Genomic DNA, 72,089 nt, shown 5'->3' with positions numbered 1-72,089 from the left:
AATCATGGTATAGATAAAGGAGGCTCTGTGCTTTGCTAACTTGCACAAGCAGCAACAAGTAACTCTAGCCATGTAATTAGCTTTGTTATATGTAATTAGTACAATATGTAATTTGGAACCTTTGGAGTTAATTATGCAATATACATGCCTGAATTTATTATATGGGTACTAATTTGTGCATTGTGTTGTATTCCTTGAATTTGTAAACAGAAAAGAGTTTTTGGATGATGAAGCATATCTACTAAGTATGTAAACAGACCAGAAAGGAGACATGGGTTTCTTCTGAATATCTTTTAGGGGAAGTAAACAAAGGCAAATGTTATGAGTAGCGGAAAATCAATGCAAAATGAAATGCAACTGTCAGCCTATCCTTATTACTCTTCAAAGCCATGCAAAAGCTGTAACAGAAGGGTAATCAACATGATGATAGTATTAGCAGTGACTTGTTAGAAATAATCCTGATACAGACACTTTAGAAACTGTGATATTAACCAGACTCCCAACTTTCAGAGAAGGACCTAGGAGTGATGGTGGATAGTCGGCTGAATATGAGCCAGCAGTGTGCTCAGGTGGCCAAGAAGGCCAACAGCATCCTGGCTTGCATAAGAAACAGTGTGACCAGCAGGGCTAGGGAGGTGATTGTCCCCCTGTACTCGGCTCTGATGAGGCCGCACCTCGAGTACTGTGTTCAGTTTTGGGCCCCTCGCTACAAGAAGGACATCGAGGTGCTTGAGCGGGTCCAGAGAAGGGCGACGAAGCTGGTGAGGGGCCTGGAGAACAAGTCCTACGAGGATTGGCTGAGGGAGCTGGGCTTGTTCAGCCTGGAGAAAAGGAGGATCAGGGGCAACCTTATTGCTCTTTACAGATACCTTAAAGGAGGCTGTAGCGAGGTGGGGGTTGGCCTGTTCTCCCACATGCCTGGTGACAGGACGAGGGGGAATGGGCTAAAGTTGCGCCAGGGGAGTTTTAGGTTAGATGTTAGGAAGAACTTCTTCACCAAAAGGGTTGTTGGACACTGGAACAGGCTGCCCAGGGAAGTGGTGGAGTCACCATCCCTGGAAGTCTTTAAAAGACAATTAGACGTAGAGCTTAGGGATATGGTTTAGTGGGGATTGTTAGCGTTAGGTAGAGGTTGGACTCGATGATCTTGAGGTCTCTTCCAACCTAGAAATTCTGTGATTCTGTGATTTTTAAAGCTCATACATAACTTAAAATATAGGCCCCAAATCAATCTCTTCATCCCCAATGCTTGCTTAAAAGATTAATAGTGTACTTTCAATGTTTACAGTCCTAAACCAATTATGTCAGTTTGGGATTGGTGATTCTAGATTGCTAAACAGTACTATGGGATAAATCTGTTTCTTCCAATCATTTGGACTTTTTTTGGAGAAAATAAAGAGCTGGGGAATTCAGAGAGGCATGAGTTATTTATTGCAAACATTCAGTGTATCATTTTCATTAGATTACAGTGATGTAGCCAAACAGATGTGAGTGGACAGGGGAAAATAATTTTTGTAAAACACTGCTTTGTCAAATGCACCTTCTGGACTATTGCATGGTGTGATTGCTCCTGCCAGCTGGGACACTCAAAAGTGTCTGAAAAGATACTGATAGTTACAGGTTAGTTTCTAAGGCCCTTATGACAAAAATGGCCCCCAAGTTCAGAAAGAGCAAAGTAGGCATGGACTCGAGACTTGCAAGTGATCCTTGCAAGTCATGACAGTGTCAGGTGCTACACTGATGCCATTAAATCCAGTAGCAGATAACTTGGTGGAAATATTTTTTTTTCAGGAGAGCACGAAACATAGCCAGCTAAAAAGCATCACCTATCATGTGCTCTGAGCACAAAAGCATGATGGAGGCCAATGTCTGTTACTAGTTACAGAATATAAGGCAGTGTAAATCACCATAATTCCTGTGAGACTCTGAAAATTTGATTAAGTTAAAGTTTTTAAATGGTGATAAATACAATGGTATAGAATGTAACCACTGTCTAACTATTCTTTAAAAATAGAAATTTGCTACGCTGAAAAAAGAACACAATATAATTTAGCATGTACTTAAAATAGCCATGAGACAGACATTCTTGTGTGATAGCTACAGCTCTATCAGCCAGAAAAGTTGCAACTTAGCTAAAAAAAAAAAAAAATCCTTTAATTAAACAAAGAAACCTATCACATTCCTGAAATTCACATACTGCCTTGTCAGATGCCAAATGTGTTAATTTAAGACAAGCACCTTATGGCCAGGATGCACTTTGCATATTTTCAGAACATTATGTTTATTCCAGTTGACACATCTGTAGCCTGGCTGCTCTTTTTTTTTTTTTTTTTTTTTTCCCTAATTAGAATAGACAGGTAATGGTCTTTAAGTTCAGACCACAAAAGAGCAAACCATTTTACCATTTGAAGCTACAATGCTACAGTCTGTGTAGAAGTCCAGAGTTCATTCTGAAAAGCTCTGTTTAACTTCTTCCTCTTATACTTTGAGGAGAAATGATAAATTAACAGGACAGTTATGTATGAGGTTACTCAGGAAAGCAACAGAGAACCATCACTGTTGGGAATTTATTGATGGGGGCAACATACTAGTGTTGAGTCTGGATCTAAATCAATGCTAGCTCTTGATTTAGGCACTGAAGACAGTGTTTGAATACCCTTGGGCAGAAAGCTGTTGAGATTTAGTAGTAGTAGTGTTAACCACAGATCCAGCTCAAAAATGAGGCTTTCCAGTGCTGAATCACATGGAAACAGACACTCTGCTCTGATGGGAGAATTTGGAAGTCAGATGTTTCTGAGGTGGGGTTTGTATGGTGAGAGAGGAACTTTTTGGGTCGGCTGGTATAGCCAGAAAATCTTTCAGGCCCACAAATGCTTCTTCAAGATGTATTAGGGATTTCTAGCATTTTCTATATTAAAGAGAAAGAAAAAATCTTGTACTAAGGGTGACTGATGGATCCGAGTCCAGAGAGAATTGCACAAATGTTCTAGTTAGTCTACCCTAATCCCTGTCTGATAAGTGTGCAGCATGCGAGTAGTTTTTTCTGTACATTATAGAATCTGGGGCCTGAAGAGCCAGAAAGTTAAATATTATCTTTCAATCTGATGAACATGTGAACTTTATAAGAGTTAATACTGGGAGCGATAGACACTTCCCCAAGCTAGGAATTTCCTCCTAGCCACATAAGTTCGCAAGTCAGGTAAAGAATCATGTAGCACGTTGAGTGATTCATGCATGTGAACAGAGGGTTTTGAAATAAAATGCCTGTATAATAAATTTATAATTAAGGATAACCTCCCACCCACCTCATGAAACTGTCTCTTCTGCCCTTGATTGCTGATGGAAGCTGTCCGCATGCATCAGGGGACAGCAGGCTGCAACTGGCGGGGTTCCTGTAGGGCAGAAGAGCGCCAAACAAGAACTCTGATCAGATTGCTGCAAGTGGGCAACCACCGTGCCTTTCATTCTGAAACAAGCACCCTGCTCAGGTTTCTTTTCCTTTGTAGTCTAAATTGCAATGGCCACAACTGGGAACTTTGAATGACTGTTCATGAACTTTTCAATACAGTTATATTACAGCAACTCAAAGACCTTTTAAAAAGGATTATTTGAAAGACATTATAAAGTCTCTGTGTAAGCAGAAATAAGGAATCTAATTTGTAACTTTTTCCTAAATGAAACATTCAGCAACCTATAACAGCAGTCACATGATAACTAAATTATTTCCCTTCCCAGTGAAATGATCCTAAGGACACAGCTGAGGGGGAGGGAGGAAAAATATATATATATTTATTTTTTTTTTAATAATCCTTCTGTAACTTTCAATATTTCTTTATTAATCTTTAACTGTTGATGTGCCGGGCCTCTTTTTATGACTGGTGTCTGCAAAAGTTCACGGGGTTGTTTTTTTTACTGGCACAAGTATCAGCAGAAAGCAGAGTTTGGGGGAGGGAGGAGAGGGGCACACGTGGCTTTCCAGAACCGAAGGTTTCATTTGCATAGATGAGCCTGCATGCCAGAGCTGCATGTGCACACATGTAGGCAGAGAACAGCTAGGCAGCACAGCATTTTTTTCCAGGACTTGGCGATCACACATCAGTGTAAAATATTTCACCCTCAAAATCATTTATCTTGCAAACATCCTGAACTTAACCGGAGCGTATCGGATAATTATTTGCTGTTTCATTATTTGCTCAGCTCTACTCTTGTGGGTGTGCTCCCATCAGCATTTTGAAAGTCAGCCCAAATAATAGAGCCTACCTATGAGTACAGTGTCAGCTAATGATTCACAAAGCATAGTTCTGAATTCAGTAACAAGTGTTTTTAAAAACCGCTTTCTAGTCTCACTCTGAAACAGATTAGCATAAAATATCCCTACCTACCAAACTAACAAAAAATGGTTTGACACTAGCTGTGACAAGCTTTTTAAAATCAGCTTTATTCTTGCCCACTGTCAAAGGTAGCAGGACTGCACAACTGGTCTAACTTTTCCTTACATCTATGAAAATTTCAGCTCTACCTATTCACCCATAATGAATTTCTTTCATATGAATTAATAAAGTTCATTCACATTCACTACAAATGTCTCGCTGATATCAGTCGAGAAATGTACAACTACATATCACTGGACATATAGTTTGTAAGCAATTTAGATTGAAGATGCTAAACCATTGACTTTTACTATTAGGTGTCACTTATGACCATGCACTGTTATGGCACAGCTGATGCTATAAGAGAATCTAGCCCAGGACACATGGCAGGGACTACTGAAAGTGTTATTTCACGTACTTGCAATGTGTACCCAGACCAGTCATAGTTTTCAATTTGACATTCTTCATGGTGTGCATCTGGTCGTTGGGCTGATCAGTTATTTGAAAGAACCAAAACCAAAACCAGCAAAATCTCCCAGTAAGGCAACAGCATCTCAAGGATGGGAGCACTAGAAATGTAAGAAAGCTGCAACTGGGAGGATTCCTTCTCAGTTTTCAGAGCAAAAGAACATGTTGGTAAAGTTGCCAAACCAAAACTAGCTGACGCATTTCTTTGCATAAATACCTCTTTATCCTTAGTCTGTTAGACCTTGTTGACCTAGGTCAAATTTAAACAGCAGAAATGCAGATAGTGTACAGCTTAGCTTCTATGACTATTCACACTGAATCATAGATGTCACATACTTCATTAAAAATCCCAAAGCTAACATTAATCTCCATGGCACAATATAGTCCTTTCGGGCCACAAAATGGAGAATGTGTTCTCTCTCCCTTGCTTCTAAGCTATTTGATTCTCAAGGAGCTCACTGGACACCTTATAATAAAAAGTACAAAAAGGGCATTTATTATGAAAACATTTGATGAGAGGAAATAAGATGATAACTATATGCAACTTAAGGATTTAGACATATAGTGTTACAACCAAGAGGCCTGGATGGCAGTCAGATCTCTACTCATCCTTCTCAAGAATATTAAAATCCAACTTCTTCCCTGATAGCATCAATGATCAAAAGGCATAAACAATCAGGCTTTCTATGCTAATTACTGCACTGAAGTATTTCCTTAAGTAGTTTAACCAATTAGAAGGAGCAGCAGCCATTAAAAGGAATCTTAATAATTGATTAGTTATTCACAATCCCTTAAAAAAAAAAAAAAAAAAAAAAAAAAAAGTTTTTGATCTACATATATCATCTCTCTTTTTCATGAAATTTCAGCTTTATTTAAACATATATTCCCAAACTCTGTAATAGTATGATGTTATTAGCCTCTTGCCTTTATTTTTATTAGCTTAATATGTGAGTCATTGAAAGTTAATATATTTGTGGTTCACACATGAAAAAGAGTTGAAAGTTTAAGTAATACAGTTTGCACAGAAGAAAGACTAGTAATGTAAAAGATTTCTAATTACTAGGAACTGGCAGGAACAGAGAAAAGCTCTTTAAGTGAAATCACGTTTCTGTAATTAGATTTCATTAAGAAGCATTGTCAGGGTTAAAACAGTTTGAAATAGCACAAAAAATCTTTAAATAAAGCGTTACTGTGTTTTATTCAGATGGGACTGGAGAAAAAGGGGATAGCTTATGCTTCAGGAGTATATTGCCAGCAACACATTTAGAAGATAAACCATTTCTAACTAATCTTGTCCTCCAGTACTGATTAGATTAATACTTGGCAAAATTTGGTCATTATACCTTATGCTAACAGAAAGTCACACTCAGCTGTGAACTCTGTTTAGGCCATATGTTGAACAATCAGTGGTACAGTGCAGGAGGGTATGTTGAGTAACTCCATGGTCAATTCAGAATTAGCAGGAGCATCACACACATAATTGTTACCAGAAGCAATGCAGACTGCTTAGAGGGTGTGTGAGTTCTCTGTATGCTGTCCTCGCTCTAGAGTTAAGCAAAATACCCTACTTTCTTCTTTGTTTCTCATTCATAGCGTGATTACTTTTTTTTTAATCTTTAAAAAAAAATGTAAAAGCAGAAACACACAATAGGTTCAGTCAGGGGCTTTGTCTGGAGAGCTTCCTGACCTGTTTCTGCTGTATCCAAATTAATATGCCATCAGGGACTAACCTCATCTGTAGCACAACAGGTAGCTTTGCCTGCCAGCTGAGCCTGTGGCCAACTTGTCTGAATGCACCTCCCCTGCTTCGCTGCAAAGTCAAGCTTAAGTCATTAATATGCACTTCATTAGGCCAGGTGGAACGTGTTAGTCAGTTCTAGCTTGGAAATCTACCAATGAAATCCTGTGTGACAACTACAGAAATAAACCCTGGTGACTAGTGAGTCACAAGTCTCCTACAGCAACGTTGCTTTCTAAAGGGAATTTATTTCTTGCTCAGCCAGGCTCCAGACTACATTTTGAATGCAGTGTGTTTGTGGGGCTATGCTCTGTGTCGGTTCCTACCAATTTCAAATGTCTGATGGCCTCCGTAACAACCTGCAGAGCACTCAACTGAAAGACTGCACCCTGCTAGCAAGCCTTCTCAAGTCCTGAGTAGAGAAGAAAATCTTGGAACCAGTCACTTTTGGGGCAACTTCTTTCCTCTGGTCAGGAAAAAGAGGAGGCGTTTTGAAGGTGAAAATTCTGGTGGTTGCATGCCAGGCTCCTAATGCTAACGCCCATATATATACACACAAGCACATGTATTCCTGCCTTTAAAGGGGTTTGGTTTTATCCCAGAGCAGAACAGGAATGTTTAGGAAAACACAAAAGTTTTGCAGGTTGGAAAAGTATTTCTCACACAGCTCTAGCCTTAGTAATGGGAGGCCTCCAATGGTATTTAATATTTCAAGCAATTTTGGTTTCAATTAAATTAATAGAAGGGAAAATGAAAAAGAAAGGGCTGGGAGGGGGACTAATTTTTTCCTATCCTGAGGGAAAATTCAATTACTTAAATTGTTCTTTTGCAGAGGAATGAAACAATTGCAGCAGAAGGAACATTGGAAAATGTCATCCAATCTGCTTCTGAAATACAGTTTGTGCAACGAAGCACCATTTGTATGGATCCCACCAATTTACTACAATTTAGAGTGCTAGCTAGACTCCAGTTCTTGTGTCCCTTGAAAACTTTATTAGGATTATTAAGTCAGGACTAATTGTTGCTTTTTGTTTGTTTATTTTCTCTTCTTCTCCTTTCCCAGAAGCACCTGAACATCTTAGGAATTTAAACCATTAAAGTTTTAAAGCGTCTATTGCCAAAGCAACCGCACCATCTAGGTCCATTCCTTGGAGGCAGCTGAGGCACGTGGGCTCCCTTGGCATCCCAGCTGCACATAGGAGCTGTTCTGAAAGCCCCAGTGACTGAGACTTGCAGTTGCAAAATAAAGTCTTTAGGAATAAAGATGCAGAGAAGGAGACAAAGCAGCTTTCCAAAAAGAGATCCCTCAGATTACACTCATACAACCAGCTAGTGGGTGTCACAGTTAAACTGCATTTAGCTCTGCATAATGAATCAGTCTCTGAGACTGTTAGGCTCATCTGATGTATGCAGTCAGTTGAGATCATGAGTCACAACAGAAGGGCGCAGCCCAAATTAACATGATCCCTAACTTCATACAGACCCTGATGAGGCTCACCTTGGGATTCCTTGGAGAGTTTTGCAAATGGTATCCAAGGTCTAGCCCATTGTCTTCTGTACACACACAAAAAAAAAAGTGCTTTCAGAGAGATGATTCACTTTCTCTCCCTGTGCTTTTAGGAACAATTCCATTTGCAGCTGGTAGGAAAGGTAAGTGATAAGAACTCACATGCAGCAGCCTGAACACTCCAGAACACATGAGAAAATACTGCTTCAAAGAGACAGCAAATAAAACCAAAACCAAGAAAATAAACACTGCAGCCAACATTTTCCAAAATATACCGCCTTCAGCTGGTTCTTGTTTTAAGTATATGGTAAAACTGAGTTATCACAGGTGCTGCTTTCTGGAAACGCCCACCATTACGGCTGATAAGATAAATTCAAAGAAAAAAAAAATCTTGAAATGGCCTCAAAGAACTCTCTGAAAAATTTAGATCATTTTAAGCCTGCAGATTTTGGAAAACAGTCTAGTTTTCACGATACCAATATTCACCCCTTCCATTCTGTACGTGTGCAAACACATCTCATCCTTTTCCTCACTGAATTCAACTCAGACTAGCACTGCCATGAATTTCATTAGTTTCACTGGGTTTTATCCCCTTCTCTGAAGCAGTATGTTAGTGATGACAACCTTGTGCTACTAAATGAATCTCACATTTACAATGAGTGCCAGGGCGCTTTTAAAATTTTGACTCTTTTTTCTACTTTGTCATAAGTCTGCCTGGCAAAAAATAAAAAAATAAAAATAAAAAATAAAAAATAAAGGCAGCCAAAAGGGGCATGTTCACTTTCAGAAGTCAACGAAAGAGAGGGGGTGTGTGGAAGAGAAACTCTTTAATGTTGCTCAAGAAAATACTTTTCAGTCAAACCCTGGCAGCATACTGCCCAATTCCTGTCTTCAGCAGCAAAGTTGAAGCTGCCGGTGCTCAGGGGCGATTGGCAGTCTGCTCTGGGTTCCTTCACAGCACTGCTAATCTCCACTAATACTCTCCCATGCTTCATTTAATTTCACTCTCAGGGCTCTTTTTCAAATTCTTCCTCCAATCTTAAACCAATGCCCTCATTGTTTAGGATTCCTTTACCCTGACAAGGCTGACCTCAGATATCCTCTCCTTTTTCCTGCTCTGTAACTCAGGCAGTCCACTTACTCATTCATATGGTAACCACACATAATGGCCTCCACGTTAATTAAGTAATTTTGGTTCTTTAAGGTACTACAGAGGGGTTTTCAATCTCCCAGTGCCTTTCAGGCCAATTGAACTCATTTTTTTTGTTGAGCGGGCCAGAGAGTACATGGAAGAAGAGCCAAGGAGAGCATGCTCTCTCCCTGAGCCATTCCTTTCATGCTGCTGCAGGGTTAGGCCAAAACAATATCAGCAAGTCTAATTTGCCCCAGCAGTGGATGGGAAATGACTAAAAACTTTGCAGATTAATTTATGTCAGATGTATGCTTTAAAGCAAGTGAGAGCAAGAAGGAATGAAAGAGCATGTGGGGGAGGAAGGTGGCGTAGAAAGAAAGAAGAGAGAGAAAAAAGAAGAAAGAAAGAAAGAGAGAGAAAGAAAGAAAACTTGCTTTTGCTGCAGGACATAGAAAGACCCTCTTTCAGTTCTCTTGGGAGATGAATGGCCCCAAGACAAAGACAAAGTCCTACCTTTGCTTTATGGTTCTTTTGTTTGATGCTTTAAAGTTATCAGACAATTCAGAGCAAAATCAGAGGGAGGAGAAGATGCAAAACTATACAGTGCATGATGAGTATCCCAGCAACTGCTGGCCCTTCTTGCAAAGGCATTTTTGTGCTGCACAGATGAGATAGACACAAAAAAAGTGTGTTTTTGTTTGTTTGTTTGTTTGTTTTTTTGAGGGGTGGTGGTGGTGGTGTCCCTCACAGTACCAGAAAAGCAAAAAGGTAGTAGAAACTTTGTGACAGTCTGGATAAATAAATAAATAAATAAATATTTCTGTTACACAGTCGATACTGAAATCAAAAGGAAACTGCAGATCAATAGATGATATGGACTGGATGACATTGCAACTGTGACAGTCCTAGGGAAGCTCAAGACCAAACCATCATTCCTGTTAAACCAGTAGACACATGTTTCTCTCTGATGGCCAGCTGTGATCCTCCAGATGTGATATCTCATGGGAGGAGTCCCTCAGTGAGCTATTGAAATCCAGAGGCTGTAATGCTTAGCTAGGTACTATTCAGTGTGACTTACTAGGGGACAACTGCACATTTTTATACATACTTTTTTTTTTTTCTGTATGTGCCTCAACATGTGACAACTGGCAATGGTTAGACATCTTGCTGGTATTCTCAGCAAGGCCAAGAACAGTCATCTCTATGCCGGATCTCTCTGGTTAAGGGTGTTGCAATGCTCGGGAAGTGTCACGTGTGGTGCTACCACTGTGCAGTAACCATTCTGTTGCTAAATAAAGCTGACTTAATTTTGTACATTCTTAGAACTCATATCCAATCTGATCTGCCCACCACATCTAAAGCATTTGTTTACTTTTTATGCAGCCATGCTGCTTAGTTTTCAGATGACTGCCTCAAAAATTCTAAGGAAGTTCAAAATAAGTTTCATATAAGAAGCACAACATTAGCATGGACTCATCTCTGGTGAGAGCTGGTTCTTCTCCAAAAGTTTGAAGACTTATTCTTCATTCACCTTTTTCTTAATCCTTGTTTTATCATTAATAAGATACTGAAATAGTAATGTCCAATGACCTACCTGACATCTAAATCCTGATCTGTTTTGACAGCAGAAACCTAAATGTAAAAATTTTCAGAAGAGCTGAACAGACAAAAAGCCCAAATCTAAAAAGAGGGAGGAGATGTTTCATGGAATTAGACCTTAACTCTTGGTTTCAAAGGAGACTAGTACTTAGGAGCCTATGTCACAATTTTCAGCAAGATGTCAGGTACAGCTAATACAACATTTAATACTGATGCAGTTAGATTTGTACTCTTAGCAGTATCACCTATTTCAATCTAGAAAGGAAACAGCAGTATAGAGAAGCAGCAACACAGTATGTCTTTATATCTATAGATGTGGTTGGGCCAGGATGTTTTTCCAATAAAAACACATCCAATAACCTAGATGGCTGTACTGGTGCCAGATTTTCTATAGAAGACCAAAAGTCTCAGATGCCTTAGATGTGTGTATTACACCAGTTCCACTAGAACTTTGGCAGGTGATAGCATTTTCAGGACTACGTGTAAGCACCAGAGCACATCTGACAAAGAGAGAAGGTCTTAAGTTACTTGAGCAACATAAAAATATTATTTCTAAGACTGATGAAATATGCAACAATGCACAAGTTAAAAAAATAGGTCAGTCATCTTCAAAAGAACAGAACTGAACAAAGCCATTCTGAAGATACAATAACAAAAGTAAATAAAAATAGATTGTATTGGGAAGTCTTTTTTAAAACCCATATTTCTGTAAAATGGTAATTACAGCTATTATTAATATACATAATGCTGATGATTTGATCTGAGACAACAGATACGTTGTTATCTTTGTGTGTGTAAGAACTAAGACTATGCAAAGATAAATTCAATGACTTCTAGATTCTGAATTTCCTGATTTAGGCCCACACTAGAATATGGAAACTGAGTGAAGGGAAGAAGAGGATTTTCCTTATTTTATCTTAACTTTGGGAGAACTCCTGGTTAATTAATATAGTCTGTCAGATCTAGGGTAGTTCTGACTACCCTGTCAGAAATGTGGTGGTGTGCCCATGCCGGAAGATACCTACTTCAGGACTAATCTTAATGGCATCAAAGCCTCAATCATCTACCACAGGTTTTACAGTGCATTGTGGGAATGTCACACACTGACTTTTCCCTTGGAGATTCACAGGAAATTTGAGGATATTCTGTCAACTTTTCCCTGCTGCTCTCATGTCTAAATAAAAACCACTCCTATTGTTCACTTTGGACTGGGGAGAATTTTAAGCAAGAACTCTGAAGTATTTGGTCCTCCAAGACTAGCGGAATAACGTGAGAACCAAAGCTCATCCCAGGTACTGGATTAATGAGCCTCTCCAGATCTATGCCCCATCTAAGCATTTCTAGACTGTACCAAAAATACAATTGCAATAGCCTTGTCTCAGAGCAGAGTTCATAACTTTTATGTTAAGAAAACTGTACACATGGAAGGTGTACAGACCACAGATCTCTCAGCATTACTCCTGCCATAAAGCCTTTCAGCCCAGTAAAAGTCTGTATCTATTTGCCAGTGACTAGCCATCACTGTCAGACTTTTATTATTTTACAACATAAATATCTGAAAGACAATTGAATCTCTGCATTAATCTGTTTATTTTTTATAGAGAAAGAACAATGAAATAGTTACAAAGTTTACAGATAGCTTAACATTTGGTATCCTTGAACAGATGCTTGTGCTCATTTTGTCATTGTATTCTACACTTATTTATCCTTTGTATTAACGAAGCATTTAAACACTACTGTTTGCATACATGCTAACATAGATTTCTGCCAGGGATAAACACAAAGCAAGAACTAGCAAATTGCTTATCAGCAAGGTACCTTTGTGCTGTATTTCAAGAACATCTGTAGAAGTCTGAAGGGCAGAAATCAGATCCCTGGAAAACAGTTTGCCATGGCTAATTCTTTAAAAAAGAAGAAAAAGACCTTTCACATATTAAGAAGGCTAGGAGATTGTTATCATTTCCTCTGTAAGTCACAAAGACATACTTTTAAGAGAATTCAGCTAGGAATTATGCATTCTTAACAATTCTGAATAGTCAGGCCCCAGTTATCTGATACCAACAATCATCAAAAATAAGACCCTAAAATATATCCATGGGCTTTACATGAACTCCTTATATTTCTCTCTCCGTGTTTTTCATTTTAAATCTGATCCACTGTTCACGATTCTGGGCATTCATAGATACTTTATTTTACTGGCCCTTACATTCATTAACGCCCATTACATTATGGCCAGCATAAGAGATGTTTAGGCGAGCTCCATTAGTGAAGGTGTGAGCAACACTCAGCTCTCGCACCTGATTTGTGGTGCCCTATAACCTTCCTGTGCTGGGGTCTCAGAAACACACCACAACTGAAACACTATTAAATGTATAGTTAAGTCCATTCCCATTCAAGTTTGTACTAATGCACCCTTCAAGAACTATTTGGAGAAAATAAAAAAGAAGGAAAAATAAATTAAAAAAAAAAAAAAAAAAAAAAGAGCTAGACACTTTGACCTAAGTTTCTAAATTTACCATTTTGCTATACATTTTTCTTTAAATGTGCCATGACTCAGACATGCATGCACTTGCAATCAGAGTACACAGTGAATAGCTACACACATTTCATGTGACAAGCCCTGTTTGCTTTCTCTATAAAACAGAAGAGGTCACTGTATCTGAAACAAACCTGAACTTGAAGCTAGAGTAATAAGTAACATGAGTGCAAACAGACCAAGCAATCTCACCCTGAAGTCAGCACGAACCAGCTGATATTCCTCACTGCCCCCCTGCAAATGAGGTAAGTGGGAAAAGAAAAGCATTAACACTCGGAAAGCCCAAACAGAGCTTGCTTACAGTCTGATAAATCCAAGGCTGCACCCTTGGAACCACCCTGCCTTCCCATGTGATCCCACTTTGCTCTCCCTACCCACCAGCACAATCCAGCAGCCTGAGTCCCCTTTCCCTGCTCTCATGAAGGAGGGAAGAAGTTTGTTCTAAGGAGAAGTTTATAGTTTACCAGCTGTGTGAACAAAGTCAGACTTATTGAGCTTCTGTGAGCTGAGCTAAATCAATGAAACATCGGAGCTCAAACCTGATGCTTTATTTCCTTCAGTCTGAGGTTCTGCTCACTATAAATGTGATCTGGACCAGCATGTGTGAGATTGTGAAGCAGAGAAGAAATGAAAACAGAATGTGATTGTACGTGAGATCAGCTCCATGCTGATGTGATAATACATTCAAAATTCTCATTTCTGTAGAAAGCTGACCACAGGCACTTCATCAATCAGTCTTTCGATTTGTAATGTGTTCCGTATGGTTCTCTGTCATTACTTAATGGGGAACATCCCCTCTGAAAACATCTGACTCGGAGCTCTGCATTGAGAGAGCTGCTCATGTTTCAACCACGTTTCCCAGAAACTGAACACTCAGCAACATATTCATTTTAGTGACAGCCACCACTAATGAGAAACAGCCCTGTGTTCATCGAATCCTTTACAACCCCCCAAATTTTGTATTAACAGAAAAAAAAAAAAAAAATAAAATCACTCATTTACATGATAACCAAATCTCTACAATCTCTTCTTCAATATCCTAAATCTTATACTTAACTGGTGTCTGTACACGTCCTTTTCTTATACCTTATATTTCCCTCACTGTTTTTCATTTCTCATTAGGCCAGTTGTTCTGACATATGTTCTGCATATCAGCAACAGGAAGCTGGGGCAGGAGTTGTTGGGTTTATCACAAGCTGAGAGCTAGTGAAAAAAATCAGTGAGTGCATCAGAAGTAAAAGGCTCACACAACAGTCAGAAAGGCCTAAAGAAAGCAATTAGAAAAGCTGAGGCATTTCAGCGGAGAGCTAGATTATTTTCCTGCATTGGTCTCCTTTGTTCAGAACGTCAGGGGATGACTGATCTCAAACTTGTTTTCTTTTTGGGTTTGTTTCCAGTGTTTTGTTGTTGTGTTTTCTTTTTAAATAAAGAGAGCTATGTAAGACTGCAAATTGCTAATATATGAAGCAAAAATTTAGCAGACCTACAACTCATACAGGTTGTAAGGAAAAAAAAAAAAAAAAGAACATGAGAAAACAATGACTGTTGCAGAAGACTGGAGCAAGTGCTGCATCTTCATTTAGAAAAGCCTCTACTGGTTATTCAGGGCATCACTTTGAAATGGTCATTAAAACAAAATAAAAAAAAACAGCTGGATGTTCAGTATGTCACAAAGTCTAATCAGCAGGACTTCTGCAAGGAAAACCTGCATCTCGCTAATCTGCTAAGAATTATTTAAATCTACCAACAACATGGAGACAAGGATAATTTATTTTCATAATGAACCTGACAGAGGCAAAGCAGGGTAGCAGGCAAGGCAGCCCTATGTTAAGAATGAAAGCAGCAATTCTGCCAGCCTGCGGGCCAGGTGACATGCTCCCTTCCTACCAGGGAATTCAGAAGAATTCATTCCAGGAGTAACTGCTTAGAAATGGAAGGAAGGGTTTTACAATTGTTTGCATTTATGTTATGATCTACACCAAGGCAAGAACAATTTTAATTTCTCCTTTTTTTAAAAAAAAAAAAAAAAGAAAAAAGAAAAAAGTATTTTAATCAGCTGGCAAAATGCTACTAATTAAGTGCAGGTCAGAGTTGACTTTTTGACTCACATGCTAAGTTCAAAGCATGATTAATTAGCACTTCTCATTTCTTAAAATACAGGAATGTATTAAGTTTCATCATACTAATAAAGCTTACATTTGCTTCCTAAATTCACTGCTTTTAAGATTATGGTCCCTCCAGAACCTCAGTGTAGCCTGTATGCCTAATACTTTACATTTTCACTATGGAAACCAATTATGATCTGAGAAGAAAGAAACAAAATCCAAGAACAGCACATGACACAAAAGACCCTTAACTTGTTAGCTTACTCACTGGGTTCAAACAGAAGAGGCAGCAACTCCACTTGTTGGGATAGAAATCATTGAAATGAGAAACCCTTTGAAAACACATGGTATGAGAAGCTGAGTCTGAAAAAACATGTCTGAGACAAGAGCTGTGATATGTGAAATCAGAAAGTTTCAGGTGATTTGAGATGCAAGAAGGAAAAAGTTAGAAGTTAATAATCCTCCTGTAAGAAGCTAAGTATGTGAGATAGGAAATGAGAAAAGTACTAGGACTAGAAATTAAAAGAAGGTGCTTAAGGCAGAGAAAAGGCCTCAGAAAGAGACATAGCACTGAGGAGTAAGAGGCTTAGATTCTCTACAGCAGGCTTAATTTTAGATGGGCTGAAGAACATTTAAAAACAACCAAACAAAAACCAATTTGCACCTCTGGGGTGATAGAAAGTACTACCATATGAAAGGGAAAGCTCAAAGAAGGGGGGGTGGGGGTTGATGAGACAAGGCTACCCAGCTCTCAGAAGTTTTTGCAGATTTACATAAAGAACAGCTACTGAACTTCAAGATGTGACAGGTATTATTTCACAGATGAAACAACAGCAGTTGATGGAGAACAAAAAAATATTACAAGGTTTGTCAGAGGAATCAGTTCTGGAAGCAAAGCCAAGAAAACAAGAACAGGAACATTGTCACAATGCACAAGCAAAACATATAGCAGCCAAGAGCCATCACACAGGCAGCGGGAACAGATATCAGCACCCTCAGAAAGAGAAGGGGACAGACAGGACCCATGTTAAATGTTGGGCTAATCCAGGTAACTAGTTTGCAGGTGCAAGAAACTAGGTTGAAATGGTGTTGTCACAAAACAAGAAGCTGATTGGAAGCAGAGCTGAAAATGACTTTTACTGTGTACTTCACTGCACTGCTTATCACACAGGTGACCTTTTAGTCGACTTCATTCAGAAAGTGCATATGTGTGCTGTGTTGAATTTGGGCTTCTTTTTTTCATCTCATCTTTTGCTGGCACAGAATAGCTTTAACACATGGTAAAGAGCTTGTAGGTTTTATGTGTGCCTTGTACACATGTGTTTTTTGGTGCCTTACAAAAACCCACCCATTGGTCTACCAAGGACTGAAGGTGCAGGTGGAGGAGGGATCATACTGGAATTCCCGGCTCCTTCTGGACTTAAACCCATCCTAGAGAGAAACTAGGACCTCACTGACAGACCAAGGATAAATGAGTAAATGAAGGCCATAAATAAGCAGTTTAGTGTTTTTGTGGCTTACATCTCATGCTCAGCCTGCTGAAGGCAGCCTTGGTGTTGCTCCCATCGCACTCCGTTTGCTAAGTGTCTGCAGGGCAGCGAGCCCTGGGCTCCTGCTGCTACCACCCTCTTCCCATTGCTGATAACTAATTACCTATAACTAACAAGAGCTGTCTCTGTGTTCCCATTACTAATAACTACTTATTAGTGTTATTGTTGTTGTTATTATGCTAGCAGTAAGCTAATTAAATCCCAAGTCTCCAGCTCAGTTTTTATTAACATAGAATTATCATCAGCAGGTAAAACATGGCTAAGGTGCTGGGTGCCACGATATAAGAAGGACATAAAACTGTCAGAGAGTATCCAAAGCAGGGCTACAAAGATGGTGAAGGCATATGAAGAGTGGCTGAAGTCACATGGTTTGCTCAGCCCTGAGCAGAGCAGGCTGAGGGGAAGCCTCATGGCGGCCTGCAGCTCTCTCACGAGGGGAGCGGAGGGGCAGGTGCTGAGCTCTGCTCTCTGGGGACAGCAACAGGACCCAAGGGAATGGCATGGAGCTGGGACAGGGGAGGGTCAGGCTGGGGGTTAGGGAAAGGGTCTGCATCCAGGGGGTGCTCAGGCACTGGGACAGGCTCCCCATGGCAGTGGTCATGGCACTGAGCTGGCTGGAGTTCTAGAAGCGTTCAGACAACGCTCTCAGACACAGGGTTTGGTTTTTGGGTGGTCCTGTGTGGAGCCAGGAGTTGATTTCCATGATCCTTGTGGGGACCTTCCAACTGAGAATATCCTACGACTCTATGCAAGATTTTTGTTCAGATTTACTCTTCCATTTTCAGAGCCACATGGCTACGCCATCATTCTGCATGTGTGCCATTCACCACCAGTAATAAACCTAGCTAGTTATCTTTCAGGAAAAGAGCTGCTTCTGTGTTCCTCTGCTCTGAGGGTAGGGAAAGTAATTTCTGATCATAATATTTTTTCGGTTTTTATGCAGGTCAGTGGGTGACTCATGTTTCTGTTTGCAGTTCAGCAGCTGCAAACTGTCCCCCTGAATCATCAGTTTGGATGAAGCATTATTGTCCTGGTCTTCATCATTGGTAGAAAGGGCATAATTAATTGACCCTTCATTTCATAGCCTTATAAAACATTCTTGCACAATTAGACTAGACAGCTTTTGTTTGGAAGGGTTGCAATGAAATACGAGCATTGGATTGTAAGGGTGCAGTGTCAAAAGAAAGTTAATCACAGTTATTCTCTTCGCTTCTTTTGGCGCTGATTTAAGAAATTGCTTTGATTCGAGGTTAGTACAGGAAAGAAGAATGGTCATTTTGAAGGGATCTTATTGCAGCCATAGCTGAACATTTTAAATAACTTTCATCTTTGGCATGTAAGCCTCTTGAGTTTTGGGTCCTATCATAAGCTAACTTTTTGGAATGCAGTTTTGAGTGCATAAAGAGGTGTAGGGACTTACCAACTAGGGCTCCCAATTTCCAATATATTAAATGTTCACTGTGGGGATCTGAAACTTGCATCCCATTATTAAGCCTGACCTTTAGTGTGCCCTGATGTTCAGCACCCTTCACTAACTTTGAGGGGGTATTTATGCCACGCTGCTTGTCATGTGTGACTAACATAGCAATGTGGTTGATTTTCACATCTTGTTATGTGCCCTCTGCATAAGAAGGACTTTACAACAACTGTTATTAGTGATAAAAATAATAATCATCACCCTAATTTATGTTATTAATTACATAGAATTACAGGAAATTATTTAACATCACATCTGCACATAAAAATTACATGTTGCCCCAAAATATAAATTAATTTTAAATGCTTATGGAAGGTTGCTAAGTAACAATAAAAAAGCCATATTTATTAGGATTAGCACACTTAAACACACATTTCATAAATCTTATATTGCTTAAACAATAAGCGAACGCTAATTTTATAAAAATATGACTTAATATTAGTAACCTTTTTACTGCATCAATACAGATGTAACCATTGGAGAATAATTATTGAATGAATATATTTCTCAATTATCAAATATATTTCTCAACAAATATATATATATATAATTGGGAAAAGGCAGATAAATGTCTTCTTGTCTCTCACTGCTTTACTGTTTAAATATTTATTCCAGAGAATATACAGTATTGTTTACCATATTTTCATGTTATGCCATATAAATGTAATATACCACTGTTATATAAATATATTAATAGCAGTTTCTTATTCTGTGTTAGCCATCCATAGGCATTAACTATGGGAACATGTACAGATCTCTTCATTCATTTCTACAGAGGTCAGCAGAAGATAATGAAGTTATGATGAAAAGCGCTATTGTATTTGATTGTCTTTTAGCATATAGGCAGACCAGTACTGCCCAGTACTTCCCAGTACTTTCTAATCATCCTGTTCTCTGTTTTTAAAATATTCAGGTGTTAAAAAAAAAAAAAAAAAAAAAAGTTATTTGCTTTAGTTAGATGGGTGTCACCTAGTAAGCCCTATTAGATTGCAAAACACAATGTTTTTATATCTCTTTAATCATTCCCTGAGCACAACAATTGTATGAATAATTCATTATTGGCAAATAAAATAAGACCATAACTCATTTCTAGAGATGTTGTGTATTTATCCCAGACTCACAATGTTTCCAGACTCCCTTCCTTTAATGTTTTAGTTGCATGTATGCCACACTGACTGAGTTAGGGAAGCCGACAAATGGAGATCGGCACTCGCCAGAGCAGCCCAAGGATGGTGTTTAGCTGCACACACAGCTGTTGGAGCAGCTCTTTGTGAGGGTTACCAGGGGATGCCCACTGAAAGCCTGTTTGTGCTTTACAGGGGAAGCTACGGGGGGAGGGAGGGCTTCTTTACAGTCACTCAAATGTATTTTCTGCTAATGTTGTACAATCTCCTTCCAAGTTTTGAGTCTCCCGGCACATTTTTATGCTCCCTGTGACCTCATCATTATATAAAACATGACTTGGAGAAAGAGAAAACAGGTGGAGGCTCAGTTTTAGTGCTTCCCATTCTTCCCGTACTGCTTCTTCCCACACGGCTGCCCTCCTCCTCCCCTTCCCTCCCCCACTTCAGCTACCCAACAAAAAGCAACAAGTGAAAAACTAACCAGGGAAATGCTTCACAAAAAAACATTCCATGGCACCCTCTCCCCATTACACATACAAAGCCAGCCTTAGTAATAACCGCAGCCATCCAACAAATCCTAAAACCCCACATAATGAACGTACGAAAGTGTGAACTGCTAAACCGTGTTATTCAGTTAGTTCTTGGCAAAACAGTTTTAACATAAATAGGTTTGACATGTGACTAGAAATAGACACTTTTTCTCTCTTTTCTTCTTTTCTTTCCCTCTTTTTCTTTCTTCTTTCTCATTTCTTTCTCTTCTTTTTCTTACTGGAAATGAATTATATACAGAGCTCTCTGGTGCATAGACAAATGAGACTTAGCATATTTTTAACTTGATTACATTCTGAAGTGATGTATAGAGGCACATAGCTACAGCAAGTGATTCCATGGGGAGAGAGGGGGAGGGAGGGAAAAGCCCTCCATGGATATGATAAGGAAAGCTGGGATGAATTGTGGGCTCTGTTCTCTGTTATCCAAGGGTGGCTAGCTATTGCTGCACTAAAGGCCTTTATTCCCTGCCTGTGGGAAAGTGGTGGGCGAAGGCTGTGTTCTCAGTTACACTGCACATGCAGATTTTAATTAGCTGGATTAAAAACAAGACCGTATCATGTCCTTTAGCAGTATTCTATCTAGAAACAAAAGATTTTCTTTCCTGGCTGCTGCAAGAAGCACAGTGAAGCATTAAAAAAAAAAAAAAAAAAAAAGTCATGGCAGTTCAAGATGAAAGGTCACACATGATAGAAACTCTATGTGAGGGGGACATCATGTTTATCTCTGTGATAAAGGAGTTCTGTCCAGGCAGGTCAGCACAATGTGTCTCAGCTATAGGAAAATATAAACATATGGGGTGGTGGATAGATGGTGGAGTAGGGAGTTTGGCAAAGTGGGTTCAGCTGTGGAAGTAGAGAGGGGAAGAAAAAAAAATTGTCTGAGAGAGAATATAAGCTAAAAGGATCCAGCTTTAAAATAGCTAAATAGGTCAGAAAGAGCATGAGTTGAAGCCAGGGTGATGCCTGCCTGGCAGAGCTCAGCGCCTGTACAGAATGAAGAAGCATCCAGCCTGCAGTGGCACCTTCTGCTAGGAGCAGGGAACATCAGCATGGGCCGCTGGGCTCCATCCTCACACACCACAGGATGCTGAGGCCTGGGCAGAGCCAGCACCCTTCTGCCCACGGGAAAAACAGGGAGATACCCACCCCTGGGTCAAGCTTCAGGCCTATTTCTAATTCCAGAGCACACCCACGCTGGAAGGTGCTTGGGCTGAAGTCCCTTTGTTGTTAGCTGAGCCACTACAACTATTGTTGGCTTTGTTGTTGTTGTTTTTAAATGTAGGCCCAGCTCGCCCCCAGTGAAGACCAAAGGAATCTGCGTGTACTTCCAAAGCAGCGTTTACAGCTCTCTCACCAGCAGCCTCCAAGGCTTTGCCCTGGAATGCACTGAGCACTTTCAACACCACCGATATCAGTGGGAGGGAGATGCAAGTCCTCCTAGGCTCCTCTCAAGATCAGACTGCACAAATAAACACATTATGGCCTTGCAAACCTTAACTTTACTTGTCTCACTCAGTCTGAGCAGAGTCACTGACGCGCAAGCAACCATGGGAGAGAGTGCTTTGGACTTACAGTGCAACATGGCAGAGAAAGGGAGCCAAAGGATGATAGATCAAATGTTCCTCCATGTTCCTCCTCTGCTTTGCTGAAGCACTTCCTGCTTTTCAAAGTCCAGCTCAGAAGAAGAAAAGAAAATAAATGAATTTCTATGTAAATCATTCTAGGCAACTGTTTTATCCTTTTCTTCATAATGTTCTCCTTAAAAAAGATTCACACAGCCCAGGCCAGGTATGACTATGTGCATGTTGGGCTCTATAGACTCCTTTATGAGGCTGATCCATGAATAGGTCAATTAAGAAACAAAGAGGCTTTTTAACCTAAGGAACGTTGGGCAAAAGCCCACAATCAAGTTCTCATGGTTCGGCAAGGTGCTGCACATCAAATGACTGCATTAATTAACAGCACACTTAGCCTGTAGCAAACCCAAGGCAAAAAATACCTTAGCTTAAATGTCGTTGAAATCAGTACTTGTCAGCTTTAGTAATTCAATCATATGTCTGAGCTCTGAGAAAAGTAAAGGCTAGTGCTGGAAACCAGAAACCTTCTGGATAAAACAATACTGTTTTTCATTTTGAGCAGCAATTTGGTATAGTAGTTACCTACCTCACAAACTGATAATGCAATGATTAAAATGTCCCAATTCTGCTGCTGCTGAGATCGTTGGAAAATCGTGGTTTAATTCAATACATGCAGGTCATTTTCTGTAATCTCAGTAATACAGCATGGCTTAATATAATCATTTTGTATGATGAGCTTTTTAAATCAACTTGTTCTCCAGTGCCATTTATCTTTAGAATAGAGAAAAAGATTATAGCATGAATTGCCTGATTCTTATTTATATTGCTGCAGGCAGAAGTATAGCATAGTACTGTGAAGGATAGTTTTACATGGGTTAACCGGGGTACCAGGTGCAGAGAGTTAGCTCTGGAAACATAGCAGCCTCTCTCCAAATTAGCACAGCCATCCCTGTAGAATACTTCAGGTTTATCCAAACCCACCCCCAGCATTTCCTTCAACTCTGAAAGCGTCTTGACACAGGTGTGAACACACTCAAGTTCATTTTTCAGGATTTAAAACAAATTCCCTTCCCAGATATATATATTAAATAATATAAAAAAATAATAAAAAATTAAAAAGTGACACAGAAATCAAAGGTAGTTTTATGCTCACATCAGTTTCAAGTGCTTATGTGACCTCAAGTACCTGGCATGTTTGTATCTCAACACCTTGCAGCTTTTAACTCTTTATCCAAATGGGGTGCATAGTCATATACAATCTAAGTTACTTGCTTGAAGCTGCAGGAGCTCTTCCATCAGAGAAGAGAGATGAAGCTGGCTTTACCAGAACCTAAGCCTGTTTGATAACCCTGTGGGTCATTCAAAACTAACAAGTTTTGAACAGGAAACAACCCAATTTCATTACTCTATGATATTTTTTTTTTTAATGTTTATTTCAGTACTCATTTTGTAACAGATAGAATGAGAGGAAAAAAATAATCCAAATATGAGGGAGGTAAGCAAAGTAATAATTACACTTCTCAGCGGCTTCTGGTCACCGAGGCCAATAGGGGTTTTCTGTTGGCTCCTGGCAGTAGGACTGAGGTTTCACTCTGACACTAAATAAACTAAACAGGACTAATGAGACATGGGTTCAAAACCATCCATACTACTAAATTGGTCCCTGGCATAGTTTTGGCTCAAACTTGCTTGTGCTCTTCCAGTCAATGCCAAAGCACAGTTTGGGTATTAACCTATGTCAGGGACTGTCTCCAGTAGGTATTTTGGATGTGGCCACTGTGATTTGAAGGGTAAGAAGAGTTTAGCTGTGTGAATGCAAGCTCTTCCATGCCAGTTGGCATCAAGGAAAAATCTCTGACCAATTTTATTTCATAGCTTATATGCAGTCAGTGTGTCCAGGTCTTCCTTTCCTTTCCAGTCTTACCAAAGCCAGCAATCAATATTGAGTCGAAACACTGGCATCGTGGCATGGCATTCAGTAGGTTGACAGGGTAACATCATTTGACCACGCAGTTCTTCTAAATGCAACACGGTTCATTATATTTTAAATAAAAACATTCTCTCTTATTTGGGGAGGGGACTGAAGCAGACCTAGAATTAATAAACAACAACATAAAATAATACAAATGATTGAAGAATGAATAGCCAATCCGTTTCAACTAATTAGGAGCTAGTTCTCTGTTACTATAAAGCTGTCTGCACAATGAAAAAATAGATATCTGGATAGTCTTTTTAATAAATACAAACTGTGATGTGTAAATTCCAGGTATACTGTTAACAGCATTAAAAATGCAAACTTTAAGTATTGTAGAAAATTTAAAAAACAAACAAAAAACAAACAAACAAACAAACAAACAAAAACAGTAGGTTCTAGATGGAAGAAAACAAGCATTTTAAACAAAAACCTTCTCATTTAAAGCAATAATGATCAACATGTGGCTTACATGTACTATATGGCAGCTGCAACAACATTCATATCTCAGTGTGCCTGCTCTTAGGCAGAGAAAAAGAAGTGCTGAAAACAGTAGCACTCCTCATGGATCTGCTCCAGATCCCACAGAAGTCATGGAGAACCCACCCTCCATGCTTGCTTTCACATTCGGGCAGCACAGTAAATGTTGAGCTAACAGACCACAACTATGAAGCTCTCTCCCAACAGCCAAGCACATAAGAAACATTTTAAAGTCAGGATTTTGGGGGGAAAGAGAAAGAACAATAAAAATGTGGCACCACAGCCACCTGGTTCCTTCGGCAATCTGTCTTGCATTAACCCTGACACCTACGAAGGCCTTGAAGCCTTCAAGATCCATCAGATAAATCATCATAGTGGAGTTTTCTTTTTGGGAGATAACGGAGGTATGTTTTTGTTTATTATTATCCTTCATATGATGTTTCAAAACACTTTATCCCTACTAGAAACACTCATAACACAATATCAAATGGTCACAACGTGAACGTGAGTCTTGGATCAGCTGGCCTACATGTTCTACAAGGATCATTAATTTAAAGAGTCTGCTGCTGGTCAACTAACAATGACATCTCTCAGGAATTGTTCTCAACTCTGTAATGCACTTCTGATGCTTTTGCCCAACTACCGATCATGTTATGGGGAAAGAGAAGGCAGTGGGCTAGTTGACCTTTTCCACAAGTATACCACTGTTGTACTGGGGAAGAAAAGGGCTGGCTCACAAAGCAGATATGATCCTTCTACAGCTGCCCAATGACAGACCAGATCCTAAGAACTGTGAAAGATGAGCTATGGCAATTTAAGAGCTACATCAGAGAAACAACAAAAGCACAAGGTCACACACCCCTAGGTTTTGCATACCTTCAGTGCAGGTGGGCTGAAGTTACTGAAGAGGGGCTCCAGCAGGCATGAGTGTATCTACGTAGCAGTGAAGTAGATTGCAAGTCCATCATGTTTGGCTGGCTTAGCTTTCCCACAATAAAAGTGTTTTGTGTCAACATGAGTCAAGCTAAGAACATGGGTCCTCATCTCTTGATCAGGTGTATTCACTCAGATGGTTTCCTCCATCTGCTCTGCAGATAAGATGCCAGTGTGAGGTAGAAAGCGGTACAGAGGCCTCCAGTGCTGGTACATCACATCAAACACCAGGAACTGAAGAAATGGCAGCCTATTGTGTGTGGACTTAAAATCACACTTGGGAGAGGTGACAGGAGGTAAACTAATTTTTAAGTAGTTTCTTAAATAACTAATACAATCTGCTTCATTGTTGTTTTTTGTTTGTTTGCTTGCTTGCTTTTTACATCAGATAGCATTTCAAGTTGAGGGTGTTCCCACCAAAAATACACACCAACGTGAACTCTGTAAACCTCTAACCCAACATATTAGATTTGAAAGCACAGGATTACCTTGATAAAGGACAAATCACTGAAGGAAAAAACAAACAAACAAACAAACAAACAAATAAAACATAACTGATATTAAACCATACAAGTAAGGTAACAAATGAGAGCTCTAAATAATTTCTTGCACCTCTGTTCTCCAGAGATCAAAAAAGAATAAACATTTTCTTTGGGGTCTCAGACCTGATAGTACTGTGGCATGCACAATGCAAATACACTTTGCTTCAAGAACTGGCACCAGCATTGCTATTGTGTAGCACAGCTTTAAACCTGCTCTGAAGCAATGTTGTAAATCAGGACTCATTCCACCAAAGTCAATGGAGCTAAGTGACCGTAAAACTGGTATGAGAGAGAAATCAGGTTGTTAACCTCTAAGTAGAGTTTGCACTCCTCTCACAGCCTCTCTTTGGTCAGGCTATATTTTATTCATTCAGAGTGTGAAATGAGAGCCTCAAGCTAGGAAATGAGTATTTGATTGTTGTAGAGCTATGCTTGGTATAACTTAATTATACGAAAATTTTAGCATAAACTTCTTGGCCCATATCCAGTAATGCTGCCTAAATTGGAGTGGAAGTGTCTGGTTCTAACCTCAAACAACAACTCAGACCATCGTCTGCCCACACAGCCTAACAATATGAGAACTGAAAAGCAACTGAAGGCTTCCCTCTTTGACCTGGAAGTTCCCACGACATTTCCCCAGAAACATTTAAGTGTCCCCCAAGGAAAGAAGAGAGACAACTTACCTATCAAATAGTGGCAGGAGATAGCTGTAGGATTCTGGTCCTTGCTCTCAGGAATAACATGACCTTTGAGGTTACACTGTTATTGAAAACAGGAGACGAGCCAGGAACCAGAACCTCACAACATCTACCATACCCTCCATGTTTTAAACGTGGCTTTTAATTGGTGTTTTATTCCTCAAAAGATTAAATGGTGTTTTATTACTCAGAAGATAATTTTTACCTGAAAAAATTTCAGGGTGGGATGAGGTGCTTAATGCTCACTGTTGGTGAGCTGGAAGGGAATTTTCCTTGAGGAGTACTGAGGCACCTTCATTGCACTGTAGGATTAGAACGCATAGGTATGCAATTTAGGTTGTCTAAAGTGCTCCACAGGAGACATAAAGTACTCTGAATTCAGGTAATGCAGCCCTATGTATCCATGGGTCAGAAAAATAACTTCTTACAAAGAACCTTTAAACTCCATGAAAATGTCATGTTAATGCTCAGCAGTGGTCAGAATCAGACAGGATGTCAGGAGTCCTATGGAAGGGAAAAGAGAACAAAGCAGTTTTGTTCATTTGCAAATGCCATTTTATACATTCACGGTGAATACCATGTACACCTCTGATCCCCTCACCTCCAAAAGGGCGTAGCAGAAGGAGTAAAGCTACGCAGGGTGTAACAGAGACTATGTGATGTGTAGACAACTTCTTTATATGGAGAGCTTAGGTCACAGAACATTCCTTAGCTTGGAAAATGGATGAGTGATGTGTATTTAACATTAAACTGTGACCAAAAATATGAAGACAGCGATAATATAAAAGCTAGAAAGGCATGCTAGGAAGACTAAGGGACATGCTTTCCCTTTACACAGCCACACTGTATTGCAAAGGTTAAACTGTACAAAAATACAAAATACAATTAGATATGCTCTTAAAAAAAGATCCATAAATGGCTACTGAATATAGAGATAAGGGATCCTTCAGTTTTTCTTCACATGCACTTTGAAAATCTGATCAGTCACTCCATTTGGAAGAGATTCTATAGGCACTATCATTTCACTAAGTTTATAAAAATACCTTAGACAACAAAACAATGTTATATAGTAAGATAGCAGTTTTACATACATAGCCAAAGGGAAAAAATGTTAACTAGAGTTTAAGAAGCTGCCACATCCAGATCTGGATTTTAAGTTATTCACTGTTCAGAGGCATCTGGAACATATTTAGTGATTAGCATTATTAGCTATATGTTATGTGATAATGTGGGAGTGTGTGCAAAACCAGTCAGAACACAGCTCCTGATTTCTGATTTCCAGCTATGTTGTAATTTTAAGGCATTTATTCATCCTGTTTGGTTTTGGCCCTAGTTTGGCTGGAAAGGCATGATAAAAGAGCTATCAAAAATGTGAGAAAATGTCAAGGAAAATACACAGCTTACGTATATATGTTCAGCAACCAACTGTCCCAAAGAGCAATGGTAACCCCTGAATTTTTGCAGCTCTAGCCTGTACACCTCTGTCACTGCACAGAGGGGAGGAATATACCAGAGAGGAAAGGGGAAAAGCCCTGGACCAGGTTAAGTGCGTGCATTTCAAGAGTTTTGCTGAGCTTTCACCCTGGCTGCCAGGCCACCCTGGCACTAGTGTTCTTTCCGCAGTGTTTCAGTTTCTGTTTTCTCCAGGTGTTAAGGAGCTTTCTGTTTTATCGGGGGTAAATCTGGGTTTGGCAGGCACAAAAAAAAAAAGTGCTGTTCACTTTCTCTGGGAAATGTAAACAGCATCACACCCAGCTAGCACTACCAGTTAGTGTAACAGCAGAGAAGGCTGCTGTTCATATCTGGATTTCACCTCTTGAGCAGCATGAAAAGTAAAATAATTAGTTTGAAAAGGCTCATCCATTTATCCTGCTGACACAAAGACCTTCTTTGTTTTATCTTATGGGATTTTAAGGGTCTTGTTTCCCATTTTTGATTAAAAAAAAAAAAATGCTGCAGTGTAAAAAAGCAGCAAAGCCTAAAAGCATTCAGAGAGGGTGCAGTAGTTTTAGCCTTCTGTTTGTATGATTCCAATAGGTGTATTTAAATGTAAATGCTACCCTTTCACCCCTGAGCCACCTATTCTTGCAGCCAGCAGAAAGAGAGCATTCATGGTATAATGTCTTTATGAGGACAGATCTTCTACTTAATTTCTCATGTGAATCAAACTCTTTTATACACATTTTTGTGAGATTAAAAGAACAATATTAGTCTAGTGGCTCAGCAGCCAGATCACTGCCCCATCACACGGGAGACTTGGGGTCAAAAGGATGGCAGGCAATTTAGCTGGGAAGTGGCGGACTGAAACCCCGCTCACTGCACGGTTCAGTCCTCAGCTCCCTCTGAAGCATTTAACTCTGCACTGCCTGCTCCCTGGGGCCAGCCACAGCCACCCTGCCTCCAGCTCCTGACTGGAAGCTCCTAAGCACAGCTCCCTCGCAGAGGCAAATCAGGTGAAAGGCTTGAAACCCCCAGGTGTCAGCTGGGATCCTTAGCAGGGGGACAACGTGATGCTGAGTTTGACGGAGCAGCTTGGATCCTGCTATGGCAGGGCAGAGACTCACTGAAGCACGAGGGGGCTGAGTGCTCCGTATTAAGGGACTGATTTCTCAAGCAGATAAAAAGAGTTGATTCAGTTTGGCTAGACAAACTGTAAAATAAATTAGTTAAGCACAGGCCAGGCCAATTGTTTTAACACACTTCACCTCCCCTAAATCAAATTAAAGTGTTAAGGTTTTTCAGAATGATTTTCCCCCATCTGAAGCACAGTTGCATGTGACCTCAGCTTCACACCACCTCCATGCAGCACTGAATGCAGCTTGTAGCATGGCATCAAGATGGCTGCAAGATGCCTGCATCATGTGCTGGTGTGTGTTCAGCACTGCTGGGTACTAGAATTATTTGTCATTTTGGGATGCTACTCAGAGGATACACTGATAGGGCACTTTGTGAAGGGTGACATTCAAATGCTTAACACTATGACATTTTTCTCCTCAAAGATCTTATAGTCCAAGTCCAAGCCGTGTTATTTTCCCCTTCCTCAAGCCATGTGACGCCAGACAGAGAAGTCTGTGTGTGCCGCAAGTGCAAGGCCCTGTGTCAGGCAGTCCCGCTTGCTTCCTTCCCTTCTCCTTCCCTTGCTGCACAGCCTGTGTCTTGGTGTGGCACTGAGCACATGAAAAGCAAGGGGAAATAGCCTATTATTTTAGGAGGTGCGGGACCAAGCACCTGGAACAGTGAAATACTTGGAGAGCACTTCTGTAAATGTTTTAAGCTGTAATATATTAAACAATTAAGAGGTGTTGGTATTTCTGTGCTCGAGGGCATTTGAAACAGGGAAGTTGCCTTTAAAGGCACCAAAGCGGAATGTGTATGGTCATGCTCTTTAAAAGAAAAACTACCTCTTTTTTTTCCCCTCCTTTCAGCAAAAAGTCCAAGTTTCAGCTGACTTGCTCTTTCAGCTGAGGAAATGAAGCCAGGTTATTTTAATGCTGTTTTAAACAGCTAACTCTTAAAAAAAAAAAAAAAAAAAAAAAAAAAAAAAAAAAAAAAAAAAGCAAAACTGTTGACAATTCTTAGCTGAGCAAATAATCAAAATTTAGTGCAGTTAATGACTGCTTGGTTAATTCTTAGAAAGCTCTTCTCAGCATGCTTAAGCTACACAAGAGCGAAATGTGAGTTCTTGTGGACAGGTAGACAGAGAGACAGTCACACACACATGACAAACGTATTAGACAATTACATATATACGTGAATTCCAGTCAGACAAGCTCTAGGAAACTTTAAAGAGAGACAAGAAAAACAATTACCTACTAATCTCTATAATGCCAACAAGTGCATAGATTCTCTGAAAAAACTTTAGAATTGTCTGTTCAAATATTTTGAAAGGATACATTAACGATCATTTTCACCAAGCATTTTTCTGACCAGAAAAAAAATTAATAGAATCTAAAAATTATTAACAGTGGTAAATGCCTCCTTCAAGTTGCTTGTGAGAAAACAAACACAGGAATTGGCAACTTCTGTGCAGTTTTAGCTCTGAGGTAATCATGGCAGGCTTTTGCTTTAATCACGTATCTCAGGGCAGCCCATTAGATTAACGAGGGACAAAAAAAAAGTATTAAAACTTAGTGAGTTACTGGAATCTTCTGGAACTGAAAACTATACAGATGGTCTGCAACATATTTGTATAGGAGATGCCCAATTGTTGATGGTTTTCCAACTATTATAGTAGCATAGTAAGAAGGCAGATACTGAGCAGTGAGCACTGAGCAACTGTTGTCACTGAGCCTTCCCCTCTTGGCTGCTTCCCCACTCGCCCAACGAGCAGTTTTGGTCTCCCAGAGCAGAGACAAAGGTTGCTTTGGAGAAGCCGGGAAGCCTAAGAACACCATGTAGATTTAGGGCTGGATAGGAGGTATTGTGCAGAGGCCATGCCCATTACTCATCCGCTGGCAACGGGCTCTCTTCCTTTTGTCTGGAAAGACGGTAAACTTTCAATGCCATCTGAAAACAGAAGGCCTTTCACGGAGTGCAAGAACTCTGCCATCTCAATCATGTGAAAATATTGTAAACACTTTACCAGCCCCCATTCAGCTGTCCAAAAAGCAGAGCTAGAAGACACCAAACAAAACAGGAAGGAAAGAAAAGGGTGCATGTTGTGCACTTTGTTTCACTTGTATCTTTACTCTGAGTAGGAATTTTGCTTGGAATTTTATTTTTTCCCCTCACATTAGTGAACAGGTTTAAGTATCTGCTACGGGGAAAAGACAATTAAAAGCCTATTCTATATTTTATTTAGAGGGAAAAATAAAATCCATTGCCCAAGAGTTTTTCTCCAGCAGAGCTCTCATATTTCCTCACAGCCCCTACAAGAGTAGCTTTCAAACATGCTGCAGGACTTGGGTTTCTCTTTCAGTGCTCAGGTTGACCCACCCCTATGAACTTTTCCCAGTAGGGTCTTCCCTCCAAACTTTTAAACAACACAAGTGCTGTTTTACTGACATATCTTAACATATACAATACCAAATCCAGTACTGAAGTAGGAAGTTGTTCACAAAGAAGAACATATTCCAAGAATATATGTATATATATGTACATGTCTATCAAACCAAAAACATGCAAAAATATATTTGTCAGTTTGCACAACATTTTTAATTATCTGCCTGATGAGGCCTTCTACATAGGTTGTGCTGGTGCAACATACAATTCACTCTGGACAGTTATTTTTACAGGTGATTTCAGCACATCATGTGGTTAAATAAAAGTGATGCAGTTTCTTAGTGAGAGATGTGCTTGTTCTACTGAAGTGAGAGGCTACTTGAAACTTCATCATAACTTTGAACCACAGTAACACATTAGTGCCTGGCTTCTTCACTATTTAAAGCACGAGGCATTGACTTAAGCTGGTGAACTTAATATTGGAGAACGGCAAAGAAAAATAACTAGGCTGGCAGTAACTAGGAAATACTTTTTTTTTTTTTCCCCCTGTAGAAATCTTGCTCTAGAGCAAGATCTGTTGACGGTTTGGTCCACAGCCCAGTTCTGAAAACAGAGCAGGCAGGTGAGCCTGGAGATATTCCTCCTCCCTTGGAGGTAAATCCTCTGTTCCTAACCAAGGAAAGAGCCTGCTGTCACTGGTGTCTTGGAGACCATTTCTTACTGTTATTCAGCAAATATTATGCATGGACAGAAGGCAATCCCTGACAGGCCAATAAGAACTGGTTCCTATAGGAGCACACTGTATCAAGGGCAGGCTCTTCCACCTGATTTCCTCTCACTCTGCTGTGGATGCAGTTTGCTGTCTGAAAAAGATAGTTAATTATTTAAACAGCTGATTACTTAAATTTATTATTATTAAATATGAGTCTGTAGACTAGTTTCACTATCCAAATGAAGCACAAATGTGAAAATGCAGATCAAATAGTACATGAGCACATGTATATGACATCCCTCTGCATTCAGGAGTCTGTGCATGCAAGAAGCACATAAATCTGGGAGTTCACTGGGCCCCTGGATATTCTTCAGGTCTCTCTTGATGTTGATACTGGTATGCCCATTTTCAGTCTTAAATCTTTCTGATCTGACTTCTGCTCTACAAGAGGAAAGACCATACAGAATCACAGAATTTCTAGGTTGGAAGAGACCTCAAGATCATCGAGTCCAACCTCTGACCTAACGCTAACAGTCCCCACTAAACCATATCCCTAAGCTCTCTATCTAAACGTCTTTTAAAGACTTCCAGGGATGGTGACTCCACCACTTCCCTGGGCAGCCTGTTCCAATGCCTCACAACCCTTTCAGTAAAGTTCTTCCTAACATCCAACCTAAAACTCCCCTGGCGCAACTTAAGCCCATTCCCCCTCGTCCTGTCACCAGGCATGTGGGAGAACAGGCCAACCCCCACCTCGCTACAGCCTCCTTTAAGGTATCTGTAAAGAGCAATAAGGTCACCCCTGAGCCTCCTTTTCTCCAGGCTGAACAAGCCCAGCTCCCTCAGCCAATCCTCGTAGGACTTGTTCCCCAGGCCCTTCACCAGCTTCGTCGCCCTTCTCTGGACCCGCTCAAGCACCTCGATGTCCTTCTTGTAGCGAGGGGCCCAAAACTGAACACAGTACTCGAGGTGCGGCCTCACCAGAGCCGAGTACAGGGGGACAATCACCTCCCTAGCCCTGCTGGTCACACTGTTTCTTATGCAAGCCAGGATGCTGTTGGCCTTCTTGGCCACCTGAGCACACTGCTGGCTCATATTCAGCTGACTATCCACCATCACTCCCAGGTCCTTCTCTGCCTGGCAGCTCTCCAACCACTCATCTCCCAGTCTGTAGCTCTGCTTGGGGTTATTGCGCCCCAGGTGGAGGACCCAGCATTTGGCCTTGTTGAACTTCATGCAGTTGACCTCAGCCATCAGTGCAGCCTATCCAGATCCTCCTGCAGAGCCTTCCTACCCTCAAGCAGATCGACACACGCATAGCTTGGTGTCATCTGCAAACTTACTAAGGGTGCACTCAATGCCCTCGTCTAGATCATCAATGAAGATATTAAAGAGGACCGGCCCCAGCACCAAGCCCTGGGGAACGCCACTAGTGACTGGCCTCCAACTGGACTTGACTCCGTTTACCACGACTCTTTGGGCCCAGCTATCCAGCCAGTTTTTAACCCAACTAAGCGTGTGCCAGTCCAAGTCAAGAGCAGCCAGTTTCTTGAGGAGAATGCTGTGGGAGACGGTGTCAAAAGCCTTGCTGAAGTCAAGGTAGACCACATCCACAGCCTTTCCCTCATCCACCCAGCGCGTCACTCTGTCATAGAAGGAGATCAGGTTCATCAAGCAGGATCTGCCTTTCATAAACCCATGCTGACTGGGCCTGATCACCTGCTTGCCCTGCAAGTGCTGCGTGATGACTCTCAAGAGGATCTGCTCCATGAGCTTCCCTGGTACTGAGGTCAAACTGACAGGCCTGTAGTTTCCCAGGTCTGCCCTCCGGCCCTTCTTGTAGATGGGCATCATGTTTGCTAGCCGCCAGTCAACTGGGACCTCCCCCGATAGCCAGGACTGCTGATAAATGATGGATAGTGGCTTGGCCAGCTCCTCTGCCAGTTCTCTCAGTACCCTTGGGTGGATCCCATCCGGCCCCATCGACTTGTGCACATCCAAGTGCCGTACCAGGTCACCAACCAGTTCTTCGTGGATAGTGAGGGCCACATCCTGCTCTCCATCCCCTTCCACCAGCTCAGGGTACTGGGTATCCAGAGAACAACTGGTATTGCCGCTAAAGACTGAGGCGAAGAAGGCATTAAGCACCTCCGCCTTTTCCTCATCTCTTGTAACTAAGTTTCCCCCCCGCATCCAGTAAAGGATGGAGATTCTCCTTAGTCCTCCTTTTTGTGTTGATATATTTATAAAAACGTTTTTTGTTATCTTTAACAGCAGTAGCCAGATTGAGCTCCAGATGAGCTTTGGCCTTCCTAATTTTGTCCCTGCACAGCCTCGCAACATCCTTATAGCCCTCCCTAGTGGCCTGCCCACTTTTCCAAAGATTATAAACCCTCTTTTTTCTCCTAAGCTCAAGCCACAATTCTCTGTTGAGCCAGGCTGGTCTTCTTCCCTGCCAGCTCGTCTTTGGGCACGTGGGGACAGACCGTTCCTGCACCATTAAGATTTCCCTCTTGAAGAGCGCCCAGCCTTCCTGGACCCCTATGCTCTTCAGAACCGCCTCCCAAGGGACTCTACCAACTAGTGTCCTGAGCAGCTCAAAGTCAAATACCTTTTCATGTACTAGAAATGTGCACCTTATGCTGGTAAAACCAGCAGCTGCTCAATAAATCAGGATTCATGTTCCCAATTTACATAGAATTCAAGGACTATAGTACACAAAAATGCTTGAGAAGATATTACCAAATAACGTCAGATGTGGCACAATGGGAAGGCAGGTTCTTTTCACTGTCTCTCACCATACCCATTATCAGCATTACCTATTTATGATTTTTAAAGCCAGCACCTGAATTCCATACCTCCCTCCCCCCTCAAAAAAAAAAAAAAAAGTACATTAATATACTTGTAAAATCACATAGACTTTCTATACATACAGTGAGAATGCATGATCATAGGTTAAAAAATGAGGAAAAGTATATGTCAATAAGTGAAGCAGTGGTTGATAAACTGAATGATGCTTTAAATTCACAAATGCATTCCTTTAGGCTGCCTTGCACATGCTATCTCAATACTTCCCTCCTCCCCAATCCATCTTATAAAAAGAAGCTGCAATAAATTAGAATTTTATGAGTCTCCAAATAAAACCTTCACTAAAATTGAAAACAAGACATGGATGTAGAAGCATATGGAAGGTTTATGAGAGAAGAGAAAAAAAATGATCCCAGGGCAATAAAAAACCTGTCTCACTCTTTCTTGGTCTTTACAAACCAAAAATTACAAGAGACAGATGAAGAAGTTTGCTGTACAATACTGTGTGGGTACATCCTCCAGCAAAGAGAAAGTTTTCTTACTCATTCTTCTGATGCAAAACAGCACAACAAGAACTGTTCTTAAGATCCATTTTTTGATTTTCTTCATAAAATACTTCACAGTTAGATATGGAAATGAGATACCTTTCTGCTTTGATCTTTAGTTTAAGGGTAACTAAAAAGTGGCTTCCTGGTCTTTCATTACGGTTTTCTTTGGATTTAATATACCCAAGCCTCTGAATCATGTTACTAGCTTTTAAAGAGCTTTATAGGACAAAGGCAGTTAATATGTATATATATTTACACCTTTGTTCCAAACCTTACATTCCTGTCACTGTATGCACAATCTCACTCCCCCCCACCCCCACCCCATTTCTCCCATCCTTATCATTCCCCCCTTGCAGGATGGTGCACGTATGGGATTTTGTTTAGCTAAATGATGGAATGGCTATCAAGGATTCTTTTGCTTTGCTTTTAAATGCAATACTCCACATTCCAGAAATTTCTGTGAGACACAGTGGTTTGGAACTGACAACCACTGCAAGCGATGAAGTTTGGATCTAGATCTAAATTATTGCAAGATATGTAGAGAACTTTTAGATATTCTATCTCTAAGATGGCCCAAATTTGCAGGCTAAGCAAAGGGGATATTTGTGTAACATCTTACTTTAGAAGTGGCAGTTCTGTTTTATATTTTGTTCTATGAGAATAAATGCAGATTCTGTGCCCATGCTGCTTTAAGACCTATAAAATGCTAACTTCTATTTGTAGAGGACACAGGTGATGTTAACCATTCACAGACAGTACTATATTGGCTTAAAAGTATATTGATTTGACATTTCTGCTAAACTGACCAGTTGTGAAATAGTTAATAGCAGTAACTATTTATTAAGTTAGCCTTGCTTCTGATACCCAGTTAAAAATTAATTTGAAGTATGTGCAAGGGTTGCTCGTCATGCCCCATTCCTCAGTTAGCAAAGACAAATTCCGAAAAGAAGGTTAAAAAAAAAAAAAAAGAAAAAAGAGGTGAAGACATCCCATATCAGAGTGAGGGAAGTATACTTACAGAACAAACATGCTTATGGTCTGAGGAAGTGGTGTTCCTACACAGAAGTTGCTACAAAGGTCCTGCACTCATAAAATTCACTAAGGCTTAGAAACAAGAATATGCAGAAACACTATGTGAAGAGCATCAATAGGATCCTGGGGTTTTGCATCTTCCCTTAGATATAATCTTGCTGAAACCCAGGAGGCCTCTCCTGAGAGGGCCATGACTTAAACACCATGGAAATGTCATTCTTCCAGAGGAAGAAGAAAGAAAATAAGACTAGTGAATTGTGTGGTAGAAAGTTCTTAAGAGCCCCTTGTGTCATGGTGTTCTGTAGCAGTTGAGAAAAATGAATATTCTTGAGTCTTCTGTCATTAGAGAGGATAGTGAGGAGGGAAAATACATACATACATACATATATATATATATACATACACATGTATGTATGTAAAATTATTTTGACCCCGAACAGGATTCTGTCTGATTTCTATTTTATTAGAGTTTTGAATATCCCTTGATTTCATGTCTTTTCCTATTTAGGCCCCAGCCCATTGTTCCCAGTGTACAGTCCTGCTGGTTTATTCAAGAGATTCTCCTCAGATATCTGTAGAACTTCAGTTTTAATCTTGCTCCAGGTATTGAATGCCCACACAGTATTCATAACTGTTCAAGGATGGGCCATCTGAAAAACTCAGCTATGGAACAAATATGAACTCTTTACATCTCTCAAAAGACATAAGGGATAAACTTAAACAGTTTAGCAGGTTAATATTATATACAAATTAGTTTGATGTTATGGGTTTGGAAGTAATGACAAAAAAAAAAAGTCTATTTCATAGACTGCAGTAGGAATAACGCATTGATTTTTTTTAAAAAAAAAGTTCTGGAACACATTAATTTTTTCCAGCCTAATTATTTTTCATGCAAAATACTCGTACCTAAGTATTGTCACAATGAAGAGTGCTACAAGGAAAGTCAAGCATCCTGTGTGTCTCTTAAAGTCTTCTGGATCACAATCCCAAGCAAATACTACAAAATATAGTATTTTCTACAGTGGTATTATAAGTCCCTGTCTGATCCACAGAGTTCTCCCAGCTAGTGTATGAGTGACCAGCACCCAGTTAAGGTCTAAGAGCTCTCCCAATAGGAGTTTGGCTAGCTTTACGGACCTGCCCTACAATTCCCTATGGCAAATCTTGATTTTTTATTTTTTTTAAATGCAGTTTGTTTTGCCTGCTGCCCTGAACATCTACATTTGCCCCCCCTCCCCTGTATGGGAGATGCATGACAAGTCAAAACACAGCTGTCAAGTTCTAAAATCAGCATCAAAGCTCAGTAAAAGCAAGAGGGAAAAACAATATGCTTTGTTAAACAATACTGCCTCAGATCTTAAAGGGTTATACAATGAAAGTAATACCCCCTTTGAGTTCTGTATATGGCACGCATTACCTAACATCCTTAGTCAGAACCCCACTGTTTATGAGGTGATGAGAAAAGAATACAGCTCCCTCTTGTCAGTAGGACATCTCCACTGCCCTGCAGGAATTTTTTCGTTATATTTCAGATGTATTGAATCTTCTAGACATTAGAAAAGCAAAACATGCACTGTGCCCTCTGGAGCCATCACCTTTTTTGGTCAGTTCATAGGTTCACCAAGGTCACAGAAAACAGTCTTTTACATCATAAGTTTTACCTTTAGGCTGTTTTATTCCTCCACGGGAACCTGAAAGGGTTTAAACAGATTTATCAAACCAGAAATGGAAATATTTATGTTTGGAAACATTGGTATTTCTAAACATTTCTTATTTCTTTCCTTCCCCACTGATACTGATTCCCAGTCTCTGAGCCATGTGAAGCAGTTTAAGAGTTATTTCTCAGGAAAAAACCCTGCCTGCTAAGTCATTCCCTGCTGCCCCTTAAACATAGTTAAAGTTTTCTGCTGCTGCACTATTGGTATGAGTGCTGCCACTCTGTATGTATAAAACCACATATAAATATGTATATTAAAAAATACATGTGCTTGTGTTCTAATTTTTTTTGTATAAAACTCAGCTTTTGACGTTTTATTTCATGCATATCAAATTTTAAGGTTAACATGAAACCTTATGATTATCCAATCAGATGATCTATTTAATGTAAGCCATCCAAAAAAAAAATTAAAAAAAAAAAAAAAAAGAATCACCTCTTTGTTGGGATCCTGATCCCAGTACATTTCGTTAAACTGCAATGAAGATGCAGACAGTCACCTGCAAAGAAAAAAAAAAAAAAAAAAAAAAAGAGAGAGAAAGAAGGACACTTGCTGGAAAATCCATCTGTACTTTCAAGTGATCAGTTTGGCAAGAAAGGTTAGGGCTGACAGAGACCCCTCAGTACCTGTTCTGAGGGAGTCTGGTCCTCTCCAGATACTCTCCAAGGTTCTTCTAAGAAGGACCACTGTGGACTCAGCATTCTAGTCTCTGTGCAAACCTAGTGGCTTGGTCCACCAGGTTCAGGAGGAATAAATAATGCTGAATAGTACAAGATCTTCATTTATTTTTAAATCCAAATTACCAGATGAGTTGTCACACTTTCTAGCCCTGAAGGGTCTCCCAGTGGGAGACTTGACATCAAGCTTAATATTTTCATGTGTGCAACAGGATAGATGCAGCCAGAAACACATTTGGTAATAATGTTTCTCATCAGGGTGAGGGTCTGCTCTTCTATCACAGCCATGTATATGACACTTTTTGCTGCCACTCCATTTCAGCTGGCACTTCACTTTTTAATAGGTAACAGGGTGTGTCACACTCCATACTGGAAGTGTGAGCAAGGAATGGGAAATACTATAAACAATGAGCTAATGTTGTGGTAAATTCCTGGGAAACGAGAATGGGTTTGCAAAGATTACAGCACACTGTCCTCATTCAAGAGAGACCTCAAATGAAGGGAGCAGAGAGACTTAAGACTAGATAATGAGAACATATTTCCTCCTGTAGAAGGGCTACAACTGAAAAAGCAGAAGCTCTGTTCTTCCTGATAATTTACTCACCAGGAGTCAAAGACAATAATCCAACAGCCATAGACCATTACATAGCAGCAATGAGATGGAGACGACCACCTGTCATTTCACCTCAGTGTAGCCCGTGCTGTTTTTCCTCAGATGTACGTGAAGCCCTCTTCTGAGTGAGAGGGATCAGTTTACCACATGAAATCACCCAGGGAACACTACACCACATGGTCTGTTAAAGATAGAAGGGGCTGGACATACGTAATGAAGACACACCTGAGCTACTCAGTGAGTAAAGGCAGCTTGATGCTCATCCATTGTGAAAAGAAAGGGGGAAGAAGAGAAATAAGGCATTTTAAATTATAGGCAGGCAGATTAGCATTTTAGCTGGTTTGCAACAATGAAAGTGGGGAGAAAAAAAAAATAAAAAATAAAAAATAAAAACCACTTTTCTCTTAGCACAAAATAACTATTATATGGCACCAGAGTTTCAAGTCTACACTAGATGAGTGCCCCTGGCCATCAGCCAACTAAACATAGGATATAAATACTCCAGCAATGCACACTCTTTCTTCAAAGTAACCCCTCCCTCCTTCCCTTTCCTTGTGAAACCCATTCCCCCCAGAGAGGAGGTGTGTGACTGCAAGCTCCCCAAGAGTGTTTCCCCATTTGTGACACCATACCAGTAGCAACTTATCTTTCCAAAATGCCTGGAGGTCCACAGAGGAAAAAAGAAAACACCCATACCGCTCTTACCTCCTCCTGCTAGTGCTTGGCTAGGCTTGCAGTTCTCAGGCTAGCTTTTTGCTGTCATACCCAGTTTGAGCCCAAGCAAATTCCAATCCACTCCTCTTCCTGAGGTTCCCATTTATTTAAACAGGTGGGACCAGACCTGCTGTACTTCCCAAAGAGCTGCTGCAGCTGAACCAGCTTAGAAAGTAATTCTGCTACAGGTATCAATTAAGAACAGGCAAGGGGGGGGGGGGAAATTTCAGGCTGCAGAAGGGGTAAAAGCAGTGCAGCAGCCATTTCTGGGGTTTCAGTGCTGGCAAAGTCAAAAGCAATGCTCAGCTTTTCTGTAACTTTCTTAGCTCAAAAGACCCTCCAGCCAAAAGACCATTAGTTGGAATCCTTGCATAAACTTAATAACAATATTTTTTTCATTTAAGGCTGTCCGACCATTCTATTATCTGTCATTAATTTTCCATATGTTCCCCTTACCACCACTCTTAGGCTGGGTTCAGTTTACAGAATTGGATCAGATTTCTTTACAAGCCAGAACATTTGCTGGCTTGCTTACTAGCTTGAGGCCAGTTATGTTTGAGTGAGGCCCAAGCAAAACAAGTGAGATTTGGTGACTTTCCAGTGAGTAGGCACCAAATTGACATGATCCAAGGTTGTTGTTTTTTAAAAGTTTAAAAATTTTGAAGTAATGGTTCTTTCATTAATTCACAGCTGCTGGCAGATACTTGCTCAAATATTGCAGCATCCCCCTGCTTACTATAAAGCACAGCTTCTGGTTCTATTTTCTTTACACTTACCATAATGCCGCAGTTTCTTGGTTATCTGTATTTTTAATCACAGATGGGCAAATGCACTGGTAACTTGGGAGAAAAGTGACTGATGAGAACAAGATCAGTGAACCATTTTGTTTCCAGTATTTATACTAGATAACAAAGTCCAGTGTTTGCAACTCTCTCTAAAAAGCATTCAGTTTCATGTGAAACCCTCCTCTGATTCAAATCTGACTTCTAGAAACATTTATTACACTGTCACAGCAACTCAATAAAAGTAATTAAAAGTGTCCTTCCATCCAAGCCATTAAGATAAAATATTGAATACCTAGATAACCACTGATCTTCTAACTATATCATTTTTTTTTCTCTCTGGTTTTAGCTTTATTATTCTCAGAACATCAATTATATTTTAAATGAGTTTGGACAAGGACTACTGTAAATTGCCAAGAATATCTGTCTTTCATATGTCTTATGAAAATGTTAAAGTAGAATTTCACAAGAAATTCAAGAATGAAAGACCTCCAGACCTTTGAAAAATCCCCCACTGTATACTCCACACTGCATATGCACAGAAACTAAGGTAGCAGAACCAGGGTACAGACCAAAAGTGAGACAAAATGAAAGTACCAGTGTTGGGTATTGAATTTCAGGTTGAGCATGCTAATAAGCAGTAGTCTGAAAATTCGTGAGTGAGAAGGGATTCTCACAAAACAATATACCTTATTAGACTTTTGGGAAAGGGGCATAGAGTATACGTGGCAGGGGAATACCCTATCAATTTATAGTATTTTTTTATTTTACTAGCAACATTATGATGAGTAGGATAGGACAGGACAGGACAGGACAGAACAGTTCTGTCAGAAGAGATTTTCGAAGATCATCAAGTCCAACTGCACTAGTGTGTGAATTTAGATGTTCCAAAGGCATTCCCCTAGTTTTGCTACATAAATTTAAGCATTGTGTTATGGATGTTGTAACAGATGGCACGTGAAAGTTACACAAATGCTGAAAATAAACATCACGTTGGCCAAACTGTTCATATTGGTAGTACTTATCAAGGCAACCAAGACCAAGATGTGGTAGAGCTAAGCATTTACTGAAATACAGATAAATATTTTGGTCTGGACATAAGCAGGATTTAGGCCCCACAGCACTGAATACTGCTGCTCCTGACTCCTAGGTGTGCACCTCCCTGGTGGGATCCAGAACTTGGGTGCTGAAGAATGCAGATAGCCCAGAGGGCTGAGCAAGAGCTGCCCAGATTAGCCATTAGGAAATGCTGAGGATATTGAAATCATCTTAAGCCTCTCTGGAATTTCGTTGCCTATCTCAAGACAGGGATCTCCACCCTCCTCCACCAAAACAATGAGAGAAGTGGGTGCTGCTGCTGCAGGGCTGCTTTACGCAATAGGACTACAACTGGGGCACTCCCTCCTGCTGCAGAAGCTCTGGGCTCCCTTCCCTCTAGGCATGAAGGGATCTGTATTATCCACACCTGCGCTAAAAACTATCAGACTATAGGTTATCCTGCTCTGGAACATTCCCATTCTTTCCTTCCAAAGGTGTTTCTTTTGTCACGTTCAGGAAATGAACCTGATCTAAACTGAGCATCATAGCAACTCTTATTTTTTTTTCTTTTTTTTTTTCCTTTCACATCCAATCTTTTTAAAGGGGCAATTTATTGGCTATCTGAGGTTATTCACAAAGTAATACGAACCTCTTAAATACTGCACCATTGCCATGTCCCAAATTGCAAGTGCTTCCCCATAAAACAAAGTAGAGTTGGATAAAGGAAGGGTTAAATAAATAGTTGAATGTAGAGAAGAGAGAAGAACAACCATAGTCAGTTCTGCAGAATGGAGCAGCTCATACCACCAAACCACAGGGACGTCTTTTTTCTTATGTTTGTTTTAAGATTTATGACATGGGGAGGAAGGGAAGATGGAAAGAGGGAGACAATTAGGGAAGAAACCAGAAAGATTCAATGACAAAAGGAAACAGATCAGATAGGAAAAAGCAGATTTGCAAGTCATTGGCAAAAACTGTAGCTGTTCAGTTATTATACCCCTGCTAAGTTGGACAGAGAGCATAAAGGGGGGAAGAGGAGAACCCACACACAGAGCTCAGTGAGAGCCCTGCAGAGATCAGAACTACTAGGGAACCACCAAATATCCACCAACAACCACTAAATTTGGAGCTGAAAGAGAAAACAGAAAATTAGGGGGTAAAGCCGGGAAAGAGCAGTCACAGAAGCCAAGAAGGCATGAGATTTCAAGGAGTCAATGGGGTGAACAGTGTTAAGAGCAAGTGATAGGTAAAGAAAGATGAGGTTGCAGAATAGACCTGTGACTGAATCAGGAAAATCCCAGTGGGGAATTAACTACACACTAAGGGTTTCTGTGCTTAGACACAAAAAGCTTTACAAACCAGATTGTTGGCAAAACTTCATGAGTCCCACACTGGAATAATTAAAATAAAAGCTGTTCACTGAAGTTATTTTTGGTGGGCATGTTTGGATCAGAGAGTGGAGTTGTTGAGCACAGTATAATACATGCCAAAAGTCCTATTATGTGCCTGCCACTGCACCCTGCCATACTTGGAAATATGTTCAAAAACTGTGGTAGAGATTCCTTATTGGCTTTACACTTGAAGGACAAACCAGCGTTACACATTTCAGTTGGAGGCTGTAGTGCTGCTGGTCATGAGCCATTTCTCTGGGAGACGGCGGCCCTCTTGGTTGTGTCTGGGCACGGAGATGTTTGCTCTGTGACAGACCTTGGAGCGGTCAGGGGACTGGTCTAAATCAGATATTCCTTAGGGAAACTCCATATTTGAGAAATTATCAACAGATTTACTACACATTTTCCAGAGGAACCAGGGTGTAGAAGTCAATTAAAGGTCATTGCATACTTCCTATCTGATGAAATGGGGTGCTCATATCAAATATACTTTCACAAATAGTAGGGGCTGGCAAACCTGATAGTGAAGCATTAAGACCCATTAAAAACCTACCATTCCACTCAAGTATAACAATTTTGTTTTCTTGCAATGGAGTTCCTCAAAAAGAACCTGCAGAGAAGCTGGGTGCTTTTCTGAATGTCCCTTCACCACAGTTTTTTTTCCCCTGAAAAAACGAATAGTATGAAAGTTGCTTTAAGTTGGAGACAAACACAATACAAATACAAAAAAAAATTTCAGAGGAGAGAGAACGAACCTTTTGATTAAGGAGGTATCAGACCCAGAGCCTACCACTCTACCACTGCTTGTATGGAAAACAGGTAGGTATCTAACTAAATTCAAACTTCTGGAACCCCGAACAGATAACCAGGCTTGAAACAGTTGAAGCAACTTTAAAACACTGCAACAAACACCTACCCCTATCAATCTACCAGGAAACAGCCTCCTGGGAACAGAAAAGCAGAGCACACATCCAATTCGTTAACTGTTCTCCAAGAGAAACCACGGCTGCAGAATAGTGCTGCTTTTCCTTTGCAGTAGACCTATGCCAGCAACCTTTTCCTCAAGAATGTCTCCTTCCTTCGGCTCCTGATGACTCATAACAGGGCAAATTGCCTTCCTTTTATCTGAAGGTTATTTTTTCCTCAACTGGACAATGTAGGTTGACTCTATTTGCTGTTATGCAAATACAGCCTCCAGACAATAACTTTCCAAATCAGGCTTTTACCGAAAAAGAAAAGAAAATGATCTGAGAAGGGCTTTAAAAAAGAAACAGCAGAGATGCATATCTTTGTGAGTTTTTTTGTTTGTTTGTTTGTTTTTGGTTTGTGTTTGTTTGTTTGTTTTTTGGGGGGTGGGGGGGTCAGGGTATTATTGTAATTTGCCAAATTCTTATTTAATCAGTTTAGATGTGTTTAGCATTTAATTCAGCCATCAAAGTGTTAACTAGCATATGTGTGAGGGCTGAGACCATGTTCTTGTGAACTGTTGTATTTCTGTCATCTGAAAGTTAAACACCGGGTTAGGAAAATCCAAATGGTGGCTTCATCCTCAGAATGACAGCAGAAAGAAAAATATTTGCACTTTTTCCCCTCTAAGTAGAGGGCTGGAAAGGAGCAGCTCTCTCAAGACATTCCTTTATTCTTTTGACAGCAAAAGCTGCACTGCTGAGACTGTCTCCAGTCACACGTTACTAATACCCCAGCTTCTACTGTCTGGAGCCCATGCTGCAAATATTGTTTTTCCCAGAAATCACAGTGTTCATTGGCTTTATTTTGTGGACAGCAGACTCCCTCTCTTCTGTACGCCTGCAAAAGTCCAGGCAACTTCTTTTCAGTCGGTCTGAAAAAGCTGAACAGTGAAACTGCCGAAGCCAGGACTTGTGGAGAGCTTGCAGAGCCTTTCTCCAGCTGCACCTATGTAGCTCTGTTACATCCTCCACTGTCATGGAAGTTATTTTGTATGTCAGTAAAAAATGATCTTAATAAACACTACTTATCTTTTTCATTCCGCATCTGAATCTGAGATTTTTGAGGTCAAATTATGTCTTCCTAACACTGCTTCTCACTAATTTTTTAATGGGCAAAGCTCGATAAAAACAATCACATTACTCTCTTTCAAATCCTACCTTGAAAAGCTCCTTAACTGCAATGGCCATTTAAAACCTTAATGGCAGTGTGATTACTGCTGCACTGAGGCTGCGCACTGATGGATTATCGCTGTGTTTGAACTCCCTCCTCTTGTCTGTCTCTGTCTCTTGACTCTTCGTTTTGTTTAGACTGTGAGCTCTTTAGCACAGAGATTGTTTTTACATTCTCATTTTGGACAGGAGCTAGCACCATCAGCCTAAGCGCTAAGCTAATATAAAGCATCAACAGGGAAGGCAGCTTTGCCTTGTTTATGAATGACTGTTTTCGTGACATTTCAGCTTTTGTTGCACACACTTTTCTTTGTACAAGAAAAAATATTCTTTGTACGAGAGAGATGAGACACCAGCCTGAATTTTAAACTACAATATTCAAAATTAGAAATCATTTTGCATATTTTAGTCTCACTAAAATATGGGACATCTTTTCCAAGTTTCTTTAAATGCTTTTGACATAATGTATGCCATAAATACAACTTCCAAATGAAACTTCACAATTTCTCTCTTCTCAATTTCTCCTGCCTGAGAAGTATCAATTTTGAAGGCTACAGGGTCCCCAGATTCTGTTCTCTTTGGCAGGTCTGTAAAAGTACAGCAAGTCCAAAGATGAGCTCCAGGGAGGGAAAACAGTATTTAACACTCATTCACCCCATGCTTTGTTATATTCTCACCTCCCTAGACAAGCCTTCTAAAACAAACCCCTCCCACAAAAAGCAGCAGTCTGTTACCCCATGCATCACCAGCAGCTGAAGCCGAAGCCAGCTCAAGCACAGCAAGGAGCCATGCAGGAACACCCATGCTGTTCAGGTGCTCCCTTGCACTACCAAGAGGCTGTCAGCAGAAATGATGCAGCAGCTCTGCTATTGGGCTTGTCTTATTTGATAAAGTTGCCAGAGATGGGCTGTCTGCTGCCCTACTTGTTTTCTTACTGGAGAAATATGAGTTACTGTGGTAAAAGTTTCCATCGAGTGAGAGATTCCTGAGCTGGATTTTTGGAGGATTTTGGTTTTCGCTAGCAGGGCCTGCTGCAGCTGACCTCAGTGCAATTTACACAGCCTGGCTGCTGGGCTCCCACACTGAAACCAGCCAGCCAGTTTGCACAAGTCTCCCATTCTGAAATATGTGTAATTTATTTGAGCTGATAGAGAGGATAAGAATCAACTGTCTGTTTCCCAGTTAATAAAAAACATACAATGAGAGGAGAGCTCTGCCAGCATATCTTGTTTACCCAAAAATGTTTGGCATTAAATGTGAAATCGGAAATGAACTCATTATCTGATTATTTTCGTTTTGAAGAATTAACTGCTTTGGGGGAAAGGCTTGTCTTAAACAGTCCCCTTCTACGGATGACTAATTGCAAATTGCAAATACATATCTCTGAAGAATACAGCAAATTCTTGTGACTTGCAGGGTAGGACATAGCACTATCAACTTGGACAAGAACATTAGGAGTATCCACCCACGTGATTTATTTCAAAACAGGAGGAAAAGTGTTTAAACTAGCGGCATTATGCCCATGTAGGTGAGAAAGGAGGAGTTTCAGGAAAGGCCATGTTTTGTAATTCTCATCCAGGCAATTTGGGTAAGAAGCACTTAAAAATTATTGGTAGTGGATTTGCCCCTTTCCCTCCTACAAAATAATTACATAGCAGCATACATAACTATTAAATTTTAGATGTATAAGTGAAAATTAAGGCAATAGGCATTGGAATCAGATACAGATTCAGGGCTAACAAAGTTTTATGAAAACTTCCCATTCTAGCATTCACCCCAGGTCACTCTGCATTAGGAGAGAGCTGTAGACAAGACAGCCCATTGGGCTGCATCCTTTTGTTTTGTCTCCTGCTGCTTCTTTGCTCCATTCTCATCTGTTTGTGCTCAGCTTTCTGTGTTTCTGGTTTGCCCTCTCTGTAGCTGATTCAACAGCTGCTGCTCCTTCTAGGCTAGCTGAGTGCCTTCTCTGTACTCAAAATATCACTTTCTTTTCCTGCTTGGGACTGGAGTGAATTTTGAAAAGGGTACCATGGAGCCCTCCACTGTGTGTCAGCACTGTGCAACTTAAATAAGTACGTGTCCTGCACTGAACATTTGGCTCTTCCTTTTCTTCTCTGACTGAAATATCCCCATCCTCACATGCCCTGTGAACCTATCTACGATATCACAGTGTGTATGACCTAAACTTCCCCTTCCTCTTAGTTACATCTGATTATTTTTTTTCCAGCCAGTCCAGCAGTCCAGATGCAGAAGTACATTGAGTGATGTCTAGGAAGGCAGCAGGCCAAACATCCCAGGACAACTCTGGGCTATCCGTCAGTCTAACACATCACTTCGTAGGCTTGCTGCAGCCCACAGACTGTGTGTAGCATGGGCAGGATCAGCCCAGATGCCTTCCCTCTATCTCAGCCAGCACAGAGAGCAGGTAACCAATAATTAGTCAGCTGAATCACTGCGTGCTTAGTCCCTACCACTCAGCTCAGATCTCTTTATGTTACAGCAGAAATGCTCCCAGAGTAGATCCAGTGAGGAATGAGAAGTCACCCTGCCTGGCTGAATAGCGTTAGGATCCCCCAAACACTGCGGCTGCCACTTGTGAGTCTTCCTTAGTCTGAGTTCTCCATTAGTTGGAGTACACAGGGAGAAACCAAGTCCCCAGAGCATGAATTCAAGCTTCCTAAGTTTGAAGGACAGATCCCATGCACTGCAATAGTCCTTCTGTTTGTGACCACATAAGAATGGCGCAGTGTTTTACATATACTGTGCAGTATACTACTGCACAAATATAGGTAGCATTTTAGAAAAAGAATGAGTCATTATAGATGTACCTCTTTAATAAATAAATGGAAAAAAGAATGAAAACATTACATTCCCACCAACAAAGGTACACATTCCCAGACTAATGCTGATGTGACAATTTCCATGTACTCTGGTTTCTTTTCATTCACGTAGCAGTGCACACATCAGTGTTTCCCTTCTCTCCAACAGCTGGTCTAAAGCAGCAAAGGGTCACCGGTACTGTTCTGTTTCAGTTCCTGGAGGCTCCCTGATCTGGCAAAATGCCACAATCCCTGAGCAACTTTGTCATGCCCCAGAAGCTGAAGAAATATTCCCTATTTGAACTGCTAAACTTTAATTTCCTATCTTACACTGTCTCAACATGAGCAGCATTTTAGAGACTATTTACGTGTTTGCTCTTATTCTTTCAATTCTCCAAAAGATCTTATTTGCACTGAAAATTACAATTGAGCATGAACTTTGTGAGTTCTTTAGTATGGCAAATGTAAGCTTTTAAGACAAGGTATTTGAGGTTTTCTTTCCATTAAACTATAGAAAGTAATTAACCAGAAAGTGTAAACAGTTAGCAAATGTGAACACAACAGAATAGGCTGTTTGACTCTCTTTTCATTCCAAATGAAATGGAAAAGAGAGAGTAATAACTTTCTCAGAGGAATTTGTCACATATGTTGTTTGTGCATATCTTTCACATCTTGTTCTTTCACAGACTGTTAGACCCTGGAGTTGAAGCTGCATTCTTTAACTTCCTTCTGTAATCCAGACCAAACCATGGCACCCATAGCTGTGTTTTTATCTCACTGAATTCTAACAGTTCCACTGTTTTATAATAATAATAATAAAAATAAATAATAATAATAAATAATAAGAAAGGTGCCTAGGTAATTTCTAGCAAGTTGAAAGCTACACCTGCTCCCCATGTTATAAAACCATACAATGGTGCTGGTTTCCGTCACTCTTGATGCTGCTGTTACCAACACCTTTCAAAACTTGCAACAGTTCTAAGAGTTTATCTCATTAAAGAAGGGAAGATGGTTAAAAAAATGACCATCACCTCATCAACATCATCATCACTGATTAAAGAAAGCAGCATGATGATCAATGTTCAAGCACAGAGAAGAGCAAACTTGTGCTAATATTTCCATGGACACAATGTTATCTGTAGTCTTTTTCTACAGTTTCTGTTTATTTATTTATTTCCAAGTCATTTGCTTTAATGCAATTTTGGGTCAGGAGAAATACTGCTTCTTTGAGCTGGTTCTGTCACCTGCTCCTTTCAACTATGGAGAACACGAAACTGAAGACCCGGTGTGGCTTTTGTCAGAGTTAAGCAAAGACTCCTAGTCAACCTCAACCCTCAGCAAGTTAGTTCACCTATTTCTAACACAGAACTGTGTCACATAGGCACATGAAGAGCAAGATGATTTCCTTCCTTGCTTAGCCCTGCAGCCTCTATGTTATTTGTAAATTTTCATCTCTAAGTTTTGTCTGTCTTTGAAATGGTTCCAGCTTGTCCTAAATATTAGTGCTAACCTTCAATCAAGACTTCCTCTTTCAAATTCACATGAGATTAAAATGAGACAGAAATGAAAAGTTAACATTGTCCTTGGGAAGTGAGCTCTCTGGCAGCATGATGCTATGGACAGAAGAAAATGTCTGTGCTGAAGGAGCTGAGAGGCTGTCCTCCAATCCACTGCCTCATATTCCGATTAAGCAGGTAGCTAAGGAAAAGCAGTACAACAAATCAACTGAGATAATATCAAGAGCACTTTGCTAAACAGTTTCTTGAAAACCTACTCAAAATCCTCAGAAAGAGCATGAAGAACTGAATCTGTAGGGTTGGCAACAGAACCAGGCAGAGGCGAATAAGCCCATGCTGCCTAATATTACAGGCCTAACTGAAGGCTTCCTCCTTGTGAAGAGAAAAACGTTGGCTCTTAAGCTGATGTGAAACTCCCTCTCCCTTGAACCTTCCAGAAACTCAAACTCCTAATTTAGGAATCTAAGATATTTTAGTTAGGCACAAGTACACTTTGTTATGCCAATAACCTGTTTTGTTTTATACAAATTGGAGGCATTTACAGAAGTTATTTCCCGTGCTGCTTCTCATAGGTATACTGAATCACAACTTCTGTCTATGAATGCAGTTTCCTTCTTTCCAAAAACAGAATAGCAGAAACTTAGATACCTATTTCAAGACATTTTCCCCACATTTTCTGATTTAAGATCCTTTGAGGACAATAGGAACCCACCTGTTGGTATGAACAAGCTTTAGCTTGGGTGCTTGGTGCTGGATCCCAACCTCATTTTCAGTGCTCTCTTCTTTCTTACAGAGCACGTACGCTACAGGACATGAGGCAAGCTGCATAGGCATCTCCAGGTGCATGCCTGGTCAGACCAGATTTGAACGTCAGTCTGCATAGTAGATCAGATCTAGCAGCTCAACAAGCTGCACATCCATTACCATTTTAGTCTGTGTCCCAGGACTAATGAGGAGAAAGGGTAAAAATTGTCAGTCCTCTCTGTTAAAGACAGATCTACTCATGCACATGGTTATGAGCTTCGCTTTTTGCAAGCTTTATTCCTGAATATTGCATTTGGTTTTCCTGAAAAAAGTATTCTCAGGAGTATTGTTTATTAGCACCTGATATATTGAGTGGACAGATTCCAAATATACTTGTGTACAGGAGTGGTTTTGTTTGTTGTACTTTTTGGGGAAGGGAGAATTGTATGAATCAGCTTTTCCATCAATAGGCTTTCCCACATCTTCTGGAACCACTCAGTAAGTGTGGGTACATGGGTTGATTTCCACACTGCTGCTATTGTTGTTCAGGTTTTCTGTGATTCTGTACCCACAACTGCATGCCAAATGCCTGGAGAAGGAGGGGAAGACACTGAACCAAATTTCAGGCATACATGCCATCTCTAACATTTTTGTTTGTTTGTTTGTTTGTTTTGTTTTTTTTTTTTCTTTTCTTTTTCTTTCTGCTGAAATACTAAGATTGAAAAAAAAAAAAGATTTTTCCCCAATTATGTTGTATACTGGTGTGCCTTTGACTTTTTTTCCACATATAGTATTCTCTCATCTGTGTTAAACAGCTTCTTAGGGACTCAGGTTTACTCAAAATATAAGGAAGAAACTTCTGTAACAGACAAGTACACTGTCTCAGAGTAGAACATGAAATAACAAATAAACAATTCTCATTTATCTTCAGATTAATTTGGAAGGTGAGGATATGTAGCAAAGAACATGTTAAATTCTACTGCAGGTTCTTGGGAAAGTTATGTTACATTAACCCAACTCCATCTGCAGCTTGGGAATTTGAGAGCAGCAGCAGAAATGGTCAAGTAGCTTCCAGCTGAGTAAGCACACATTTAATACAGCAGCTTGTTTTAATAAACCATTATTCTATGTTATATTGAGGGTCCAAGCACAGTAAGCATGAAAAAAAAAAATCAAAAAAGCCTTTGGAAAGTTTAAGATTCAAGCAGAAGAATCATATTTATTACCGTCAGAGTTTACCACCAGTGCCCACAAAAGCCCTTAAACTGGAAATTTGTATGTCTTATGCTGAAACACCACAAATGGAGCAAAATATCAAGCAACTTTTCAGGCAGACTAAGAAACCTGCTCATTCCTCATCTTAGCCCATCTCTGAGGATAGTTCTAAACAGAAAATTAATTGAATTTATACTGCTGCGGAGGTGCAAGGTTAAGGGCATATGAAACAGATGCAATTATATGAGTATTTTAACATGAGTATCATTATTTTGTGGTACTTCAGAGTGCCCTGTGATTTTCAGGGTAGGTAAAGGCCATGTAGCTTCTTCTCAGAAGAGATTGTAATCTATATTTGCAGATGATTAAATAACCTATCCGCACATGGAGATGAGGAAAAAACAGAGATAACAGGAATATGCATAATTGTTAGTTCAGGGAAATGCACATACATAGGGCAAATAAACAATTTCTTCTGCCTTTCATGAGATACATAAATTAAGGGTTTAAAAAAAAAAAAAAAAAAAGACTTCTGGAAACATCCACATGGAAGGAAGATTGTTACCATATGAGATGTCGGCATTGCCGTAAGTCAAGGACACTTCTGAACACATGTAATGGCTATTCTTATTAGCCTTGATGAGACGAAGTGTATCAGAAGTGTAATGTGCTAGCAGTCCTATCACAGTGGCATATGTGTTGCACAGATGAGAGCTGTCATAAGACGAAGTTCAGTTTGGTGATAGACATCTTTTGTGAAGCTTCTCAGCGTTACACCAGACAATAGGAGGTTCCAGCCCTGGTGGGTGGCTGTGGTGGCCTGGACACGTTTAAAACATTGGCATAAACCTTATGTCATGTGTCCATTTTTCCCCTTAAACCAACTGTGCTTCAGGACATACAATGCTGACACCCTCAGCCCTTTCTGGTCCCATACAGTGTGAATTTGCTGTTGCAGTAGAGCAGCCCACCTGATGTCTTGTTCCCAAGACACACTGTCTCTGTCAGACCATATTGCTGTTTAAATAGCATAAAGTCTTCCCCAGACTTTGCATGGATCTTTGTACACCAGTACAATTTTGAGCATATCTGCCTCTTTTTTTTCTTCTTTTAATTCTCTTCCCCCCCGACAACAAACTACACAAAGGACAGTGTGACTCTTCTGGGGAGAAGCTCCACAGAACTGCATGATGCACCCACTGTGAAAGGATGTACTCGTACCAAACTGCAATTTTTGACAAAGTGCCACCATCTGCACTGTATTGCAATGACTGTTCTCACTGATGCCTCCTTTGGGTCCAGATGATGATGAATAGCCATAATTTCTCCTGCAGTGTAGCTGCAACACTGGAATTGCATAATTAGCATATTGTAGCCATCCTAGCCCAATATGGGGCCTTCTGTTGGATTTTATGAACTGAAGAGGGCTGAGTCTGACTGACAATTTGGAAAAGAGAAGAGAGGGGAAACCCCCAGCCCGGCAGGAACTGGTGTTAGTGAAACAATAGCTGGAACTCTGAGTCATTGCTAAAGCAATGTCCAAACACGAGCATCAGAGGACACATTGTACTGCAAAAAAAGACAGCTTCTGGAGCAGTTGCACACAAGGAGACTTAAAAACTTAATTTTGAAAAAATTAAAAATCCCTCTATGCATTTTTCAAGAATGAGATCAATATCCCCTGGGCGATTTTAAATTTTGTTAGACGCCAGCAATTTTAATTGGATTTTAGCCCATTCTTCACTTTTCTGTCTTCCATAGTGGTACACTACTGTACATTAAGTAGCATTAACTAATAATTCTCTGTATTAAATTAACATATAGCAAATGAGTGCTTTATTTCCTAATTTAAGCCTTATTACTATGCAGAAAGTTTGAAAAATCTGGTAAAGATGAGGAAATGGAGTCCAAGAGCTGTAGGATTTGTTGAAATGCCATAAAGAAATGCTCTGTTTGGGGCAGGCAGACAGTCTGATTATGCGTGTAGTGTGATCACAAAGCCAGGAGGGAAAGAGAGAAAAAAGAGAGCTCACCTGTCTGCCTAGGGCCAATCCTTCTGTTTTTTAATGCAGCTCTTGGTCTCACAACCTGAATGAAATCATACTTGAAGAGAGCATGTCCTTTAGGTCAGAGCCATAGTCACAAGACTGCCTTTTCTCTCTTGCCACAGAAGGTTTTGCATTTCAGGAGTTGCTGGAATAATCCCTGCAGAAGGTAAACAGGACTCAGTTCAGCTGAATATAATAGATTACCTAAGATTTTAAGTGAACACTGAGAACTGCAAAGCATGTTAGGTGAAAAGCCCAGTTTCAGGGGAAGATATTATTCACTGCAGATTTTTAAGAATGAAAACACCAGCTGAATCAAATTATTCTAAAGCCAGGATATTTTATGTATGATCAGCATAATAAATGGAAAAATGTGTAAATCCGCTCCTTCTAGAGCATTATAAAAATGGTATTATGTAGAAGATTGATTTCCAGAGCTCCCAGGGGTATGCTCTCCTCTCCTGATGCACATGTCTAGGCACCATTAACATTGTTACCAGGGGGACAATATACATGTCAGTATAAAGTACATGATCACAACCTTCTGAATTACAACCCCCTAATTAGCGTCCCTGTGTCAATTATCCTATTCAGGATGTCAAATATTTCACAAGGATTAAATTTCAAAATACACATACTCTCTGTTTGATGTATAAAATCCCAAATGGCTGCTCAACATATATCAATGTTATTATATCACATATAACAGGTAAAAGATTAAACAGCCTTTCAAACACCTCTACAATTTTAAAGCTACTGTGCTTTAGATAGCATTTAATTTGGTACCATAGTTACAGCCATATGTTTTACTTGTGGGGATACTTACTGTGCAAAAAGGGGAGGAAAACAAAAAAGTTTCACATTCTCAGCCAGCATTTTCCTTTCCAAAATAGTAACAACATGGTAATTCAATACCCACACTGAACCTCTCTGACCCCTGAATCCAAAACTGAAGAGTAGGGGAGAGAACGAGAGGAAAAAGACTGGGGCTCCACCGTGACGACGTCAGAGAAACCTTTGCTTCATTGCATGAGCCTCACTGCCAGGAGGCAAAGAATGTGCATGTGTGCAGCCACGGCATAAACGTATCCATTTGGAAGTGTTTGGGCTTTCAGATTAAATCAAGTTTCCCCTAAGAAATCTGGCTTTCTCAATACAATTCAAGTTATAAAACAAACTTGGCCTCAGTCTGTTACAGGATGTAGATCTCCAGGTGAGCAAAATAACCTTGGGCTGATCCAACAGGGCAGAATTACACACCTAAATTAAAATCTCTGTGTAGTACCCAGCCTGAACTGTTTGCAGGATGAAGATGAATGGGTGAATCACGATCTAAATTATTCTATACCTAAGACAGCTTTAGTACTTCACAATTTGAAATCTTTTAAAGTAAATGCCTAGTTTAACTTGTTAACCTTTCCTTTAGCTATCACTTTTTCAGTCTCTTTTCCACAGATGTCTCAATCAAAAAGCACTTGCAAAAAAATGCTCTAATGAGTAAATTTACTGACTGAACCCAGAACAAAGAATCTTAATTGACTATTGAAGAAAATGCACAGAAAATGACTTTTGAGTTTAGAATTGTAAATATTGTCAGAAACAGAGCCCTCACAATGACACTTCATTATTTTAGATAGAAGCAAGTACTAGCAAGCCTAATCTGCTCAAATTTTGTCATTAGACCACACAATAGACTACTCTTGAGCAAGCAACAACCCAAAAATTAATCCCAAAAATAATTAAGGAAATCATTTCAAATATCAAGAACGTTTGGCTGCTAAGAGGTAAAATATAGCAAATAAATTGTTTATTACAAAGAAATACCCAGAGGCTCAACCAAAGGCTTCTTGTACTTCATTTGTGTTGTAATGGCATATGACATGATCTGAAGGTAACAGATTAGAAAGAGCCAAATGTTAATAAAATACAAAGTCTGAACTACAGTGTCTCTTAAGATCTCAGGCCAGCCTTGAGAAGAGAAGGAAAAAAAAAGAAAAAAGGAAAATAATTAAAAAAAAAAAAAAAAAGGAAAAAAAAATCTGAATGAAACCACAATGCCTCAAGCAGCTTTACACATTCAAAAACTACGTTTTACCAAGTCATTCTGAGGACATTTTCAAAGTCTAGTAGTCAAACTCTTGCCCTCCTGTAAGTGGGAACTCCCTTCATTCCACTCCTGTGGGAGCTGGGAACCACTGAAGACAGAGAATCTTTTATTAATGCATGCACAGTGAGAAGTGCAGTGCAACTCCTCCCTGTCCTCTCATCTCAAAGCAGACTCTGAAGCACAATACTATTACAAATAAGCAACCATTTGCAATAAAACATTTTGCCGTTTAAATTGATCGATTTTTTTACAGTTATCTTTTTGTTATATTTGTCATTTCACACTAACTCTAATAATTAAAGCCAGGTATCATTTTCACCCCGTGCCATCCTTTTCAGCGTTGCCTAAATTCATTGATTCATCAGTGTAAGTCTTTAATAAGCCAAGGTCAATCTAATTTCCTTCTCCCTGTGCTCTTTCCTCCACAACCCCTTCTTCCATGTATTTCAGCTTTACTTTTAAGTGACTTCCTTGCCTGGCATGCTAAAATCCAGAAACAGAGTGTCTATCATTATGACTGCAGTTCATGCCCTGACTAGCCACAGCAGCAGCAGAATTAGACTATAATCTCCTAAACAACGTAGAAACTGTAAATCAAAACCAACCAGCTCCTTTTGGCATGTAGATCAATGAACCTGCATAGGGATATGAAAATCCAAGTGACTTTGCTAAGGTGAAGTCAACGTCAGCGTATGGTTTTATTCAGTGTGGATTCTTTCTCTCCTTCCCCAAAAGCAAGTCTTCAGAAAACAGTTTTTATTGCATTCTGAACAATTTCAACTTCTTCTGGACCAGAGGGCAAAACTGGCACACACAAACATAAGCACACAGGCAGTACAGAGATAAAAACAACCTACCTTCAGTACTACCCCGCCTAGCCTTCTTGATGGTAAGGATGTTTGCATTTCACTGCTCTAAATATAAAAACAAATAAACAGTGGCTGCTCTAATCAAAGGAGCAGTAACATGCTGCAAAAAAATGTACAATACATCAGGACATTTACACAGAACCTAGAGTTATTTCACTAATGAAACACAAACTTCCCATAGCCACATACAGAAAATGTTCAGAGAGTCAGAGTAATGAAGTTGCATCTGATGGAGTAAAATAAAGTTTCTTGGCACGGAACAGTAATTTCCATAACACACTGCACAAGGGATTTCTGCTTGCAGAAATGAAGCCCCGGCATGCTGACATGTCATCATACACAATTTAATCGGGATAGCCCAAGTCCCACGCAAGTCACTGGCTGCTTTATATTGTAAGTTACTTGAAACCTCACAGGTGTACAGAGAACTCTCTTCCAATAACGTAAATGGGCCTAAATGTAATCCTCCAAAGAAGCGTGCATAAGATCAACTTTTTCCATATCTGTCCTAAAGAAAAACATCAGATCGAAGGCTTATAGAAAAGAGTTTACAAGTAGAGTTTTTCCTCCTTTTTCCTCCTAGTCCTCTTCAGTTTCTCAGCTTTGATGCCTGCCAGGTTCATATTTTCTGTTTGCTTTTTTCTTAAGAGCTCATGAAATTCTCCAGTAATGGGGGAAGGTGTCAGAAGCCAATCTGCTGACCACATGCACTGAATATGTGCTTCCTAAGGCTTCCTCTTAGTGACATTTCCGAAGTGGAAAGTTAACAACTATCATAAACAAAAAATCTGTAATACTAACTCCTCCTTCCACTCAATTTTTCATGCCAATGTGGACCAGTGTGGAAAGAGAAGGCCTCCAGAGTATCAGCTTCGTTAGAAGAGGACATGCAGGATAGTGTGAAACAGTTGGAAGGCCAGGTTTAAACATGTAACCTGAAACACTGGAAACTAGAACTCACAGCGGGGCTTAGCAACAAAATCAACAATATAGACATTGCATGACATGTGATCACCAAAGCAGAAGCAAGGTTGCTTAAATATAGCCTCTGTAGGTATTAGAATATTTCTGAGAAGTACACATCAAGCACGAGACAGATGCTACTAATAAGTAGAGCTTTAACCATTTATTTTTGTATTTAAATATCCATCTATATTTATCTGAAAGACTTAACCACACCATACTTGACAGAAAGGTATGCCAGTTACTTACTGCTGTCTAGACAAAAAGATTTAAAACTGCAAAAGATAAAACCTTTGCAAAGAAACATGGAAAAGTGCTTTAGGAGTCCATGAGGAGGGTAGTATCTCTACACTTGAGTCCCCATAACTCTGGCTTGAAGAGCTTCGTCTATTGGGGAATTCAGTACATTAATTATTTCGTAAACAGTTTCCTAATGCTTGTTCTTTAACCTAAATTGTTTGGGTTTGGGGGGAGAGGTCAGTAAGTTATGAAAATTCTAGAAAGTGGGAAAAAATCAGAGTCTTACAGGCAGGAGTAATGTCTGATGATCACCTGATGCTTTTGGAGTTGTGACCATGGTGTGGTGAACCACTTCAAACTTGGACATGAAGATATGAATCATCTACAGTGAGTAAGCTGTCCCACTTCCAAACTTCTTGAAAAAATCAAAATAAGAAATCCAGACTATCTGGACACTCATCCTAAGTGTTTGGACAGCTTTAAATGATCCTGTGATCTCAGTGAAGAAACTGTTCTTGAAATGAGTTGCACATTTCACCTCTATTTTTAGCATAACCATAAAACAGACCTGCTAAACAGAGGTTTCCCAATCTCTGCTACAGTAATTTGGTACCATGTGGCACATAAAGCTGGAAGGAAGCAGCATACAAAAGAGTTACCACAGACTTCAAGGAGCAGAAAGGTATGAAGAGTTTCACAAGCTTCCCTAAATATTCAGAAATACATATATTTTTGGATAGGGCAAATATTTATGTACTACTGCTTCCCTGAAGCATTTCATCTCTGGCCTAAACAAATGACAAACCAGGAGCAGTTCTCAAGTAACATTACAGAACATCAAGTCCCTACCACAAGAGAGAGCTCTGGATAGTCACAGGAATCAAATTTATACAGTTTGTTCCTTGGCCCCTTGGTCACCCCACTCGCATTGCACAAAATATGCCCCAAGGGAATAAGACAAAGCCCAGGTGGTAAAAAATGCACTGGCTCTGTGCAGCACATTTGTCCCATTCTGCTGGTAAGGATTTTAAGGTTCAGGTCAGGGCCACAGTGCACAACACCAAAGTACACAGTATTCTGCAAGGGTCTCCTGCAGCTATGAGCTTCTGAGACTGATGCAGCCAGAAACAGCAGGAGTATAGAGAAAGGTGGCATGAGTCATTCATCTTTCTCTTCCCAAAACTTTCCACATGCCACTGAGAAAGAATTGATTTGATTGAATATTCACCCTTATTCCCTAAGTAGAACAACTCACTTCAGAAATTATAGTATCTTTTATTATACTTGTGCTAACCTGAAATACTGATTTTTTACTCTAAAATACTGCCAGGTACAAGTCAATATAAGTTTAGCAAAAGAATTCACACAGTAATAATGTTAAACAATAACTTCACCAAATCTAGTTCTTGTATATAGGTTAGTATTGCTCTTGCTGACTAAGAATTTTTATTGTAACTCAATAACTCTCCACATGGAATTAGGCACTATTCAAGATAAGCAGGAGTTGCAAAGCCTGTTCCTGTTTTGATATAAAATTACAGACAGTAGAGCTGGAAGGGACTTGAAAAGGTCATTTGGTTTTCCTCAAGGCAGAATCAATATCTGTGTCCCTTGTGACAGATGCACGTTCTTAATGATGGCAACTTCAGTGACTCCTCAGGCTTCACTATGTTTACGTTTAGAAAGGTTTTCCCAATAACTACTCTGACTCTCCCCTGGTGTAATTTAGCTTGTTATTTCATATTATGTCTGCCATGAACACAAAGGACATATTGCTCCCCCTTTACAAGAGTGTTTTGTTGGTGTGTTTGTTTTTTTTTGTTGGTTTGTTTGTTTTTTACATCTTAATTGTTGCCCTGACCCTTCTGTCTTCTTTTTGAGGGCTTAATAACTCCAGTTTTGTCAAATTCTCATTGGCTACAGTGCTCCAAGCTGAGTCCTTACCTGTCTAAAGTACTAGAAGATTACTTCTGCATGCTATGATCTGTTTTTCATATTCATACTACTTGGTCAGTTAGCTTTTTAACAATTCATCAACTGATTTTTAATTTGAACCACTTTCATTTCCAGATCTTTTCCAGAGAGAACTGCTGTCTATTGTGTTACTTTATTCTGTATTTGTGCAATTGATTATTTCTGCCTAACACTTTGCATTTTTCACTATTGAACTTAATCCTATTTTTTTCAGATGATCTCTTCAATTTGTCAAGACCATTTGGGATTCTAATTCTGCTTTCCACATGTTCAGAATCCCTCATCTCTTGTCATATGCAAATTTTCTGTATATAATATTATTCCCCCATCCAGATCATTCATAAGAATATTTGAAAATTTTTAATCAAGAACAACTCCCTGTAGAAACTTCTAAATACATTCCAGTTAAACAATAATATTAGGTAACTATTCTCTGACTTTTGTTTTTCATTCAGCTTTGCATTTACTCTGAAGATTGAACAAGACTGTTTCCTTAGCTTTCCTATGAAAATGTCTTTCAAGATAGTGCCAAGTATAAGTAATGAAGGAGAAAGAGATTTACCCTGTCCCTTGTATTTGTGAACCTACTGCTGTGTCTTAGCAAGAAGTTAGTTTGCTTTGTCATAATTTGCTCCTGACAAATTATTTGTTATTCCCCCTTTGCATTCTGTGTTCCAGCTGCCTAGGAATACTTGGGTTATTAATTGCACAATTTTTCTGAGACATTTCAATTATTTTCTCATATAGTATGCAACTGAAAATCAGGATCCATAAGGTAAAAATTAATTTTATGGGGGAAAAAAAAAAAAAAAAGTCTTTTAAATTCCTTTTTATCAAAACATATTCCTCAAATATTCTCTATTAAAGAGGGCGGCATCTGTAAGAGGTCTGTAGTGAGTACAGAACCATGCATCTCGCACACAAATGGCATATCTCATTGATCAGTACTAGTAGAAATATCTCCCTGTGCTGATTTATTTCTCAACACAGCATTCACTGAAATAAACGCCCCCACAAAGTATATGGATATCATGTGGTAGTGAATCAATTATGCTCATTCGGATCACACTCAAAGCACTTATGTCATATTGTTGACTCTTCAACCACCTGCTCTTGTCAAGGAGGCAGCTTTTGGCGCACAGGCTTTGAGGCATTCTTGATTTGCTCCAGTCATGCCCTGTTCTGGTTATAAAAAATCTGTTGTCAACATTTTCATATTGATATCTTTTGAATAGCCAGAACTATCTGTAGATAGAGACAGAAAGAGTGCAGCAGATACATAGTCTCTTTGGAGGAATACAAGTTCTGTGCACCAGTCAGATGAGATACGCTATCTAAATGCACATCTGTCAAATTACAATCCAGTTAGAAATGATGTGGCACAACATCCCTGACCAGATTTTTTACTAAGATATATGAACTGTTTTTCTTCTGAAGCTCAGTCATGTGGAAGACCAGGAGGCACTCAGCTGTAAGAATCCAGCTGTAAGAATTCAGAGAACTACCCTTGAAAATAAAGTTGAATTATTAGACTTTATGCAAAATAAAAATAATAAAATAATAAAATAATAAAATAAAATAAGATAAGATAAGATAAGATAAGATAAAATAAAATAAAATAAAATAAAATAAAATAAAATAAAATAAAATAAAATAAAATAAAATAAAATAAAATAAAATAAAATAAAATAAAATAAAATAAAATAATAAAATAAAATAAAATAAAATCCAAAGGCACATTACAGCAAAACAACCAATCCTTATTTCAACTGCCCATATAACAATTAAGAAAAAAAATCACTAATACTAACAGTCACTCGAGTAACTCTATGACATGTTGTGGGCTTTCTGCATTAAGTGGGAGGAAAAAAAGAGTAAAAAATGAACTGTTCATAACAAGTCACATGAGAATAAAAATCAATTTGTAGATAGCTTTTTCTTGATATCATTTTTATTTGATCAGCAACATTACTAAAGTTTCATGCTCACAGTACACTGTGCAAAACCTACCACTGAAAGAGTATCTTCATTTTTGAAGTTATGCCAAACAAAAAAAAAAAAAAAAAAAAAAAAAAGATGGAAAGTAGAATTCACAAGATGTTTAGGAATAAATTTGTTCTCAGATAATCTAGTTTTAAACTGAGTTATTCCAGATTTATATCAAATAGTTCAAGTGAAAAAATTTATCTTGCTTTTCATACTTAGCATATGAGACCTTTCCTGGCCTTTCACTTCTAGTGTTATTTTATGATGTCTCTGCAAGGAATTAGACATTTATGGGGTTATTTCTTTGTATATTTACCCAGAGTTTCAAGTGACGTATTTCTTTCACCCAGTAACCTCATTCATTCTGGATTAAAAGAACTTCATATAAAAATATAACCATTTATTCCCAAATCCGCAGAAGCAGAAAAAGACAAAAAATAAAGAGTAAGAGAAAATATATTGAGGTTGGAATCTGAGACCAAACATATCCAACTGTGGGACATATATGAATTTCTAAATTCAATAGACACAGAACAGGAGCAAGCTCGCAAACCACAGATCAAAAACACTGAGGTTTTTAAGGGATGTTCAAATTATACATGTCTTTCAGAATTGTCACCTCTTCTATTCCAGAGCAGACGGAGTTATCCTGTCAGGAAAAGTTGCACAAAAGGAAAATAATTTAGGACTATTACTAGTCATGAGGATAACAGGCAAATACCTTTCCACTTAACCATGATTAATATTAATAAGGCTTATATTCCAGTCTCTAATAAAATTTAGTAACTAGCACCGCTAGAAGATTGTAACCAGGCAATTTGTTGCCCTCTTTTCCCTCTTTCTTTTACCTCGTTTAAAACTACCTGTAAAAGGATGAGATGCAGTGGCCTGCATGAACTTCCTGAAGGTGCTGTTCTACTGAATGATAAATGAAAAATAATTGACAGATAAAAGGAAAACATATCTGCTTCTTATTAAGTATCTGCCTACAGTTACAGTAGAATACAGCAACAACTTTCTTCCTTCTCAGCATCAAACCATACACTTGAAGGCAATTTCCTGAAATGGTACTTTCAGCTAATGGGAAAGCATATTATAGGAAATAGAGAGAAACTATAAATGGTAACAAGGCTTAAATTCCCCAGCTCAGGACCCCCATAACCTGTTGTTAATCTAGTCAATCTGAGGAAATGGTGGTATGATGATAATTACTACTCTGTTCCTCCAAAGGAAGTGCTATATGGTATACTTTAAATAGAAGGAAAGTAATATTTTCAGTATTTTCATCGTGAATTTTTAAGCCACTGCATTCCAGTGCTTCACCCGACTGTGACGAAGCCAAGGATAGTATTTACCTAATGTATATTAAGTAGGCAGCATGTATAGTGCACGCGCTTAGAGGAATTTATCCCAGTATAAGCAGATACCACTGCTTCCTGCTATATTCCAAACACATTTAACAAGAAATAATGCAGCAATCAGAATAATGTCAGAACTGCAAAGAAATTTCCAAGAGACTAACCAATGAGACACTCCATTGATTTCAGCAAGCAATGAGACACTCTCCAGGTGACATTATTAAACAGCAAAATTTCACATATGCATGCTTCTGGAAAAAAAAAAAAAAATAAATATATATATATAAAACTTGTGAACTTTTCAACAAGTTCACCAAGAGCAGAAAAGGAAGAACCATATAAAAGAAGGCTACAGAGGACTTCAGGTCTTATATGTACTGGACCCATGCTGCATCAAAAGACATGGAAATTCAGTGCTTGTAGCCCTCCTTTTGTTCTTCTTACTGTCAATGAACCAAATAACATGAATTTTAAGTGTAAATCTGTGGAACACTTTCATCTGCAGTGAAAATAGTAGAAACACCTTTCTTTTTAAATGAAAAAAAATATTAAATAGACAAAAATACTGTTAAAATAGCCCAAGATAGGCCTATATTATTCAGGATGCATATTCCAAATACAATGTCAGAAATGCATGAAACTCAAGTCTTGGGGTGCTTTATAATAATTTCTTTTTCCATTGTAGAAAGAGCTGTGTGACAGTCATAAAAGTTTTGAATAACACCAAATCACAGTACAACAAGGGAGGCTACACCTCAGCTTCCCCATATACCTTCCACTAAAATTTGTCTAGAGTGAGACTGTGGCATGACGTACCAGAAGACTAGAGAAATTCTACTTCACAGGCATCTGCACAGTGGAAGACTTTATTGCCTTCAGTGCATATGCAGGTCATCAGCATAGATCCCTTTGCCTGCTGTTCTGTGAAGACACCTGCAAACAATGAGGTGAAAACAATACAAGGATCCTCTCAGGACATGATGTGGACACACATGGACATCATACACTTATCCTGCCTTCCAGCGGGATGACCCAAATCTTCTCCATTGTGAGTCCCTGAATCATATCAAGAATCTCTTTAGTTCCCTCTGGATGATTATACCTTAACCTTAGCCAACCTTCTTCAAGCATCTTTAGTCCAGAGGATGAATTACCAATCCTGCAAGATGAAAGTTATTCTTAATATTTGTGGTGTTTCTTATTTGTATAAGTAAAAAATGGAAAGTGGTTCATTCCTTCTTTAGCTCCTGTAAATTTGCTTCTTCCCATGGAGACTGATGAGGTGGCAGCTGATGGAATAAAAGAGTCAAATGTTTCAAACGTGGCTTGTGCAGCCAGCTCCTCTCAGAAATCCAGAGCAGCTAATCTTGAAAGGAAAATGGACACGTCCTTCAAATCCAAATACCTGGTGTCACATGTGCAGCTTAAGCTATCTGCCATTAGTTCAAGCCTTAATAAAATAATCTAGAAAACAGCTTTCTTTCCCATGCTCATTTCTTCTCTCAGTCTTTTCAGTTGGATAGCTGTAGTAGGTAGCAGACACATAGGGATATATTGCTGAGCTCCAGTTTGATTTAGTGGATTATTCAGAGATTTGGGAGACAGGAATTTCTGAACCCTAAATTTTAGTCTTGTTCATTGATACTGTGTGCATTTTTCTGTGAAGTACTTAGCTTTGTTATGTCTTACAGTTTTACAAACATCACATATCTTATTAAAAATAATAGAGTGCCTGTATTAAGGAGATTTTTTGCAGGCGATTATCATGTAAGCAATAGATGCATTATTGAAGCAATTCCTTTTTTCCTTTTTGCACATCTATGCCAGAACAACAACCACTAGAATAATTAGATTCTTTTGTTGGCCAAAGAGCTCTGACTTATCCATTTCTCCCATTGCTGGCCTTTAATGAGGATGAGTTGCTGTCTTTAAAAACTTTTATGGGCTACAGACTGACTCTCAGAACAAATAGTTCCTTTCTCAGGTCAGAATCGAAACCTGTTGCATTAAATTATACTTGCTGTTACCATGCCAACATGCTTTCTTTGCTCACACTTCATTTTGCACTCTGAATGGCATGCCTAATAAAAATCAGGACTTTCCATTTTAGCCATCTCAAATGTACATCTGGACTCCATCCCAGACTGTAGGTTCCTTTAGGAAATATTCTAACTCCAGTTAAAAATACAGTTCTTAACTGTCTTAAGGTGGCAAGGCATAATCTCCCAGCAGGACTGAACTTTAACATAAAACACTTTGCTAGAGAACCCCGATTTAGATTCTGTGATGTTATGGAATTTGGATGATCAACAATGCAGGAAATGAAGCTCTTTTCCATCAGGCAAGGTGTCCTCAGAAATTTTAGAAAAAAAAAAAATAGAAAAGAAAAAAATCAGAAATTTGCATCTAGCAAAGAATATAGCAAAGACCTAGATGAGCTACAGAGAGTCCAGACCACGGATGCCCTGCAGATACATTGTTTCCCTGCAAATGTGTCTGAAGCGTGCCTTTAATAATAGTTTAAAAAGTTATCCAGCTAATCTTCACCATGCTACTGGGATAACCTGTAGCAGTGTCTTACTGGAGACACAGCCTTGGCTCTTCCATTCCTGGTTCATGCTTGATGCAGGGCTGAGGTGCAGGAATGCTCTCCCTGCTGCCTGGGGATTTCCAGTGGGCAGGGTACAGACACACTTTACTTTGTGCCTCATGGAGCTTTACTCCAACCAAAGAAAACAAACAGCAGGTTTTGAAGACACTGTAAACTTTGCCCTCACAGCTGGAAGCAGAGTGAGGCAGTGGCAGCCAGCAATAAGGGACACGAGAGAAGAAAACAAAAAGTGATGGAGAGAGACAGCCACAGCACAGAGAGTTCATTCTGTGCCTATATTAAGAAGTCTGAGAGTCCCCTACTGGGGAAAAGAAACCATTAAAACATTCATTAAAAAGAATGTCACCTTGGGCATTTATTATTTATTGCAAGTCTTTATAAACTATTACTTGTCAGATATATTCCAGTAAGTCCTCATGTACTCCCTGTCCTGCTCCAGCCTGGTAATAGACCAAACATCCCACAGCAAGTGCCAGTGCCACCGTACAGCTCTGTGGCAGCAGGACATTTGGTTTATTTTACACGCGTAGCTAGGACTGATTTACAATCTAAGCTTCTGTAGTTGAACCCAAAGAGCAACTACCTTTAGATAATCCAAAGGAAGAAGGTTGCACAAATCAAAAGAAAGGCTGGATGTACTCCTACATACTGTCTGTTCAACAGTGTCAGTGGTTTTATAAGAAGGTTGAAACAATACTGGAAAGCACTGGTCATGCACCCAGCATGTCCAGGCTGCTGCTGCAGCTGGGTGTCTGCATTTGCTTCTCAGCCCTGCAACACAAAATCCTTCACTTGTTTTTCATCAGTAGTTTGGTTGTTTTACCTTCTCCAGAATCTGCCCATAATACAGTTCTTCCTTCACCAGCTGAAACTAAGACAAAGTTGAAACTATGCAAGTTACACATCAGGGTTACTTATTTCTACACATACAACATGAAAGGCCAACTCAGAAAAATGGTAAAGGGACCAGGAGACTCAGCATACAGCTCCACTTTCTCATTCCTTACCAAAGCAGATGACCAAACAATAGCATACAAAGTTGTCTTGCATCACTGATTTGCATTGTTTAAGACAGTCTCCCATCCAAAGGTTTTCCCCATGTCCACCCAGATCCAACTGTGGGGCATGGGGCCTGCTGGAACACCACCTTTTCAAAGATCACCACCTTTTCAAAGATAACCTTATTCATCCAAAGCACATCCTCTTCCTCCTCAAATACGTGGCACTGACATGCCATAGATGGCTGAGCCTCCTCTTGGGTTTAGGTCCATGATGAGTTAGCTCTCATGAGTTAGCTCCATTAGCTACGGTATACAGTCACAGATCTGCCATACTGCTTCAACTGATCCTGTCATTAGCTGATGAAGACTCAGAAGACTCAGATAGCAAATGTTGCCAGAGTGCATGAGAAAAATGTGAAACTACAGGCCTGTGAACCTGAATGCAAACAGCTTTAGAAATTTCTCACCCCTATTTATTATGTCAACCTGCAATTACAGAAGTATTTCTACTAGTTAGCATTCATTTGCATGAGGATTCAGAGTAGAGATTACTCACAGAGGTCTCAGAGGTGAAAATAAGTTTATTCTCTGAAGAAGAATTATGGAACTTCCTAAAGACCTTTAAATTGGTAATACCTTCACACTTGACATGATGAATTTCATAAAGCTGGGTTTAACCACTGACTAGACTGTACAGACTTGCTGGACACCAACCAAAAACGTCAGTTCAGAAGACATTTCGAGGTCAGTGAACTGATTACTCTAATTAAATGCATAGTAAGCCTGAATCTAAAGCCCTTGTCACAAAATTCCTATGCATTTAATATCTAGATCTTCCTAAATTAAGAGTCCCTTGCACATGTCATGTAGCCTTAATGATCCAGAATGAACAAGCGTTATACTAAACATTCAACCATTCTCATTGTTGGCCAGTCCAACAGTGTTTAAGCCGGAATGATTCTTCTTCAAAGATGTTCTCTGTTCCTTATTTTACAATGCCATTGCTTGAAATTGTGATCATCAAGGAAAATTTATATGGTATATAATATTATCATATAATTATATATATGATATAATTCCATGTGTTTAGTCATTTACAGTATTTACTTCAGGGAATTGAAAGAAAAAAAAAAAAAAAAAGAAAAAGAAAAAGAAAAGACATACCCAAGCATGGAACAACAAGACATGTTGATAGTAAGAAGCTAGTATGTTCCTTCTTCAGCTTTATGCTATGTGGTAGCTTCTGAGACACTTTTTCTTTGGTGCTTTGAGCATTAAGCAGAAAATGAAGAGGCTTACAACTGTACCATATTACCCAATGCTCAAGCATACTTAGCCATAAATGTTGACTTCATAAAAGTTATTTTCCTTGAAACAACAACTGCTTTCAACATTGCAAAATGGAATTTTTCTGGATTTTCTTTCATAGCACTGAATACGAGCACAATGTCCTAGGCACGCATACAAAACAGATTGTAATTACCTGGCAATAGAGCATCAGTTGGGAGATAGAAGTAAAATTTATTTTCACTTTATTATAGAATTATGTCTACTTTGTTGTTAAGGTTTGGCTTGGGGCAGAAGGATGGGATTAGCTGCTTTTTTGTCTCTTTCTCACAGAAGGAAATAAAGATGTAAATCCATGGTTTTCCAGCAACTTTTTAAACGATTGTACTTTATAAATTCATATATTAAATTTCATATATTTTTTCAAGTTCAAAGCATGTGAAGATTTAGTCTGGCGTATGAGCTATACAATTATCAAACTTAAGAGACTGGAGAGAAAGAAAGTAGTTTTCATTATTTAATCATCAGCAGCTGACAGGACCATTCCTATAAGGGACCTAAATCCTGGTGTTCTGTCCCCTCAATATGTATAAGGTGCTGTCAGCCAGACAGGCACAGTTAGAATATAAGAATTACCCTTGACATATGTTAATTGATCTCTGTCTAAGAACTTAAGGATGTGATAAGTATATGATATACACTTCTGGTGTATAGAAACCAGAGCCAATGTAATCTAATACTGTAATGAATAAAATCGAAAAACTTCTACCATCCAGAGTGAGACTCTACAAATTACTATTTATAACTTGTCCACTCTTACAGACTGACTTTCCAGACACTTTCCCTCCTTTTTTTTTTTTTTTTTTTGCTTTTGTTTTTAAAAGCCTGATCACATAAAGGTCTTCTCACAGCCTGGTAAGGAAAAGCAGCAAAAAAGCAGAAGTCTTGCAAATACCTAACGCCACCATGACAAATTTATGCAAACTCTCCAGAAAAAGGAAAACAACAAATTCTTTGGCAACTCATATCACTAAGTTCTTGTCTGTTTTAGACACAACATATTTTTGGATACATGGAAGAGGGAAAGGTAGTATTGCTAAAATGGATAAAGCAGACCTTCAAGGAGAAGAGCTTGATCACAAGTCACTATGACCCACATCGCTGTCAACGCTGAACAAATGGGTTAACAATTTTGCTATATTGAATGTATATTTAGATGAACAGATAAATGACGATGAATTTATTAGTTTATTACCTTTCTACTTTTCCAGACACAGAAAAGCAATATGAATGCACAATTTCAGTAATCCCACAGTGTTCACAGATTTAATGATTTGTAAAATGTGTTATATAGCAGATATCCAACACTTCAGCATGTTGCAGGACTCATTGGCTACAGACAGCTGTCTTCTCTGTGTGTTTTCAATAGACTTCCTCTACTACACCTCCTGAAGTTACTTGAAAGAATTTAATATTCTCACTTCCTCCTAGGTAAATCACTCCTGTGTTTTTCCTCCTGGAGTTTATTGTCTTTTTCTGTATTGTGTTTAGATTAAGGTCAATGGTTCTGGGCTCTGTTTCCTCCCCAACAACCTCAGCCCCTCGTCTCCCTTCCAGTCAGGAAAACCCATGTGACGGTCAGCCGTGATGGGAAGGTCAGAGATTTCCTTGGCTGGCCTCCGGCACCTCCCCACAGCAACCTGAGTCAGCAGCACTCCTCACAAGTCTGATCTGCCCAATTCTCCTGAGGGCACTCCAAGGAGTCAGCCTCACGACTGATGTTGTCTTCCTGAGAAATCCGGTAACTTCTAATCCAGTTCTTAACCCTACCGGAATGCTCTTCTTCACAAAGCATTAAGCAGTTTTCTGTTAGATCTGCTTCACATCCTACCCTCTTTATCTGTCAAATTATAGAGCTAGACCTAAACATAAATGTACATACATCTAACTTCAGTTGAACATCTGGTTACACAGCAAAAAAAAAAAAAAAAAATAGAATTTTAAGCTCATTATTAATTTTTTGCTTCAATGTTTTAGGATTTCCTGAAAAAAAGTTTGGGTTGATCCACTTTTCAAAAGCAGTTCCTGTTACAAAAATATGTCATTCTTGTATGTAGTTTTTAATTAACACTTCTTCCTTACCAAGCACATAAAATACTGGGCTGGAAGTGGGAAGATTTATTTTACAGCTGTCAATCTAAACTTTCAAAACTGAGCATTTATTCTGGTTTCTGATTATTCAAGATGAACCAGCTTTCAAAAAGTGGGTATTCAATATTCTCTGATATCCTATGGGTTTACTGGTATCAGTAGTATATAAACTTTGATCAGTTGAGCCTTCTGAGTCCAAAATCTACCCTGAAGCAGTTGCTTTATGGACTTAGCTTTGTTTCTACATTTCCTGAGATTGTTTTTGAAAGATCTTTTTGTTTGTGGTGTGGTGGGTTTTTTGTTTGTTTGAATTTGCTCTGCACTCTCAAGTAGATTAAAAATGCCCTACAAGACAAATTACAGACTCATTATCAAGTAGAGAGACCTTAGCAGTTTCACCTGGCTGCAGTAAAAATTAAAGAGAAATAGTAGGGCGGTGGCAGAAGATAACTGTTAGCCTGAGTTCTACTTAGGATATTCAGGTCAAGAACAATCTCCTGCCTCTTAGGATTCCTGGAACTCAAAATGTTTAATCACCTGTTTGTGCTACAAAGCAAAGTTCAAGATATAGCTTCTGTCAGTACTCATAAGAAGCCAATTAAAAACTCTATGAGGCACCCAGGGAGAAAGTATGCGAATATTTCTCAAATGTTAGTGGTCAGAGAATTTGCTGGCAAGTAAAATGCAGAGAACTGCTGCAAGAACATAGAATGATTCTATGAATCTATAAAGAGGTAGACAATTTACACGCAGAACTGATAAAGAGAGAACATGAATATCTCTTTGTGATGCTATTTCAGGCATCTCCTTTTTCTTCTAGCACAAGTTCTGCTGGGACAGACAAGAACATCCTAGCTTCAAAACTCCACTTTGTATTTACAGAGACATAATCTCCTCTCCTGATGGAGCAGACAGCCAAACAGTCAACCTATTACCTGAGGACATTTGCCTTCAATTTCCTCAGTTCTGTTTGCATTTTCACTGGGACCCTCATATGGTGACACTTCTGCTGCAGGGGGCCAACTCTCAGAGACAGCTGTGCAGTCTTAGCCCAGGTTGCAATTCCTCCTGTGCTATCATGAAGCTGTTGTGCCCATGGCAATGGGATCCAGCAGCCAGAGGCCTCAGCTGGTTAATCTGCTGAAGAAAACACCAAATGGACAAGTGCACCTGGAATTCCTCATTCCTTTAAATGCTTCTTAAACTCACAACTGAATGCTTTTGTAATAATTAGTCATTAACCCCTCCTGTATCTAGGGGCTTCAGAGATCCTTTTGGACATGGATGACTGCAGCACTCTTGTTTTAAACAGCCAGTGCTAATATCACCATTTACTTTATGCTGTAGCACAGAAAACAGATGGCTTCTGCAGGAAACAGGCAACCAGGACTATGCATCTGTAACACATTTAGGATCCTAAATCCACATATTGTCCACTCAGTCAGAAACCCCAGGGTACTCCCTCTTAAAGTTTTGGTAGTTCTTATCTGAGGTGAAAGACACAGCTTTGAACAGTTGGGTAGAAGCTCTAACACAGCTCACAGTTTCACCACCATCACTATCCATGATTCTGAAGAGACGTGGCCATGGCTGCTAGCTTTTGTGCTCAACCCACTGCTGCCACCATGACAGACCTACCAAACGCAGACCTTCAGGAAATACCAAATCAGGAAAGCCTGTTTTGTGACTTCTGATGGTGCTTTTATGCCAGGACACTAGTCTTGACAAAAT

The 72,089-nt window shown here is 39.5% G+C and overlaps 1 long non-coding RNA gene across 1 annotated transcript; it reads right to left on the bottom strand.

The window, feature by feature from the left end:
- Nucleotides 1-40,903: 40,903 nt before the first annotated feature.
- LOC309875892 lies at nt 40,904-53,944 on the bottom strand. The gene is made up of 3 exons (XR_014317087.1): nt 53,797-53,944; nt 43,884-43,995; nt 40,904-40,958 (listed from the first exon to the last, which is right to left on the bottom strand). It is a non-coding gene; the product is annotated as an uncharacterized lncRNA (long non-coding RNA).
- Nucleotides 53,945-72,089: the final 18,145 nt, after the last annotated feature.

Source organism: Aythya marila, assembly GCF_965140915.1.
Source record: "Aythya marila genome assembly, chromosome: 3".
Lineage (NCBI taxonomy): Eukaryota > Metazoa > Chordata > Aves > Anseriformes > Anatidae > Aythya > Aythya marila.
This window is presented reverse-complemented; position numbering and strand designations above follow the sequence as displayed.